The sequence below is a fragment of the Diachasma alloeum genome, unplaced genomic scaffold (genome assembly GCF_001412515.2).
Source record: "Diachasma alloeum isolate Michigan unplaced genomic scaffold, Dall2.0 Dall_scaffold_78914, whole genome shotgun sequence".
Classification (NCBI taxonomy): Eukaryota; Metazoa; Arthropoda; class Insecta; order Hymenoptera; family Braconidae; genus Diachasma; species Diachasma alloeum.
The window spans coordinates 142,613-214,701 of record NW_021683649.1 but is presented as its reverse complement, the minus strand read 5'-3'; positions in this window follow the sequence as shown (position 1 = coordinate 214,701).

Sequence of the window (72,089 nt, the reverse complement as noted above, 5' to 3'; positions counted from 1 at the left end):
TGATGAGCACATAAATCTCTAGTCATTTATAAATCCAAGTTAATAGACGTAATACGGCAGTTGTGTCATGTGACTTGGTCTGTCCTTGATAAAAATACAACACCCCTATTTTTTCCATACAAATCATTTTCATTGGCGAATATTGATGAGCGCATAAACCTCCCGTCATTTATAAGTCCAAGTCAATAGACATAATGCATGCGCTGTGTCTAGTCTGTGGGCCTAAGTCATGTGACTCGGTCTGTCTTTGATAAAAAATCCAATGCAACTATTTTGTTCATACAAATCAATTTCATTGGCTAATATTGATGAGCACATAAATCTCTAATCATTTATAAGTCCAAGTTAATAGACATAATACGGGAGCTGTCTCATGTGACTTGGTCTGTCCTTGATAAAATATACAACACCATTATTTTTTATTTAAAAATCACTGTTGTTGGTGAATATTGATGGGCACATATATCTCCAGTCATTTATAAGTCCAAGTCAATAGACATAATTCATGCGCTGTGTCTAGTCTGTGGGCCTAAGTCTTGCGACTCGGTCTGTCTTTGATAAAAAATACAACACACCTATTTTTCCCGTACAAATTATTTTGGTTGGTTAATATTGATGAGCACATAAATCTCTAGTCATTTATAAGTCCAAGTCAATAGACATAATGCGTGCGCTGTGTCTAGTCTGTGGGCCTAAGTCATGTGACTCGATCGATCTTTGATAAAAAATACAACACCCCTATTGTTTCCATACAAATCATTTTTGTTGGTTAATATTGATGAGCACAGAAATCTGTAGTCAATTATAAGTCCAAGACAATAGACATACTGCATGAGTCTAGTCTGTGACCCTAAGTCATGTGACTCGATCTGTCTTTGATAAAAAATACAACGCAGCTATTTTTTCCATACAAATCATTTTCATTGGCTATTGATGAGCACATAAATCTCTAGTCATTTATAAGTCCAAGTTAATGGACATAATACGGGAGCTGTGTCATGTGACTTGGTCTGTCTTTGATAAAAAATACAACGCAGCTATTTTTTCCATACAAATCATTTTCATTGGCTATTGATGAGCACATAAATCTCTAGTCATTTATAAGTCCAAGTTAATGGACATAATACGGGAGCTGTGTCATGTGACTTGGTCTGCCTTCGATAAAAAATACAACACCCCTATTTTTTCCATATAAATCATTTTCATTGGCTTATATTGATGAGCACATAAATCTCCCGTCATTTTTAAGTCCAAGTCAATAGACATACTCCGTGAGCTCTTTCATGTGGGATGGTCTGTTGTTGATAAAAAATACAACATCATGATTTTTTATTTAAAAATCACTGTTGTTGGCTAATATTGATGAGCGCATAAATCTCTAGTCAATTATAAGTCCAAGTCAATGGACATAATGTGTGCGCTGTGTCTAGTCTGTGGGCCTAAGTCATGTGACTCGGTCTGTCTTTGATAAAAAATACAACACAACTATTTTTGCCATAAAAATCGTTTTTGTTGGTTAGTATTGATGGGCACATGAATCTCTAGTCATTTATAAGTCCAAGTCAATAGATATACTGCGTGAGCTGAGTCTAGTCTGTGAGCCTAAGTTATGTGACTCGGTCTGTCTTTGATAAAAAATACAACACAACTATTTTTGCCATAAAAATCGTTTTTGTTGGTTAGTATTGATGGGCACATGAATCTCTAGTCATTTATAAGTCCAAGTCAATAGATATACTGCGTGAGCTGAGTCTAGTCTGTGAGCCTAAGTTATGTGACTCGGTCTGTCTTTGATTAAAAATACAATGCAATTATTTTTTCCATACAAATCATTTTCATTGGCTATTGATGCGCACATAAATCTCTGGTCATTTACAAGTCCAAGTTAATGGACATAGTACGGGAGCTGTGTCATGTGACTCGGTCTGTCGTTGTTAAAACATACAACACCACTATTTTTTCCATAAAAATCATTTTTGTTGGTTAATATTTATGGGCACATAAATCTCTAGTCATTTATAAGTCCAAGTCAATAGACATACTGCGTGAGCTGAGTCTAGTCTGTAAGCCTAAGTCATGTGACTCGGTCTTTCTTTGATAAAAAATACAACACAACTATTTTCTCCATAAACATCATTTTAGTTGTTTAATATTGATGGGTACATATATCTCCAGTCTTTTATAAGTCCAAGTCAATAGACATACTGCGTGAGCTGAGTATAGTCTGTAAGCCGAAGTCCTGTGACTAGGTCTGTTTTTGATAAAAAAATACAACACAACTATTTTTGCCATAAAAATCATTTTTGTTAACTAATATTGATGGGCACATTAATCTCGAGGCATTTATAAATCCGATTCAGTAGACATAGGAGAAGAAGAAGATTCATTGATAACAAATAATTCAACACTTTGCTATTGGCAATAAAAATCATTTGTGCTCACGAATATTGATGAGCACATAATTTTCCATGCATTTTTCGACTACTCCGCCGAACCAAAATTCCCGCTATGGCGTTTAATTGGTTTCGACGCTTTTCCCCCCTCATTTTCCACTACCCCAGCATAGCAAAAAAAATTTGGATAGCAAAAAAAATGCACATAAATAGCACATAATTTAAGTGTTTTCAAAATGGCAGCCAAATCACTCGATTTCGCTAAATTTACGGAGGTCATGGGGACCACGGCTTGAGTCTCAGGAGTGCGGTGGGCAACCGATCCTTGGTTTACAGATCTGTCTGTGAACGATCTAAATTCCAAGTTGTCAGTGGATGACGAATGACCTAATGCATAATTTAGATGCCCACTGGTCATCGGGACCACGTACATCTGAAAATACATGCCCCAAAGCTTATCTGAAAAATTTTATTCTCCGACGATAAGTTAATAATTACCAAGTAGGAACTTGGGGCACGATTTAAATTGCCAGTGGTTATCGGTACCACGTGCATCTGGAAACACATTTCCCATAGGTTGTCGGAAAAATTTTATTCCCCGAGGAAAAGTTAAAAACTGTTTGAGTGAGTCCGCGTCCAACCAGCAGCGCAAAAAAATCGATGTCTCCGATCATGCTCGTGATTTTTTTCTGTATTCTTCATCATGAGAAAACGTTGCTCTCAAATTCACAGCCCAAAATAAAATTATTTGTAAGAGTTATGATTTTTTGAAAATTGTCTACTTTTGACAATTTGAAAAACATCTGTTCTGTTTTTGTTTATAACTCCGCCGGATTTCTGAAATCGAGAATTTCACTTTGAGAAATTAAAAATATATTCAAAACCCTTTAAAATGAGCCCAAATTAACCTCATTTCGTTCATTTTTGGCGCCACAATAATAAAACTACTTTTTTTCGAAAAACGCAAATAACTAAAAAGCTTTTATTTTTAAAAATCTGAAAAAATCATATTAAATTTTTACAACAAAAAATGTATATTTCTGAGGAGTTCGAACTAATTCTGGCCAATAGATTCTGAATTATGGACCAATTTCCAGTTTCGAAATTAAATTATAGCAATTTTGGGACTTTCAGGTTTTTACTTCAGGTGTTTTTAGAATTTCATCAATATAATCGATAGTCATTGTTTCCAAAACTTATAAAACAATTTATTTACAATTCTTTGAGATCCGTCTCCATCAAATGATTATAAAATTTACGAATAATTACTTTTTCTGCAACTTTAGGCACTTTATAAATATCCTTCTTTCCCTTTTTCAATGCTGGTGACGCACACAAAATCGTTTCAAATAGTAATTTCACTGTCTTCTTCTTATCTGGAAACTTGTAGGATAGAGCAGGGCCATGGGGTTCCATCAAGATCGCTCTGAATTCATTCGTGATTAAATCTTTCCCACAGATCCTCCCAATCCACCATTTCTCATTGAAAATAATTATTACTTCTGATTGAAGTGTCAATATATCCTCTGTTATCTTGATCGTATCGAAGTTGTTTGAGTCAGAAAACGTCTTGGCAAGAACGGTCCCTGTAGACTTCGGTATGAAGCCGTGATAACTACGAGTTCCTGAAATTGTGTTGATATCAGAAAATCGATTATGCAATGACTCTTCCATCTCGAGTATTTCTTCCTGTGGTACAAAAACAGTAGCAATATTAGGTAGGCTGATTTGTGCCCAATCATAGAGATTCATGGGAGTAAGAATCTGATTGTTGTAAGGCCGTTGAAGACTGGCTCGTGTAGCTCTACGTTTTAAACATCTACCCAGCCCATCGCAGGGGCCCTTGCCCTGATGAGAAGCAAAAAAATACTACTCAGCGGGCATACTAAAATCATGTTTCAAGTGATCTGATATCACACCGATGCTAATGTGTTGGAGTTCAGTATCGTCACTGGATAACCGATAATAACATACCCATGGATGTACAGTAGCCTGGTCATTTGACCAATAATACCCCTGAATAGAATCTTGGACAAGAAATGAATAATTTTCAGAGAAATCTCCAATGGCAATGACACAACCAGGTTCAAGCTGATTCGTGAGTTCTCTTAAGTATTGAGCTTGTTTCTTTGCAACGAAGTCATGTCGAAGAAGAGGTGTCAAGTTCGTTTGAAGTGATTCCAGGAGTTCTTCCACCGTTTTTTCCCTCGTTTCCAAATTGCTCCTGTACAGAATCAGAAATTTTAAATCAACCCGTAACTGACGAACAATTTGTCCGTTGAATAATTGTGTATGGCAAACTACCTGTCTGTTTGAACCCATTGTTGGTATTTAACAGAAGCAATAGAGTTCTTCTTGAGGAGACTTTCAATATCGTTCACCACAGCTTTAGCACCGGGACAGTCTGTACATTGTCCTAAATGGGAAGGTGAAATGAAATGGAAGGAAAATAGATTTTCAGGTCAATGGTCATCATAATTTTTCGGCTCTTACCAGTGAAACATGACTCAGTTGATCAATTACACATCATTCGTTTCAAAATATTTTCAGTGGACCATTCCACACTCTCGATCTCCAATGATTCCAAATTCAATGCATTCAGAAGTAATATCATGTTTTGATGAACACTACACACACAGATAGAATGAGTACCACTAGCCCCCGGCAGAATACAGTATTGAGGTCGAAGTGACGCAAATTTAGAGAATTCTACAATAGGCTGAGAGTCATCCGGACCCTCCACGAACAAACTGTGAGCGTCGCTTAGTGTGAACAGCATTAGGCGCTTCTGGAACTAAACAGACAATAAAATCAATTCCATGATTTTTTTTTTTGGTTTTGTTTCCGAATGGAAGCATTGTAATCGTTCGATTTTAAGTTTCCGATTTTTTGTGCTAGGGTGACTAAGTTGGTCCCAGGAGTCCGAATATGCTATTTTTAGAAGGTGTCTGTATGTGCGTATGTATGTATGTATGTGTGTGACATTTTGTTTTACGTTTTTCTCCATAACCAATCGATGGAATTTCATTATTTTTTTCTAAATGTAGGCTTTGATAAGCGCGTTCGATTGACCCCACCCAGAATTCAATCGACCGTATAGTTTCCGAGATATTTACATTTTTCGAAATTTCATTTTTCGACGATCACCCGGGAAATAATCATTTAAATCGATTCAATTAGGGCTCAAAAAATTCGCATTGATAGCATGTTGACCGAGTTCGAAGATGGTGGCAATAGCATTATTTACTCTTGAGTTATAGCCTTGTTTTGTATGTATGTTATTAGTTGGAGTTTAATCGGAGTTTAGTGGGAATTTAGTGAGAGTTTCGTTGCGGTCTAGTCGGAGTTTAGTTGGGGTCTAGTCGGAGTTTAGTTGGGGTTTAGTCGGGATTTCGTCGGGATTTAGTCGGGATTTAGTCAGAATTTAGTCGAGATTTAGTTGGGATTTTGTCAGAGTTTAGTTGGGGTTCAGTAGGGGTTTAGTCAGGGTTTAATCAGGGTTCAATCTGGGTTCAATCTGGGTTCAATCTGAGTTGAGTTATAGTTTCGCTGGGGTTTAGTCCAGCTTTAGTCGTGGTTCAGTCGAAGTTAAGTCGAAGTTCGTCGAAATTTATTTGGGGTTTAGTTCCGGTTAATGAAGGTTTAGTTGGAATTGAGTTAAGGTTACTACAGAATTTAGTTGGAGTCAAGTCAAGGTTGAGTTGGAGTTTAGTTGAGGGTTAATTCAGCTTCAATTGAGATTCATGAGCTTAGTTCCACCGGGAGCTAGATGAGAGGAGAGGTGGACTAAACATCGGCTAAAACTGCAGTGAAAACGAGAAAGAGTTTGATTTTTACCATTTCCATCGCAGTTTTAGATGCTGTTAAGTCCAACTTTCCTTTCATCCAGCTCCCGGTGGAGCAAGGCTCAATGTAAGTCTAATGGAGGTTCTATTATTGTTTAATTGGGGTTTCATTGTGGTGCGATTGAAGTTTCATTAATGAACGATTGAGGTTTCATGTCCCACAGAGTTCAATGTTCAATTTGAATAAATCATAGTCTGTGTCCTAATGGGGACCCTAAACTTATCAACAGCAAAAATGCCATTGAAATCCATTCGGTGGTTTTTGCGTGAATCGTACACAAAGAATCGCCAAGAGATTTATTATATATAAAATTAAATTAAGAGGAGATGTAGGATTGATTTAGAGTAACAAAGAATGAAATAAAAAATGCCATACATTATTCCCCTTTCTCATGAATATATATTGTCATCCTCACGACTACCCATTCATTAAGAGTAATTGAAGTTCCTCAATTATCTTGGGTTCTTAACCCTTTGTTCTTTTTGAAAAACCCAGACCGAAAATTATAAAAGAGAACAGGTTTCGACTCTGTTTAATTCCAATTTCTTCTTTTATTTTGTTCTCAAATTCTTGTACACGATTGGTTACCGCGGTTACCAAGAATAATCTCGTATTGATCTCGATGAAATGAATGGCTGATATTGAATTCTCTTCAAAATGAGACATACTGTTTTCTTTCTTGTTCACTGATGCGTGAGTGTCACATGTGTAGTGAATCGTGACTGAAATACACAACAATATAAATTAAATTATATTCGGTCGGTAAGTATTTATGATTTACTCAATTTTTAAAAAACTTCTCATTCAAATTGCCAATCTATAATTATTAAATATTATACGATTAAAAAACAAATATTCAAAAAGAAAAATCAAAGAATAGACTACACCAGACTACAAAATTTTCATTTACTTTATCTTCAACTATGACGATACACACTGTTTAATTTTTATGAATAAAATTATTTTAGCAAAATACCGCGAAATTTCGAATTAATCACAATGATAATAATAATAAAAACAAAAATTGAGTGTTTATTCAACGTTCATCATTTATTAATTGATGTATTAAATGATTTTGAAAGCACTTTTTTTTTACCCATTTTGAGAATTATAGATTTTTTATTCAATTTTTAATATTTACTATAAAATGGCAAACCTAATTTTTCAAAATAGAATAACACATGTTACTGAGAACGTCCCACAAACGTAAGTATTCCCAATATTGATTATAACATAATAAACAAAATCAAGTAACCGATTTTTAAAAATNCTATGACGATACACACTGTTTAATTTTTATGAATAAAATTATTTTAGCAAAATACCGCGAAATTTCGAATTAATCACAATGATAATAATAATAAAAACAAAAATTGAGTGTTTATTCAACGTTCATCATTTATTAATTGATGTATTAAATGATTTTGAAAGCACTTTTTTTTTACCCATTTTGAGAATTATAGATTTTTTATTCAATTTTTAATATTTACTATAAAATGGCAAACCTAATTTTTCAAAATAGAATAACACATGTTACTGAGAACGTCCCACAAACGTAAGTATTCCCAATATTGATTATAACATAATAAACAAAATCAAGTAACCGATTTTTAAAAATCCTATAGACTCTGGGGTATACGATACATGGACATTGGATTCCAATGGATGAGAAACAGATGGACATTTGCTTTTTTGATAAATGATGGTACGAGGTTATACATAATAATCGTGTATGATCCACCCATATTTTTTGGTTGGGAAGAAGTGCAACAAGACAACAGACACAGGAACAACGGTGATGAAGTAAATTTCGTTACTTTAAAGTTTCACCACCTGGAAAATAAAAAATTCATTTATGATTGAAAATAGTAGGTTTCGCACACATAATTTTCTTGAAAATACGAAATATTAACGCAATCAACTTCTTTACAGGTGATGAGTTTCAAGAACGCCATTCCATTAAGAGAAAATTCATTTCCAGAATGGTTTGATGAATATCATCCTCGTAGAGAGAATTTAAATGGCACATATTTCAATTCAACCAAATAAGTTATCATGGAAGCGTACTAAATCATGAAAGGGCAATTATCGAAGAAGAAGAATAAGCAAATTAATTTGAAGGGAATTTCTAAGAGCATAAAAAAAATATTAATCTCAAATTGGAAAATTCTAAACAAAACAATTGTATTTACATTAATAATAAAAAAAAATTATGAGAATAAGTATAGAAATAATTTTTAAGAATTATAATTGTAATGAATTTACAATTTTAATTCAAACTAGGAGGCAACCGAAACATACAACAGTTGTCATTAAGAAAGTCATGAAGGAAATATTGAAACTGAGAATCATATCCATTCGGAAGCATATTGCTAATTCATTAGCAAAGAAAACTATACAAAAAAAAAAAATATCCCACTTGTATTGAATTGTTCTGGTTTCTTAATTCAAACTTAATCACCTCTCTCTTTTCACCATCGACACGGTATGTGATACAATCTCTTTTGCCTGGTAGAGCTCTGCTTACTTCATCTGAATTGTAAAATTCGTTGATCGACTTCACAACACGATCATCCAAAGTTTTACCACGTCTGGGTGATGGTGTCACAAGGATACCTTGTTCATCAACCAATTTTTTCACTGATTTAGCCAAATGGCGTAAGACATCAAACTCATTATGAATTTTATTTGCACTCCAACTTTTTGGTAAAACAGAGAGTGGGGTTGACGCCCAACTGATCGCTTGGGTTAAAACTGCTGGTTGATTCTTTGTATACCAATCAGGCAGATGCTCGTGAAGACATTTTTTACAGAGTTTTTGGCCAAGTATGAAGCCTAGTAATGATCCATATTGTGTATACACATCTCTGGAGACTGCATTCAAATTTGTTTTCACGAGGGTTTTCTGGATTTTTAATGGATCTACACAATGTTTCTGATTGAACAAAAAACGCTCAATTCGCCTTTGAAGATGTCGTGCGCAGACAAATTCGATATCAGGCATAATGTGATGGATTTGAATTCTTTCTGGTTGATCCAAAGTTTGCACATTCACCAATTCACCTGTTGAGCAATCACCAGTGTCCAGCTTCAAACTGCACTCCCCTGCTCCAGTCAAATTTGTTTCTAAGCTCATGATAAGAAGGATCAGTCATAAATGTCATTTTCATCAAACTCTCAAGCTTTAATTTGGACAGATAAATACTCACCTTCTTCCATTTTCACTCAAAATATTCAAATCAGACAATTTAGTCACGGAAATTTTGACACCGGGTAGGAAACGTATTTAGAGTTATGTTCATCCAAAAGTGATAGCAAACAGTTTACTTGAACTACTAGCACTCTTGTTTTCGTTACTCCCGCAGAGTGTCAGTGGCGGCGTTTTTTAAAATGAGTATGTAACTAATTCTTGACCCACTCTATCATATTAGTATCACAAAACACCATTTCTTGATCAACATATGTTTTGAAATGATGGATCATGTATTAATTGATGAATATTTCAGAAACTAAATTTCAACAAATATGAAATCATCGATACTTCAGAATCTATTGGCCAGAACTAGTTCGAACTCCCCAGAAATATACATTTTTTGTTGTAAAAATTTAATATGTTTTCAGATTTTTAAAAATAAAAGCTTTTTAGTTATTCTCGTTTTTCGAAAACAAGTAGTTTTACTATTGTGGCGCCAAAAATGCACGAAATGAGGTTAATTTGAGCTCATTTTAAAGGGTTTTGAATATATTTTCAATTTCTCAAAGTGAAATTCTCGATTTCAAAAATCCGGCGGAGTTATAAACAAAAACAAAAAAGTTGTTTTTCAAATTGTCAAAAGTAGACAATTTTCAAAAAATCATAACTCTTACAAATAATTTTATTTTGGGCTGGGAATTTGAGAGCAACATTTTCTCATGATGAAGAATACAGAAAAAAATCACGAGCATGATCGGAGACATCGATTTTTTTGCGCTGCTGGTTTGACGTGGACTCACTCGTTTAGTAGGGACTTGGTGCACAATTTAAATTCCCAGTTCTCCCGCACGCGGCATATTTACTAGACTTGGCCCCATCCGACTATCACTTGTTCCGGTCAATGCAGCACGCGTTAGTGAATAAACAGCTCAAAACGCTGGACGATGTGCGTAAATCCGTCGATGACTTTATCGCCTCGAAGCCTGCAAGTTTCTTTCGCGACGGAATTTGAATGTTACCTGAGAGATGGCGCAAGGTCATAGAACACGATGGACAATATTTCCAAGATTAAGTTCATTATTCTCAATTTTTTCTATTAAATGATTTTCCTGAAAAATCTGTAAATATTAAGTCATGCACCCAATAATTGTGGAATATTTGAACAACTCTCTATTTTATTTTATTGATTTATTTCATAGTCAAACAGCCGAAGCCAATAACATGACAACTTACATTATTGATAAACATAGTTCAACTTTAACCGGTTTGATAGCAAGGTATAAATTTAACATAAGGTGATTGTATGAAATGTATCGATGAACTAATCGTAGAGCATAGATTTGATATATATACAATGAGTGCTAGTAGAAATATTTCACAGTATCGTGTGCATTTCTTAATATCAGTTCGTTGGGTCGTTGAAGGGTCGTTGAAGATATCCAATTAGGGATAACGACTACATAGTAAAATCAAGGCGATGCTTGCCTGGTGCACTGGCAATGACAAAGCCAGGTTATTTTTTTACCTTTGGGAGGTAGATGATTGTCCGTGAGCGGGTGTTAGAGCGAGAAAATTTTAGTTTCAAAAGTCCAAGTAGTTCCGGACAGTCTATAGTGCTCCGGAGCACTTTCACAAGAAAAATAATCGATGTTTAGTTCTTTGCTGTACCAATGCGAGAAAGTTCAATCTCTCACAGAGGTCACGGTAGTTCGACCCCTGTTCCGGATAGACCCCATCCTCTATCCAGCTGAGAAATTTAAGAAATCTCTTCTGTATAATTTCAAGGTTTTGGATATACTTTTTATAGAGAGGGGACCACAGGACACTCCCATAATCAAGTTTCGATCTTACCAAACTGTTAAACAATAGGCGAAGAGCAGTCATGTTATTAAAGTTTTCTGTCCTGATCTCATTTCAAATGAATTTTACCAAGCGCTTCCACACAGTGGTAAAACTGTGCTTCTAGATTTATTTAACTTAATCTTAAAATCGGAATCTTGCCCTAATGCCTGGGCCAATGTAATAGTCTCGATTATTTTCAAAAAAGACGATCATGCTGATCCTGGTAATTATAGAGGCATTGCGCTTGTTAATCATATAACAAAGATATTCACATATATTTTGAAAGAAAGACTGGAGAAATGGGTAGAAACCAACGATATACTACCTCAATCTCAATTTGGCTTTCGGGCGGGAAGGGGTTGCACCGAGGCGATCTTCACGCTACTAACTGCTATTCAATTGCAACTTCGTTTCCCTAAGAGAGAAGTTTAAGTTATATTTGTCGATTTTCGTCGTGCGTTCGACTCGGTGCCCCATGACCGTCTCTGGACTAAATTAAACAATATGAAAATTAGCTCAAAGTGGATAAGAGTTGTTAAATCATTATATGGTAGAGCAAAAATTCAAATCAAATGTAATGATCAACTTTCTAGTAAATTTGAAGTCACAGAAGGTGTACTACAGGGTGAGACTCTGAGTGCCCTTCTATTTATCTCGTATATCGCTGATTTCGAAGCTTTTTTTCGAGGTAGAAACATATCTGGTCTAAATATTGATGGCATAACCTTCCTATCTATACTCCTGGATGGGCTTTAAGACTCGAGACCAACATTGTTCACTTCAAGTATCGAATGATGAAATTAACTTGGGATTTTGAAAATCCTTAAACAGCAGGAGTCTTTTCTCCCTAGGATATGCATCAAGCGACATATCTATCTAGTGAACCTGCCAAATTGTGATGGGTCTTACAATTGGGCCTTTCAAATCAAATGTTTTCTAAAATTAATCAAGCACGAATATCTCTGGCAGAATTTAGACTACTCCTCATTAGCTGCTAGCAAAAAATACGAACAATTTTTAAGAAGTCAGGATCTGGAAAGGTGGGCTATCTCTACCTCATGTCAACTCACACCCCCGTTCTCCCCATCCAATCCCTCGTGAAGATCTGTCTATCTGACAGAAAATCACTGCTTACAAATTAAAAGGCGCCTAGCCCAATTGCGCTTGGCTAAGTTTCACATTCCTATTTTTATATCCGGAATGAAAAAGTTATGTTTAATCCTAAGAAATCATGTAATTACTGCGATCTCAACTCGCAAGATACTATAGAGCACTTTTGTTTACAATGTACTTTAACTAACAACATACGTTTTTCATTGTTTTCAAGTTTCCCGCACTTGAAGATCTCTCACTCAGCCAGATTATTTATAACGCTAATTTTGTCGAAAACAAAGGTTTATATAATTTTTTTCAAAATTGTTCAATGATTAGACGCGCTACTGATCTAAAAAATGTATTCGCTCGCTCTACTCAATTATCGATCAGCTTCTGTACTTAACTTATCATATAACGCAATCCAACATCTGATTTTTGTCTTTGTTTTTGTTTTTGTTTATACACTCAATAATTGGCAGCAGTCACGATTTATCACAGCACGCCTGTTCTTCTTTCATCATACGCTATGTATTATGTTTGTACTCTTTTTCCCCCCTGCAACGGGGCTATATATCCCAAAGGCAGTAAATAAATAATAATAATAATAATTAAAGGTTTCACAGGTTCTGATGATAAATCCTAGGGTCCGCTTGGCCCCAGTTAACACCCCCTCAATGTGCGGGTGAAACGTTAATGCTCGATCAAATGCAATACCAAGGTCAACATATGAATTAACGTTGGTTAATGGTGTTTTGTTAATAACGTAATTGAAGAGAATGGGAGATCGATTTGTATGATCGCTAATACACTCACATTTACGTTCATTGAGAAGGAGATCATTCAACTGGCATCAAGCTGCGAACCTACTGACACATGCCTGAAGGGCCACACAGTCATCTACATCTTCAATAAGTTTATACAGTTTTGCATCATCTGCATAAAATAAATATTTACAGTCTAAACCCATTGTGACCCGGTTGAGGAAAATATTGAAAAGAAGCGGTCCCAAGTTTGAACCCAGGGGTACGCCAGAGGATAGGGTGAAGGGTGCTGAGGAACATCCGTTGTAGTACATACAAAATGCTGACGATTCGTTAAATATGATGACAACAAGTATAAGTATGCGTCCTCCACTCCACACTCACCCATGAGGATTTCGATGTTGAGTTTATCGGAGGTCTTCGAGAAATCGGTGTATACAACGTCAACCTGTTTGCAGACTACGGCCGTATACGAATACGGCCATAGTAAGAAATTGTAAAATTGAGACTAGATTCGTAATCGTGGATCGACCTTAGGTGAACCCATATTGAAAAGGTGAGAGTTGAGATAAGAAAATATTGTTTATGTAGTTGTATACGCAGATCTCGAAGACCTTCGAGAAATTCCACAAGACAGATATTGGACGATAATTTACAATTTAGCTTTTGGAACCAAATTTAAATACAGGAATAACTTGCACATTTCCATCTACTGGGGCACGTCCCCTCTCTTAGGGCTTTATTGGAGATAAAGTGAAGTGGCTTAATCCAGGCTAATTGACATTCTTTCAGTAAAAAGCTTGATACTTTGTCTAACCCCGCAGTCATCTTTTTACTCAGAGAAGACAACGCCTTTTTTGTCTCGTAACGTGGAATAACCGAGACGTGCCCGAGCCTAACAAGTGACGCAACCCCAGTCGGATCGCACTGGGGGGGCTCAGCAGGCTCTGTATAAACGCTAAAAGAAAAGTTTGCAAAAGCCTCAACAATGTTTGATTCTATTTCTTTTATGTAACTCGAACGTGCGTTTTCGATATCAGATTTTATAGCAGTTCTAAGGGATTTCAACTATGCCAGTTGACAGCTGGAATTAGTTTTCTTATACATCTTATGATGATAATGTTTCAATTGCAAGTTAGTGATAATGTTCTTTGTGAACCAGCAATGGTAGTTAGAAGTGCAATCTGATCTCAGAAGAACAACCCTATTGAGTATATTCTGTAAATTAGATCATAAAATGTGTCACGTGCAGTGTTTACATCCCTAGCCAAGTATAACGGGGCCTAGTCGCAGGCATGAATCCATTCATAGAGTATTTTTAAATCACATTTTTTGAAATTATATGACTTGTCGAATTGATTGGGTGGAAAGATCTGTGAAGAGTCACCACTGGCATTGTGGTTCGAGGGTAGGGATCGGCTGATATAGAGATGAGGATGATGTTGACTATAGTGCACAAGAGGTTCAAGTGCCTCACTGGAATTACATGGAGCATCTGGTAGAATAAGGTCGAGATAATGCTTATTACTATTTGCTACAAAGTTACACTGGTCTAGATTTAGGATTGCTGTAAATTCAATGACTGCTCTGGTTTTACGATCGGGAGAAAAAAACTCAATAGAGGGAGAATGTATATTGTTTGAAAGTCTCGGAGCATTAAAGTCTCCAACCACTAAAAGATTTGAAATAATGAGTTGGTGGAGTTCACTTAGTGACTCGAGAAATTCGGTCTAAAGCCCTGGAGGCGTATCTGGTGGAATGTAGGTAATAATTAAGCTAATGGGGGCGGAGCGTTGATATACTTTTAAGCCAAGAGCATCGCACATCTTGAATCTCGATTGGACCGCGGAAAGATCCAGCTGATGAGCCGTTAAAGAGGACTTTATCGCAGCCAGCATCCCCCCTGCACGGCCCTTGCTGGGGTCCACTCTGTCTTGTCTGAAAATAGTGTACATTTTATTATCAAAATACTCAGCGGAGTAATTAACTGGTGAGAGCCAGGTCTCGGTCAAAGCAATAATGTCTTAACTAAAACCTGAAGATTTGAGCAATACCTGTAGTCCGTTTTTGATAATACTGTTAGTGTTTTGATGAAATAATGACAAATTTACTAATCTATTTGAGGCTGAGATTATCCCTGCTGGGTCTCTGGTGCTGCTGGCGTGTTCTCCCGGGTAGAAACTTTCGTTCGCTGCTCCCATTTGCGTACTATGCAGAATGATCCATTCATCGATGTGATCTTCCACTCCTGGTTGCCGGAAGTTTGTTGTCGCTGGGACAGTTCCTCTCTCAGTTTCACGAACTCTTGCCGCTGCAGGACGGTCTTGCCTGAGGACACTTTGACGTTGGCCAGGGAGCGAGGAAGAGCGTTGTCTACTCTTTCCTTTGTGAAGACCTGGGTCAGTTGGACGATGAGAGCAGAATTATTCAGCAGAATTTTTAATGGATGGGGATGCTGGAGAGCAGAGGAAAATTTCCCGACACGGAAAGATCTAATTGTCTCAATAGAAATTGTATTGTCAACTTGCGTGACAATCTCATGAGCACGAGTCTTGTCGTGTGTTGAGCGTTTGGTGATAGCGTTTTCTTTGGGTTCAAAGAGCCCAAAGACCATCAGGTTCTTGCTCCTTCCCTGTCACTCCTCAAACTCTCTCACATTTCTAGACAACGAGTCTGAAGCAGCTGGTTTATTACCTGGTTGTTGAAATAACTGGACTACATCTTCCAGTTTTTGGACCCTTGACGTCACCCCAGTAATGTTCATGTTAACATTGTTGACAGTGGTTTTGAGTTCACTGAGATCTTCGGTCACGCTGGCCATCCTGGTCTCAATCCCGTTCACATGTACAGTCAGCTGGTCTACTGAAGTCTGAATCCCATCAAATTTCGGAGAGAATAGTCGCTTCATCGCATTGATGATACTCCCAAGAGTGAGTTCCTCCCTAATTGGAGAATTTTGACTGGAGCTACAGGATTTCTTATATGATCCATTTTCCATGGGACCAGCTGTGTAGCCACAACTGGGGTGATATAAAACATTACAAGATGCACAGGTCACATAGACCTTCACGACGTGTCCCTTACAACCACCACACTTTTTTTTCGGTATTGCACCACCACCACTTGCTGCACTGTCATTGTCTGAACCTATCACACTGTTATTGTCTGATTCAGAAATAATTATTTCCGGGGGAGGTGCTAAAGTAGCAGTCTCTGTTGCCGCAGCCATGCCGCAGTCGATAAGGCGGCTGGCCTTTCGTAGTGGATGATGAATAGAGATGGCGCCAGTTGTTCAATTTAAACACGAGGTTCCGAAACTGAGTATAATGTCAAAGTTGAGGTTAGATGTCAAGGAGAGAAATTATTTGGCAAATAAAGTTCACTACCCAAGGTCCCAACACAAGAATTTATATCTCAAAATGACAATTGCACATTCAAGTAGCGCCTAGTACAGCACAAAACTGTTCAAAAACTGTTGACAGCCGAATATCGTCTGTTCAACTGAGTACACAATTTCCACACGTCTACCCACTTCAGCCATTTTTCTCATTTCGCTTGGGTGTTATACACTCAATAATTGTCGAACATTTGAAATACTCTTGTTATTCTTGTGACATTAAAAACCATTTCAACTGAGACATGAATTTATTATTAGTATCGAAATCAAATAAGGTTTTCAAGAATAGTCCGAAATCCAAGGGAGATACAGTAATTTGTTGTGTTTAGAAAATTTTCGGATTTAAATCAATTAAATTATAGGAAATTATTTCTTCCATTCAACAAAAAGTACATCCGGTCGAGAATTAGCAAATTCCAACACGTGCCGCGGTTTTGCTGACGACAAATGCTGATTTGAAAGACAAGTCAAAGTCGAGAAGCGCCTGACAACAACCGAAGCACCTAAGATTCAACCGTTCCACGTTGAAACACCTGCGAAACTTTCCATAAAAACCACGAAATCAGCAAAAACGAGCCCACGACAACAGGGCTCGCCATTATTTGAATCAGTAACATCTTAGCTGCAGAAAAGAGCACATCAAAGCGATTTACTCCTCAGGCTCTATCGCGACTTGTGAATCTCAGAACGATCTGTTCAACACACGCGGTTTTCCGAGTATTTTAATACCCGCAATAGAGGCAACTACACAAACCTTTGTAGCTAAAGTTTCGGCGCGGAATGGTTGACGAAGTGCAAAATTATTCGTTACGTTTTCGTGAATTAGTAGTGCAAAGACACAACAAACAAAAGCTTCAAAACAAATTAAATAGTGACTTCCTTTTCTTTGAATGAACAGTGAAGAACAAAGTAAGACAAACCAATTGGACAAAATTGGGAATATTGCTGTTCAGTCCCTCCGGAGAACGATCCTGTGAGTGAGCAAAAATTATAAATTGATTAATCTGGCGAATATATATTATTAAAATCATTATCATTAAATTCAGATACGTCTCTCTCTCAAATCCAAATTGAACCAAGCGTTATAGAAAAACATCAAACATTGTAAAATCTTTCATCCATAGGGTCATTGAATAAATCTAAAATTTCTCACAACTTCAGATAATTCCTCAGTCCTTTTTCATTTCTCGACCTTCTGAAATCCACCTTGCAGTTTTCAGATGTGCCAAGGACTTAAGAGATAAGAATTCACGAAACAAAAATAATTATTTATTGGAGACTAGGAAAAACAGATAATTTAATTAAATCCATTAATTCATCAGTTTATCCAAAATTCAACAGTAAATTTGGCGTCAGAAGTGGGATTCTCACCTTGAGAATTGCAAGTGATTTTGGAGGAAAGAAAAATGACATGCGAGTCATAGTCGTTCATTATATCTTTTTCGTGAAAGTATATTTGAATTAATCATATTTTACGTGGCGAAGTTGTCGAACCACGATGAATGCTGAGAAAGAACTCGAAACTTTGAGAATTGCACACAATGCGCATGAAGCAGAAATTCGAACTCTTCGAGAGCAAATTCGGAATAGGCAAGAACCAGGAGCCCCGAATAATACCACGGCAAATACAACCGTCGGTGGCGAATATTTGCATTATCTTAGAATCAAAGATTTACTGTCGACAATCCCTGAATTTTACGGGAATCCAGATGTCGAATTTTAATTTATTGAGTTTGAAACCGCTGTCAAAGCATGCAAGAGTAGAGTAGGTGACGATAACTCGGATTTTTTACATGCTATCATCAGCAAGGTCCAATTCCCTGCTAAAGCCCATCTCGATGGAGTGGTTCCTAATTCAGCTTCTCAGTTATTGAATATATTGGGGAATAAGTATCGAGTACGGCATCGCGAGCCTTATTATGAGAACCTAGTCTCGAACATGTGGGCAAGACAGAATGAAGAGGCTGATGATTTCAACCTCCGGCTACAGCGTGTGCTCAAGTATGCGAAAGCATCGTTGCAAGACGGGTTTCCAGATAAGTTTCAGACCCTCGTTGATGTTCTTGAAGAGTTCACTCTAAGAAAATTCGAAGAGGTAATTTCGGATGAATATCGTGCCGAATTAAAAAGAAATAATATAACCACTTTAAAGGAGACATTCGATGTAGTAAGTGGAGAGGGATCGATTAATGTCTAAAGCTCAAAGATTCGAAATTTCGCGTGGATCAAATCCAAGACAATCGGGATTTATTCAACAAAACTTAGGTTTTCAATAGAACCCTCACTTTCAGCCTAGAGAGCAGTCTAACAATTTTTATTTTGACGCGAATCGATCAAAATTCAATAGCCAATCTCCCAATCAGTCGAGACAATTCATTAACGCTCATGGGAATAAACAAAATTTTGGTTACCAGTTACCGAGTAAATCCTACCCTCAGCAAACCCCCAACATTCCTAACAGTCATCCTTACAATCAGGAAACTTACCCCATGTTACCTAACAATCAATCATCATTGTAGAATCAATGTCAACATCAAATGGTTCCCAATCCTCAGAATAATTTTCATTGCATGCCTACTGAGCAGAACTCAACCCCATTCAAAATAAGACCTGAAAAAGCTATCTAACACTTGTCCTGTAACCTCTCTCAGACATTGTTATTTAAAATCGAATCAGGCTGACATTTTAATCGATACAGGGGGGGAGGTGAATTTGATTTGGATCGAAGCTCTAAAACCGGACGGTTTTGTTGATCAATCAAAAAAAATGTACATCGTCGGAGTCGTAGACGGCATTTCAAGTACACTTGGGTTCATTGACATTAACATCCGAGGTGTCGAGTTTAGATTCTTTGTTACCGAGTCACCCCCGGGGGGATACACAGGAATGTTAGGACTGGACTTCCTAGCAGAGAAAAAGGGAATAATCTCGTATTGCATCAATACCTTAACGTTTTCCGATAAAAATTTTCCTTTCGACATAGCTCCCCCGAAAGAAATCGATAAATTGCAAATTTGTGCCACAGGTAGAAGACCGTATATTTCCTTCAATTCACTCAAATTAGCACGAAAGAGTGAATTGTTCCTTATCGATATGGGTGCCAGTTTGAACCTGATCACCAGGGAAGCTTTGGCTGATCAACTTAATATTACTCCTTGTCCACCAAGGTACTTGTTCGGCGTCGCAGGGGGGAAACAATACATTCTCGGAATAGTAACTCTGAATATTGAGGGTATCCCTTCTGATTTTCATGTGGTAAATCATTTGAACAATAATAACTATGCTGGAATAATTGGTAATCATTTCCTCGTCAACGAAGAGGCCGAAATTTCTCTCCTGCTTAATACCCTATGCCTGACATCACTTCCCTTGAAACCCATACATTTTTACCAAATCCTCAGTCCCGGGAAGAGAGTAGTACTGGACCCCAGAGCTGAACAACGTCTTCCAATCTATGCGAAGAGTCACTCAAGAGGTAAGGGGTATGTCACAAAGACGGAGCTGAAACCAGGCGTTATTCTACAAGAAGGGGAAGTTGAGGTTGATGACAAAGGAGCATTCTGGGGGATTATCGTAAATAAGAACAATGTCGAGATAGAAATGACAATTCCTGCTCAAACGGTAGAACGACTGGCTACAGCAATGTCACTATTTGACTTAGGACTGGACGAATTAGAATACCCGCGTAATCTGTTCGGAGAGCCTGATTTTGAGAGCGAGCTTAATGTTGATGAAATAAAAGCTGAAACCAGGGTGGAGAAAAGTGCAGAGATCCTGTGCAAGTGCATCAGCTATTCTGATAGTCAATCACTCCTCGAAAAACTCACCCAACAGTACGCAGAAGCATTCACACTTCCAGGGAAACCTAGTGGAAAGATCAACGGAAAAGTCTGTCGAATTAGGACCACAGACAACAACCCAGTATTTGTTAAACAATATCGATTCGCAGAATCCTTACAGGAAGAAGTATCCAGGCAAGTAGAAAAACTCTTGAAGGACGGAGTCATCGTTCCGTCGGTATAGCCGTATAATTCACCTCTGTGGATGGTTTCTAGGAAGCCTGGTGCTGAAGTGAAGAAGAGATGGAAGATGGTAGTCGACTATCGCGCGCTCAACAAGAAAAGAATTGCTAACAAATATCCGATGCCAAACACCAGGGCAGTGATGTCCAAGTTCGGGGGTTCGGACACATTCACCACACTAGATCTAGCAAGTGGTTTTCATCAGATCAAGATGCACCCGGATGACCAGGAGAAGACAGCATTTTCAACACACAGTAGCCATTACGAATATACGCATATGCGTTTTGGGTTGAAAAATGCAGGGGCGGTCTTCCAAAGGGCCATGCATGAAATGCTAGATGACCTAATTGGAGATGGTGTCCAAGTATATTTAGATGACATTATCATTTACTCAACGGGAGTGGAAAAACATCAGAAGCTACTTGAGAAAGTACTACGAAGAATCGCAGAATATGGAGCCACCCTGGGGGTTAAAAAATGTCAAATGTTTCGTGACGAAGTCTGTTTCCTAGGCTATATAATCAATAAAGATGGAATAAGACCAGACCCAACGAAAGTCGACGCGATAATGAAGATCAATGCTCCAAGGGATAAGAGAGATCTTCGCAGCTTTATCGGAATGTGCAATTACTTCAACCACTTCCGACAATGGTATGTCCCTAGAGCTAAACCTTTATTCAACTTGCTCAAGAAGAAAAACGACTGGAGATGGGGTCCGAAGGAAGAGTTGGCATTCAGAGAATTGCAGTTATTTTTATCCCAGGAGCCTTTTCTACGTCATCCAGATAACTCGAAACCAATCGGAGTAGGAGCAGGGCTGACCCAGACAGATAATGATGGCATTGAAGATCCAATCGACTATGGATCGCGTCAACCAAACGATGCTGAAACTCGTTATACACCAGATGAACGTGATTGCTTGGCAGTTGTGTATGCTCTTAATCAATTTCGACCATACATTTATGGACAACACTTCAACTTGTATGCCGAAAGTTCAGCGGTCGTGTGGCTTCAAGATACCCTAGATCAGACCACGAGAAAAGTACTCTTCAAAAGCAAAATATCTGGATTCGACTTGACGCCCCATTATCGAGCTCAAAAGACGAGGCAGATTGCAAAAGTTTTGGCCTTCAACCCTGTGGACCCGCCCGAAACTGAACAAGAAGCTAAAGATTTCGACTATTTCTCGATAATCATGTACTCGAGGGCTACAAAAGAAATGGAGACAGCTTCTTCAAGACACCAAAAAAAGACCCTAAGAAGAGAGGCAGACTACCTGGTCCAAAAACCAAGATATTAGAGTCCAGCAGCCAGGAAGTTCTAGCAAATTTGCACCAGGACATCTGAAAACATCTAGCCCAGCAGTGAATCTGCCAATGGGACCTCCAGGAGATACAATAGCATCACGACTACTCGCTAATCGCAGGCTCCGGTCAACAAAGGATTCTCCCACACCTCATAAAACCCTGCCTACTCCCAACCGATCTCAACCCAAACCTCGTACGTCATCAGTTCCCACACCTCCTAAAACCTGGCCTAGTTGCATCTTATCACCATCTAGACTTCAAACACCAACATTTCCTTCAGCGTCATCAACTTCTGAACCTACAACCTCGAAATTCGAAGCTAAAGAGATTGAAAAAGCGTCAGAAGTCCTGGAAGAAGAGGTATTCTCTGATAAACCCGAGCCACCGGATATCCCGTCAGTCATCGTATTGAAGAACAACCCTAGACTGGAACAAGAATCGGATTCAGAAGATGACGTGATCGATGAACCTCCTCTCCATGACCCCTCAGAGAAAGAAAAAAAAATCGTAAGAGTTGATGAACCTGAAGAAACAACGCATGATTCCTCTGAAGAGCTAGAGAACGCATTTTCAACCCTAGATAAAATAAATAAATCGAAGTTTGGAAATGCGGAAAATAGTGAAACGTCAACTGATGTTAGTAATAAAGAGGTGAAGAAACAGGTGGAAGAATTATACCAGCAATATCTGCTAGATGTAAGTAGATTAACTGATAAGTCTCATATTGGAGTCAACCACGAAGAAGAGAGGGAGGCAGTCTTTGACCTTCGCGGTGAAGATCCAACTAAACCACGAGGCGTGACGAGGAAGTTAATCATCGCTCCATTCAAACAAAAACGAATATCATTTGCCCCAACCCCGAACCGGGGGGATGACCCAATGGCAAGATCTAGTCCAATGGCCAATTATCCAGATCGAGTGTCCATCCCAGAAAAATCAAAAAGAATACTGAGTTTCTCCACACCCAGGACGCTCCAAAGGGGTCACGACCCAGACTCCGATGATCCTCATAGAAATAATATCATCGAAGTTCCTCAACCCAATATCCAAATTCCTAAAAACCTTAGTACCAAATCCTCTGACTTGAAAATTGATTGCCCATTGTCATTGAATGATATCATCGATATCGAGAAAGGGGATGTAGGAATCCAAAATCATAAAGTCGAGTATTCCCGAGACGGTCTTACTTACAAACAAGACAATGTAGTCCATTTTCTAGGCGCAGATTTTGAATTAACGACCCCAATTAGCAAAGTCCTTCAGTCCATGAAATTAATTGATGGTAAAACTTTGAGAAATTATAGGCCGAGAGTTGAGGACGTGTTCATCACTCCGTTGGGAAAAGTCAAAACATTCACTATCGTGATAAAAGAATATAATTTTCGCAAATCCAGAATTCAAGACGTGATGTTAGGCTTGAACAGTCTACGTGAAGCAATGATCAATTATGGCCTAACCACTATTCGCGTCTCGAAGCAGGGGGATGGGATAGACGAACTGGATATTAAATTAATGTTAGAAGAGATCTTTGAGAAAGATCCAATCGATATCACCTTATGTGACGGCAACATTCAGATCCCAGACGAGAATATCCGGCTTAAGATCATTGAGGAAGCCCACAATAGTTGTGTCTGGGAGGGCATAAGAGCGTAGTAAAAACCGTGTGCAGGATAAAAGAAAGATTTTATTGGCCTAATATCACTCAACAAGTAACTGAATTTGCAAGACATTGCAAAACATGTCGACCGATGAAAGTCAATCGAATCAAGACATGCCAGCCTATGGTTATTACGAACACTCCAGTCGAGCCCTTCGATCAGGTAGCAATAGATACTGTGGGCGCCCTATACCCAACATCTCGAGGTAACGTTTATAAATTAACAATCCAAGACAGTCTGACGAAATACTGTTTAGCAGCGGCCATTCCCGATTTAAAAACTAGCACGATAGCATTGGCACTAGCTTCAACCCTTTTCGCAGTTCACGGGACCCCCAAAACCATCTTATCTGATAAGGGAACTAGCTTCCAGAGTAAGCTATTTGAAAAGGTTGCTAGGATATTCCGCGTAAGGCAGATCAGAACTTCTGGCTATCGCCCTCAAACTAACGGTTCATTGGAACGGAGTCATCAGTCCCTAACTGACTATCTCCGGACCATGATGGACAACACGACGGTTCATTCAGCTACCCGTTTTACTCCATTCGAACTGATATTCGGAAAGAAAGCTCGCGTTCCATCAGAGTTCCCAGATGAGAAAACACTCGAAACCTACGATGAGTTTATAGCTAATTTTATCAGCAAATTGGATCAAGTTAGGCTGATAGCCGCGGAGAAACTCATTGAAGCGAAGATCAAGTCCAAAGAGTACTACGATGAACATACTAGACCAGTAAATTTCCAGATAGGGCAGTTCGTTGATATTGTGAAAGAACCTCGTAAAGGCAAATTCGACAACTATAACAAAATTTCTTATGAAATTGTAGATATTACGAGTCTAGGGAATCTAATTATCCAAGATGAAAACGGAGAGAGCTCTGTCCTTCACCCGAACAAGGCTAGAATTACGCCAGATTAATCTTGCTCACAAAATATCGTTTTCCATGCAACATTCTAATAAAAAGAAAAACATTTATAAAATTTAGGGAGAAGTAAATCAGAATGAGATGGTGGCAACTATTTTTCATGTGGATGCTACCATCGACTGGGGGAAGGCCCAGTGCAACACTACCAATCACCAACGTTATAATAGAACATCTACCCAACAATCCAGGATTATTTTACGAACAACTTCAGGATGTCCAGATAGTAAAGAAAGAATGGCAGCTCATCACCACCATCGACTTCATGGCTTTCTATAACAAAATAAAAAATGAAATTCATCCTCGATTCTGAGCGGTATGGAGTGAATGCTCAGAAGCTCCTGGTAACAACTGCAAGCGAATTCTAACGACAAACCACTATCAAGCAATGGAGAAGGAAGCAGAGACTCTTTACCAGCACCTTGAAGATATGCTGAAGCAACAGGAAGATCCGATGGGACAAAGGAGTAGTCGTGCACCTTTACCGGGATTTATAGGCACATTACAACGAGATCTGTTCGTTGTAATGGATTATAATGACTATGAGCATATCAACAAAGAGATCAATAAATGATATAAAAGTCAAAGTCAAATTACGCATATCGTGAATAATGCTACCCCCATCATTTGATCTGAGATTGAGGGATTAATTAATAATATGGAGCAATCCCACAAAAATCTGTTAATCTTGAGGAACGTAACCAGTGACCTACAAAAAGAACAAAACAGGCAAGCTGACGAGGTGCTAGCTCTCAAAATGATGACTAGATTTGGCCACATTGCTGATGAAGCCGAAAATGCAATGAAGATTCTACTTGAAACCACAAAGAAAATAATCGACGGTGTGGATGCTGCTAAGCATGGTAGAATACCTCATGTCTTCATAACTCCAGAACAAGTTCATGAAGTAACCAAAAAGATCCAGCACGAACACCCTGAGCTGGAATTCCCGATCCCAAAGGGAAAAACTGACTATTCGGCCCTGTCTAAAATCAGTTCAATCCAGATAGCCCACACCCAAGGTAAAATCCTGGCGATCATCACCCTTCTCTTGTTGAGCAGAGAAAGACTTCAGTTGTATCACATGCGGTCCTGCAAAAAGCCCCAAGCAACCACTCATGGCATCATCTCAGCGCACATAACACCAGCGAAACCCTTCATCGTCGTCACGGAAGATAAACACCACTACGCACTTATCGATCGAACAGTAGTGGATAGCTGTGCACCTCTAGGCAACCGAATCATCTGTATGCCAAAATTCACCATATCTAATTCCGTCATAAAGCCAACCTGTGAAGTTATGCTACTTCTCAAATCCTCCATCGAGATCTTGAAAACATCTGATATCAAGATAACGAAGACCCAGGGTACTGAGTGGACCAATCTTGGAGATACCAACAAATGGATTTTGCCACCACGGAACCGGAAATAGGCGAACTTTATTGCAAAGGTAAATTATTAGGCAAAATAGAAATAAATGGAACTGGTATTCTCTCAATGGATCAAGATTGCCATCTACAAACGCCCGCAGATTTGATCTCACATATTGGTACACTTTCCCCAATTGAAATCCAGATTCATCTACCAGCATTAAATCTAGATATCAAAGAACTAAGTCCAAAAGTTTCTCATGAAAAATACCAATTGAATTCACTTTCCAATATCCACATTGATCCACTTCCAAAGTTTAAGAACCACGCGGCCTACGAGATGCGCTTAGACGAGGCAGAACAACGCCTGGAAGAGATCGGCCAACAGCACCAGCAAGATTATCAACACAAACTGATCACTTTCGGGTCCATTGCAGGCATGGGTCTCCTTTCATTCCTCGGTCTCGGCTACGTAGTTTGCAATCAACCGCTCGCAAAAAGTTCCATCACGTGGTTGAGCGGTTGCTGCCGCCAGGTAAAATAGAGACGTATGAGAAAAACTGAACTTCAAGATAAGGTTCAAGGACCAATACAGATGGAACCGCTTACCATGATGTCACCCATAAACTTTGAAAGTGAGATCAATCATACCATACGCACACGACCGTGTCCGACAACGCACACACGATCCGAATCCATCCTCAATCAAAATCGTCGTGAAGATATCCCGGTGAGTGTCATAACCAACAGAGCTCCATCGCTTGGGACAATGCTCTCACCATCACCAAAGAGGAAGGAGTCTGTCGCATTGAACTTATGAACTCTTCCGCTGGGAAATCGAGTTACAACAAAATCAATAAGTAAAATCAAACAAAAACGAAAATTCCAAATATTTTAAGAAAATTTAATACAGTAGGAACATGTTACAAAATTTTATTTGCACGAATTCGTCATTTCCATAAGTTACTACCATCGACGCCTAAGAGATACTCGAAAAGGGCCATTGTGAATAACTCTCGGACATAATTTGTTCAGAGAAAAGGGTAATCATAAAAAAAAAACAAAAAAAAATTTACATACTCTTTCTCCCCTTGATACCGCATGGCGTTGCATTTTAACTTTAAAATAATATAAGTCCATCAAAGGAAAATAATGAGAGAGAGACCATTCAAATTGGACCTCACCAATAAAGTCACCAATAAATCACTTTTAACAACATCCTTGAATCTACAGACTGAAACTACGACAGACCGACGACCCTACAGGACGAATTTCACGAATACAATCGATGAGAAGTGTGACTGGTTAACCACCATTTCTTTTCCTCGAGTACAGGCTGATTTGCCTGGATTAGCTTCAAATGCCCGTTGTCGCTGGTTGCGACCCATTAGTGCATGCCCACTCAGCTGGTGTGAACAATAAGATCAGTAACCGTTAGCATTCAGTATACTTCGTTATCACGTCACCAAGGTGAGTGTAGAGATGGCGACGCCATCAACGACAAATCACCGTCGCACTCTCGGACACCTCGTTTCAATGAACTCACGATGACTCGAAATAACAAAATAAATCTCGTTGAGTTAAAAGGCAAAACTCAGTCCTGAAAATTGGGAAAACTAAATGAATAAAACCTGGCAATCCATCAGGAGTGATTCTCATTTTCACTCATATCATTTCTACTTCTCATTGATGCAAGGACAATATAACGGACGCAACCTACAGAAAAACAAACTTTCAATAGATTTCTATATTATTTCGATTATGAATTATATATGTTTTTAACCCAACATATACAAGAATCACTGTTTTGAAATCCGAGCCAGTGTCATATTCACTCGTATATTGCCGTAAGCAAAACCGACAATCAGGTAAGAAGGTGGACAGAAGGGAACTTATGATCCAGCTCCTTAGGGGGACTGTTGTGTTTGGAAAATTTTCGGATTTAAATCAATTAAATTATAGGAAATTATTTCTTCCATTCAACAAAAAGTACATCCGATCGAGAATTAGCAAATTCCAACACGTGCTGCGGTTTTGCTGATGACAAATGCTGATTTGAAAGACAAATCAAAGTCGAGAAGCGCCTGAGAACAATCGAAGCACCTAGGATTCAACCGTTCCACGTCGAAACACCTGCGAAACTTTCCATAAAAACCACGAAATCACCAAAAACGAGCTCACGGCAACAGGGCTCGCCATTATTTGAATCAGTAACATCTTAGCTGCAGAAAAGAGCACATCAAAGAGATTTACTCCTCAGGCTCTATCGCGACTTGTGAATCTCAGAACGATCTGTTCAACACACGCGGTTTTCCGAGTATTTTAATACCCGCAATAGAGGCAACTATGCAAACCTTCGTAGCTAAAGTTTCGGGGCGGAACGGTTGACGAAGTGCAAAATTATTCGTTAGGTTTCCGTGACTTAGTAGTGCAAAGACACAACAAACAAAAGCTTCAAAACAAATTAAATAGTGGCTTCCTTTTCTTTGAATGACCAGTGAAAACAAAGTAAGACAAACAAATTGGACAAAATTGGGAATATTGCTGTTTAGTCCCTCCGGAGAACGATCCTGTGAGTGAGCAAAAATTATAAATTGATTAATCTGGCGAATATATATATATTATTAAAATCATTATCATTAAATTCAGACACGTATCTCTCTCAAATCCAAATTGAACCAAGCATTATACAAATACATCAAACATTATAAAATTTTTCATCCATAGGGTCATTGAATAAATCTAAAATTTCTCACAACTTCAGATAATTCCTCAGTGCTTTTTCATTTCTCGATCTTCCGAAATCCACCTTGCCGTTTTCAGATGTGCCAAGGACTTAAGAGATAAGAATTCACGAAAAAAAAAAAAAATTTATTGGAGACTAGGAAAAACAGATAAATTAATTAAATCCATTAATCCATCAGCTTATCCAAAATTCATCAAATTTCAATTTGACTATTTTTTGTGAAACGGAACGAGATCTACAAAAAATTTTCAAATAAAAATGTAGCGAAGCTACTGTTACGTCATGATTTCATGGACTTACCCTTGATAAATCCGGAAATATGAGTATTGAATTCACTTATTTTAGCCTATCCGTTAAGATAATAGCTGGGAATGATGAGTGCTTTTAGGTAATCCAGAAATAAAAAGAAAGACAGATTTTTGCTTAACATGGATTTTTAACCTTTAATCCAATAAAATTTTCCTCTGATTTTACAAGTTCTGATAACAATGGTATTCAATAATTCAAATTGATTGAATCATTCCATTCAAAATTTTATTTTCATTCCTTATCGGAAACCTTTGAATTCTTTTTAAATCAAAATTTGATTAATATAAAAAAAACAACAAGGCAAAAAAAGTATTAATAATTAATTTTGTATCCTCTCATCTGTTCTCTGAGTTTAACGTCAGAATGATGAACAAATTTAATCATTGAGGACTTGACTCTAACCTTGAGTGAGATTTTACAAAATAAATTGAATTGAATTGATCAACAATCAATAATTATTGGAAATTTTTACTTCTGAAGTTGAAAAATTCAAAGTATTAATGAGGGTGGGAATTCCCCTTTCCCACGGAGTAATGATTATAAAGGTTTCAATTCCTGAATGGAATGTCTCATTCAAGCACAATGATTCTAATTAATAAAAATAATGGAAGTACAATCAGGAATCTCCCTGAATATGATAATGATAGTTATGACAGAAGGTCTATTCATTTGACAACAATATTTGGTGTTAAATATATGGGCCATTCCGCCATATATCGGCGGAAATCTGGCCTCAAAATTTTCGACAATTTTTTTTTTGCTTCTTCTGAATTCTTATGTATATAAAAGAAGATTTTTCAACGCATAAAGGTTCTGCGGCTCAATTAGAGGCCGTCCGCATGATTACGAGTTTTAGACTTTAAATTTTTCGCTCTTATAGAACGTATTAAAAGATGCTAAGAAAAAAAAATCAAAATATAGTTTTTGATCGGAAATTTTCTGAATTTTTCGAAAATGATGTTCATTTTCTCCCTCCACCCCTCCTCCATCGTGAGAATCGAAAAAGAAACCTCTAAACATCATTTTCGGCAAATTCGCCATTTTTTTTTTCAAATATGATATTTTATCTCAAAAATTCAGAGAATTTCCGATCAAAATCATATTTGAAACTGGTTCGCTCCTATGATGCTCATCTGCAGAAAACTGATTCTAAAAAAGCGAATATTCGAAAGATAATAATATGGTAGGAAGAAGACGATATTTCCATGGAAGATAATGATATTATAGAAAATAGAGAATGTTTCCATGAAATATGGTCTTGGTTCTATGATATTCATCATTGTTCGAATATTCATTTTGTTGTCTGTTACTTGTCTTTACTTGAGCATTATAGAAGCGAACATGTTTCAAATATGATTTTGATCGGAAATTTTCTAAATTTTTCAAAAAAAAATATTAGATTTAAAAAAAATGGCGAATTTGCCAAAAATGACGTTTAAATGTTTCTTTTTCGATTTTCACGATGGAGGAGGGGTGGGGGGAGAAAATGAACATCATTTCCGGAAAATTCCGAAAATTTCCGATCAAAATCTATGTTTTGATTTTTTTTTCTAAGCATTTCTACGAACGTTCAATTCGATTGAACAATTTTCGCGTAAAATCGTTAAACTTTGCGCAGCCCCTCCAATTAAAAGACAGGACCTTTCCTAGTCGAGAAATCTTTTTTTCTATACACAAGTAGTACAAAGAAGCAAAAAAAAAGTATCGAAAATTTTGAGACCAGATTTCCGCCGATATTTGGCGGAATGGCCCATATATAATATAATCATTATCAGATATTGAACATAATTGAATTCAATCCGAAGAATTCGATACTAATGTCTCTAAAGATATAGTGGAAAATAAAGAATACTTTGATTCGGAAATCCACAAAAAAAAAACAATGAAATAATAATGGTCAATTTAAATTAACTCACGGTAGCTCTAATTAAAATTTAGGATATATATATAATTCGATGAACTGGAAGATGGTCCTCAGATAATGCTTCAGGTAATGCCTCAGGTTTATCCTTGGCCTCTAGTCAATTGCCTTTGATCAATAGCCTCTGGTCCCTTGTCTTCACTGAGGATTTTCGGATGATGCTCCTTATAAGACGATGGTGACTTGAAGGGGGTAAGATTTTATTAAATGAAGAAACCGCAAGGAATGGAATTTGTTCCACGGAAGTGTTCCAAAGAATTTAATATTTGAATACTTGAAGGTAATCGAACCTTTCTTACGAGAAGAAGTTTTTTTACGACGACATCGGAATTAAAGTGAAATCAAAATAAATAAATTTTTAGTTCGCGAAAATTCGGAATATGAACCTTCTAAGGTTAAAATCAAATTTTAATTTTGGAAAGTTTAGAAACTATTCCCGAAATTAGAACAGAAAAATGGTGAATTTAACGGAATTTTTAAGATGGAAAATTTGGAAAATATTTCCGAAATTAGAACAGGAAAATGGTGAATTTACCGGAATTTTTAATGATGGAAAGTTTGGAAAATATTCCCGAAATTGGAACGGGAAAATGGTGAATTTAACAGAAATTCAATGGTGGAAAATGTGGAAAATATGCCCGAAATTAGAACAGGAAAATGGTGAATTTAACGGAATTTTTAATGGTGGAAAATGTGGAAAATATTCCCGAAATTAATATGAGAAATTAGATTTTTAATTTATAAAATTTAAATGTAAGAATTTCGGAATTTATTCCCGAAATTAAATAAGGGAAATTTCAATTGATTAGTGAATTTTTAGTTCCAGAAAATTGGAATTTATTGCGAAAAATCTAATGCGGAATTGCCGGATTTCTATTCGCGAAATAAAATGTGAAAAATCGAATTCAATCACAAAATTTGATTATATAATTTTCGGAAAATATTCGCAAAAATAATGTTTCAAAAACCACAAAATTTGATACGTAATTTTTCGAAAAATATTCACAAAATAATATTTCGAAATTGAATTTTAATCCCAAATTTTATATGTAAATTTTCGGAAAACACTCACGAAAATGAAATGTTAAAATTGAATTTAATCGGAAATTTTCATATGTAAATTTTCGGAAAACACTCGAAACAATAAAATGTAAAAAATTGAATTACAAAATTTGATTTTTGTAATTTTCGGAAAATATTTGCAAAATAATATTTTAAATTTGAATTTAATCGCAAAAATTGATTCGTAAATTTTCGGAAAAACACTCGCGAAAATAATATTTCAAATTCTGAATTTAATCGCAAAAATTTATTCGTAAATTTTCGTAAAAACACTTGCGAAAATTATATTTCAAATTTGAATTTAATCGCAAAAATTGATTCGTAAATTTTCGGAAAAACACTCGCGAAAGTAATATTTCAATTTTGAATTTAATCCAGTGTTGGGCGGATAAATATTCTAAAATTATTCCACTGACATTTTTCATATATTTTAGCATTTTATTTCTCAAACCAAAGTAATTAAAAAGATATTTAAGATTATAGCACCGTGACTTCATGGAATACGACAATAATAGATTAATTCAATAATATATTATGAAAATTTATTTGATTTTTTATAAAATTTATAAGAAAAAATACTTAATAACAACGACAGTTTCATATTCCGATTGAGAAGGCGCTAAATAGAATAATATATGATAACTTACAGCTGACTAAATAGAAATTGGAAGGTTCGTTGAGTGCTCTATCTCATTCAATGATGAATTTACAAGAAGAATTAGTGATAAGAATCGATAAATTGCAGATGCTAATATCAATCAATTATTTGAAATTATTCGTTGCGAATTGGAGAAGAAATGGGTAATCTGCATTGAGGAACACGAGATTACAATGATAATGGGTAATTCAAAGTTAACAATTGTTAAATACAGCAGTAATTGGTAATTCAAATTCGAAAATTCCGGATTATAGCAGTAATTAGTAATTTCAAATTTGAAAATTCCGAATTAGAACAGTAACTTATAATCCATACACAATCAACATCAATTACCTTTCAACAATCTCAAGATTTATAACAGCCTTACAATCGGAAAATCATATCAATCATTACTCCTATAAAAACTAATTATGATTCATGTTGATAGAAGAAACAGGGTAATTTTAATTGGTATTCATAGTACTTATCAACTCCACGCGTCCACTAGACTCCCCCCCCCTCATCTTTAATCACAGATCTTCCATATTGTACATCAAAAATATAAATCATGTTTTTCACATAAGAATTAGTCTCATCCCTGCTATAAGTGTAATTCTTTACCAATGTGGAAAATGGTGAATACTAAAAACCTGAATCAACAAGATCATACTTGAATTTTATTGGCATTAGCGATTCCCAACACTCTGATCTCGAAAAATTTAGGAGTGAGTCGGTTAAATTTGTACCAAGTCATGAGAGTTGCTGAAGAAAACAGACGTTCCACAGCTGCTGAACTTGGTAGAGGAGTATTGTACTTGATGAATAATTTTTTAAGAATTGGATAGCTATCAAGCATTGGAATATCAGTTCTTGAATCGGCAAGGTATTTCATTATTTAGACTTCAATGTCGATGTGTGTATTCTGATTCCTGATGGGTTCTTCTGGCTCAGCAGGTTCACCAAAATCATAGAAGTCTGACAGCTTTCTTTCTAAACGATTCTCAGGGGGTCCAAAGTCTCATTTCTCATCATTTCGCGAGCTTTTCGCTTAATAAGGTGAAGAATTTCCTCTCTCTCCTTCCGAGAAAAGCAAGTCAGCCACTTGTCCTTCAATTTCGGGTAAGAAGGTGCAGCTACGGCTGCGAGTTCACCAGCATTCTGAACATTGAACATATCCGCAAACCTTGTATCGAGTAATGACAGCAATCCTCTTAAGAGAGGATGGCAAAGAATGAATCCAGCGGAATCGAGAATTTGCTGTAATTTACGTCTCGTGGTAAGAAGCGTTGGCAATAATTCCCCGTAATAAATCTTTTGATCCCCTTCGAGAAGAGAAATTGCGGATGCAATTGGCTCCATACCTGTGGTGAACATCGTGATGTATTCAAAATCGAATGAGTCAGGAGGGTTGACGATATTCATTTTCTTGATGACCTCTTCGATTTTATCTTGGATACTTAATAGTTAAAGGAGGGATTTATGCAGCGAATTCCATCTTGTTTTGACGGGGCGACGTAGCGCGTGTCCAACATTTTTGGTGAGTTTCTCTCGTTTCGTAGGGCTTCCCATACGTTTCCATAGTTTGGAAACGTTTCCCCGAGCTTTCTCATGAATTTCCAATAGTTCTGGAACTTTCTTTATCGCTTTTTCAGAATCTGTAGTGGCAGACAAACTTAGAGTATGATCCGCACAGCGTAACTGGAGGGGTAAATGAGCAGGGAGTTGATGTTCTTCGTCTAAATTTTGGACTGTCCACTCCTTTGAGATCTCTTCATTATCATCCTCGTCAAGATCAATCCCCGGGTGAGCTGGATAGACCTCGTGTTCTTCTGTGGGGAAAGATTGATTGTTATCCACTTAGGCCCGCACATTTTGGTTTTCTATGCAAGTGATGTCGTTGAGAATTAATTCGTAAAAGTTTTCGTCATAAACACACCCTTTCTTCCACTTTTTTTTTCCTTGACTTTTTCCTTGAAGAAATTGAGGATAAGAAAAAACTTAATGAATGTATACCGACAAATTTTATTGATGGAATCCCCATGCAATAAGATGGGTAGAAAAATCACAACCTATTAATTTTCAACATCTATATTATCCCTTGGGCTATTCTACTCGGTCAACCTTAGATGTTTTTAAGGCATAAATTACATGGAAAGGGGGATGCTATATGTTATCCATCGACTTTCCGGACCTCTATATGACGGAAATAACTGAATAATTATCAATGCACAAATTAAAAAATTCGGGGGCACACGGGCCTAGAATACACACGGGATATAGATGTTCAATATACCGGTCGTAAAATGTCTTTGATTGTTCTATTAATTTTCAACTATTGAATATTTTTATTCACCAATTTATACGAAAAAAAGCGTGCAAAAAAGTGACGTCTGCCATAAAAATTAATAAGATACGATAGAATTTATCCGCGGCGAAAGCGCTGGAATTTTATACTGAATTTTCTCATACTTTTCAACAATGAATTGCAGGATAATGTCACCACTGGACAATATAGATACCAGAGAATACCAAATTATCACGTTTTTTCCAACAAAGAGAATGAATTTACCTTCATAACATTGATCATCTGGCACCATACCAAATGTTTCAAATGCTTTCTTGAAATTAGAAGCATTATCCGTCACTGTAGCGACAACATTTTCTGAATTAAGGCCAAATTCGTTATGAATAGGCTCAATTATACCTGCAACTCAGGTATAATTATGTGTTCCATCGAAGCGTCTGCAGGCGATTGCCATTGATTTTTGCTCAAAGGTGATAGGGTCTCTCTGTAATCCGAAACACATGAGAATGTGGATTGTGATAGACGGAATTATGAGATCACTGACACTATCTATTTCTTACCTAATGGAGAGTCATGCCCATTGCTCTTCGGGATCCACTCCACCAAATATCTGCCGTAGTGCAAAAGTATTTGATGCCTGATATTTTCTCGCTAATATGTACTATCATTCGTTCAAATCGTTTCTTGATCCTTCGGGATAATTCTCGTCTGGATATGATCTTCAATTTCTTGCCTCTCTCGTTGATTTTCATAGCTGTAAACATAAGAACCATTTCAATATTCCCAGTTATACTTTGTAGTGAATATGAATTATGAGATATTTTTCCGTGAATTTTTTCTCTGGAGTGTAGAAAGCTCCTCCATAGAAGGACATTGCGGAAATAATTTTCCTGATTTTTTTCGCTAGTGAAAGCAAAGACTTTGAGAAATTTTTAGTAGGTATCATCAATCGATTAATAGAGATGAATCCTGTAGATTGAAATCCAAGCAACGCCGATTACATCACACCAGAGCAATAAAAATTTATCACTGCATCTCTTTTGAGTTCACTAATCGATTACATAAAATATCATTTACATTCAAAGATTTGTTGAAAATTTTTGTTCTCTACTATCCTCAATGAAGCACATCCTGTGGCAAAGAAATTAGTCAAATCTTTATCCAGTTGTTTCTGCGAAAATTTACATGTAGTACGTTTGATGGTCCCCCTGGTAGAGTCGGCTTTCTTAGCTTTATACTTTTTATAATCTTCGTATTCTTCAGGGTGAGAGCGCTGCAATAATAGTACATTACATGCCCGAGCCTTGGAAAACAGATCACCGTCCCCCACGTGCAAGATTGCCTTCCGAGTCGAATGCGAGGATGGCAAGGACGTGGGGGAGCGTGATGTTTTCCATGGCGAGGTGTGTATATTAATGTTCAGGTCCCGTGATACGAAAAATCATTCTCATGTGTGAAATATGGAAAACAATGAAATTATGGAAAATTTTTCCGTTTCTCCTGTCACTTCGAATTGAGCAAACCGTCACTTTACTTTCCATAAAATGTCTCAAAATTTGATGCCCCAATTCTGAGAATTTGATGGCTCATTATTTTCTCAATGTTTTCATATCAATCTGATAACGATGTGAAAAAGGCTAATGAGACTGATAGTGAAACTCGACAATTTGGATCATTAGAAATTGATTTACAAAACGTGTGATTCTAGAAGGATATCATGAGCCGTTTTTTTTATAGCTGGGGGCAATGAATAATGAATAATTGTCATGAGTAATACCACGAGACCTACAAAATTATTGAATATTTCCCGATCGTTGCTACCCAACGTGTGAGATGAAAAAATCGGCTCATTACGTTTCTCCACTCGCTGCTGTGTTATCGCTTGAGTAGTTACCAAATTGATCAGTGCTCTTAGGCAAATTTCTATATTTCTGAGACTCAATATTGCCTGACACAAATTGGAAATATTACTGAGTGATTAAATTAATTGATGGAATTAATTGAAATTGAATTGATTGTTTTGAGTTTGACGTACCTCCAGATGTTTCACGAAATTTGATGAAACATTGAGTCGACCGGAATACTCAGAACCACAAATTTTACACGTAGCCACGACTGCTTTGTTTCTCGTCTCGGTTGATTTTTCATAGTTGACTTCATAATAGCGACCATCAAGCCATAATTTTTTCTCACAGATTTGTTTATGTTTGTCCCTTTTCTTCTACTTCTTAGTACTCTTTTTCTGTGTGGGGAAAATCTCACGAATTATTCCAACTGACGAAGTTCGTTGCACCAACGGCTCAGGAGCTTCCTCTTCGTCTTGTGCCTGCTCTTCGTCTTCTACCTGCTCTCCTTCTCTGCCTCCTCCTTTTCCTTTTTCCTCTTCTTCATCATCTTCTTCCTCTTCCTGTCCATCAGTGCTTCCTCCATCTTCAAGTCGAGAATTTTCCTCAGAAGAACTGGTTATATTAGTCGTTTCATCAGCATCGTCCGAATCGTCACTGGTACTATCCGTCCTCATCTTTTCAACCTTCTTAGTGCTTTTGGTCATTTTCCTCTGAGAAACCATCATCGAAATATGGTAGAATAATTATATCGTAGGGAATTGGATTCTAAATTCACTCTTGTTCTGATGTCTCTCTTATAAATCATAAATTGGAGTGAATAATGATTACTACCTTGAACGTAACAATTTCATGGTGCAATCGTTCGGGAATTCAAACATTTGCATTTATCTCGCAGAATGGTACTCCTTCCATTCCAATTCAAACCAAGAATTGAGAGTCTCAAGGCTGTTGTCGTTGTACTCGCACTAGCATTGGAACATCATCTGAGTGAGACTACTACGGCGACGTAAATAAACTCAGTGAGACTAATTCGATCGTTTCTGACACTATATTACTGTTTTGCACATAAAACAGCCTAGAATATGAACTCTTCTCCTTCCATGAATCATTTTATATATTCAATTGAATTTTATTGGAAGAAAAAGACAATCCTTTTTTCCTTGGAACTACATATTCACAAAAATCACTGACAAGGAAATTGGGAATAAATGGAATTCTGCTCGCTGATTGACTTGAACGTAATAAACTGTGTTCTCTGAATCTCAAAAATAATAACATGAAATGATTCACTTAATTTTTGGACACTCCAGAGTTCTTTCCAGACACAGACGTTGTTGAAGATGTGATGAATTCTTCAGTCACTCGAACAACAGCACAATGAACACATACCGGCTTGGTCAGCTGCGTACAATATAAACAAAGTCGAGAGAGGATGACCCCCAAGCGGTCGATCAGAACGCCACCAAGTGGCTCCAACAAATGTCACACGAGGCGCGAAATTTGAAATAATATTTGAAATATTTGAAATAATATTCCTTTCCGAATTTTTTCATGTTCATGATAAACTTTTGCCATTAGAATTTCTACCAACAGGATCAGTCATATGAAATACAGAATATATTAATTTCAAATAAATGGTTTTGTCATTCGGACTAAACATATCTATTTTTTGAATTATTTTTATTAAATAAATCTCTTGTCAAATTTCAATAACTAACGTAACATGACCGATAGCTAGAAGTTGATCAATAGATAAACGATTTCATCGTTTATTGAATATTGTATGAAGAATTGGCTGAAAACTACTATTTATTAACTTTCCGAATAGGGAAGTTATTCTAAGGCCGCCAAAAATGAAAAATCGATTTTCCATCATATCTCTACGTTTCAAGGTCTTTCTGATATTTCCCGACGGTTTTAAATAAGATGTCTATCTGTGTGTGTGTGTGTGTGTATGTATGTGTGTGTGGCTAGCTATGTTACGTGGTCAAAATTTTGGTTCACGATCTCTCGTAAACGAATAGTCCGATTTGACTTTTTTTTTTATCAATCGATACGTCTCCATGTAGATTACACCGGATTAGATTTTGGCTTATATTGCTCCAGTGGTTTTTGAGTTTCCCCACAAAAAAAATTTCAAGATAAAAAAATAACGAACAATTTCTCAACCTCATAGAAATTTTATACGGAACGCTTATGATAAAAAAGAGTTCATAATTTTCTTCAATTTCTTCCAAAAATTTTCTTTTTTTCATTAACAAATAAAAAATGAAAAATTTGTCGATAATTCAGATTTCTATTTGAGATTTTTTTGCGATTGTATATTGTTCTTGTCAAACGGTCATATGTCAATTATCATACGTAGAATAATGACAGAAAACCCGGGCTCGTTGTGGGTTCGACCCATCAAGGGTCACGCCAATTGGGTTTCACACTATCGTACCACGCGTATCAATCAGCCGCACCCAAAATGGGAGCGCGCTTTAGCGCGCGACCAACAAAGGCCCCCCTCTCCCCTCTATTATTCCAATGAGATATTCCAATAAATATTCCAATGAGGAAACCAACGTATCATTATGCAATGATGGTTTTTTCTCGATTGATTCACATTAGGTATTGGAGAAAATATATTTTTCGAGAGAACAGAAATGTACCACGGTGGTCTTGTCAATGCAAAAGTGTACGTCTATCTATTGAGTCTTTGAGTTGTATCTCCCATTCTCTCCTTGTATTGTTAATCTGTGCATTATTCCGACGTAAAATAACTATATTGAAACCTTTCAATAACACAGAATTCGCCCCGCCCCCCGCCTCGCCTCGCTAAGGAGAAAATAATGTCATGAGACGTTTTTATTAGTAAAAAAAAAATCCTCATAAAGAACCTTCTATCACCAAGCTAAATAAATGCGAATAATTAATGAAAAGTTGAAAAAAAAGTGAAAAAAATTACATTTGTATACTTTTATATTTTTATATATATCTAAAAATATGAAAATGATATAATATAATATTTGTAAGAGGTCCGTCCATCTATTGGCCAGGTTACCCTGGTTGTTAAAATTTTTATCAAATACTTGGACAAAGCAGATAGCTCAGCGGTCACGACGTTTTCCCTGTAAGTTCATAGGCACTGGAACTAATGAGCTCCGTGCTATGGTTGAGACTCCTTGAGTCCTCGATTGGATTAACTACTGAGCTTGTGATCACGTAGGTATAACTTTTCTAATTCTACTAATTTTCCACTTGTGTTTCTTAGTAGAGTTGAATTAGCAAACTCAGTATATGGGGTATTGAGAAGCATAGAGCATACCGCTCCCTAGATGAAATGACAAACCGTATAACATCTACGGTCATGACCGATAATATCGCCCTAATGTTTAACATATATTTGTAGTTCATAAATGCGATCGTTAAATCAAGATTTCTTAAATCTAGCAAATAGTTTTCAAAATTCAACAATACATTGTTAAATCTTGACAAATATTTTTCACCATGTTGGTCGAATAACTATAATATACTATCGTGACCATTTGCAGTGAATAATCCGTCATTGAATTATTAGAATGCATATTCCATACTGTAATTTGTATTGGATTTTAAAAAATACAAATTAGTTGTTGCATACTGTATTTCAAATTTCAAATTCCAAAGTACCTATTCCATTTTTTAATTCAAGATACTGGAGGGAAAATACACTTGAAATTCTTCCACTCAATGCCGAAATGATGAAGTGGAAATTATGTCCCATAATCGTATCTTGAAAATTCAAATGAAAATTTGTCACTTCTAATTTGCAAGGGTCGTCACGAATTATAGTTGATATTTTTCAATCCTAAATTATCATGGTGAATTACAAAGTGTATTCAGGTATTTCAGATGAAAAATACAGCTCATCAAGAGTAATTCATGAAAATACACAACATTTTTAGACACCACCCGGATTTTCGATCACGAATGGGATAATTCCTAGTCATCAGCAACAATTAGAAATTTCACTTCATATCAATAAGAAAATAAAATTGGATTTCATTTGTTTAGTCCTAAAAAATGTTGGATTATCAATATATTCCAGCATTTTTCGGTATTTCGATTACTTTTGTAATTCAATATGCCCAACACTGATTTAATCACAAAAATTGATTCGTAAATTTTCGGAAAAACACTTGCGATAATAATATTTCAATTTTGAATTTAATCGCAAAAATTGATTCGTAAATTTTCGGAAAAACACTCGCGAAAATAATATTTCAATTTTGAATTTTGATCACCAATTTTTATATGTAAATTTTCGGAAATACACTCGTGAATTTAAAATTTGGATTCTACCTTCCTTTTATTGGGTTTTTCCTTCTTGCTCCTTTATTGTTATTCCTTCTTGCTCCTTTATTGTTATTCCTTTTTCTGGCTGGTTTTAGCTATCCTTTTGTTTACTTTAGATTTATTCCCTTCCGGGGCGGAATCACGACACGACTGACTGACCGATCGACTGACTGCATGGGCGATGTCCTTTTTGCGTCGTCAAATATTAATTCGTATATGTAAATGCATACATGAATTTTTATTTGTATGGGGGTGGGGAATAAGATGCGGATGAGTGCTGAGTGCACTCTGTAGAGAGAGGGGGTAGGTAGATCGAGGAGACATGCGTCTTATTAGGGGAGGGGGAAAATTGGTGTAGCCAGCGTGGTCGCGTTCCTTGGTAAGAGGGGCGCGGAGAAGAGGGAATAGGGGAACAAGCGCGCGTGAACCGTTTCGTGGCGCGAGGAGCGCGGGGAGGAGGAAAAAATAAAGATGCGTCGTTAGGTGTGAAAAGTGAGGTGAGGGGAGGGAAGCATTGGACAATGGTGGGACTGTTACGAGGTGGACTGCCTCGCAACAGGAACCCGAAACCAGGGCGATATGGCCCTCGGTAGCGCGGGTTCATACCACCCGTGTAGTATGAATGATCTCAAATTATAAATTTTTCCATCATCTTACCGAATGTAAGATGATCGGTTTAATGTACCATTGGAATCGTATGATCCCATTGGTATTTAAAAAAAAAATTTTTAATTTCCAAAATTATTATTATTTCCAAAAGTTGGAATTAATAATAATTTTTGTACGTCGTTATAACGTAACACTACTTATATTTATTTATATTTGTTTTCCGTTAAAATTATCGTGATTTTCGGTCGCGTGGTTTTTTGTGGATTGTTCGAGAAGCGTTGGGTTTTGGCATAGTGCTCGGTAGTGTTGCTATCGTTTCGCGTGCTGTGTTAACACGTGTGTTTTTTTCTGTGCATCTTGGTGCATCGCTAAGTATGCAAAGACGTTGTGCTGCACCTTGAAATTATCGCGTACAATATTTGCCGTGATTAATGCGCTTTGAAACATTTGTTAGTGAAATTAGTGAAAATGAGTGAGGAAGCCGACACAACTGAGGCGTTGAGACGCCTTATAGTTCGTGCTGCACCATTTTCCGCTGAGCGTTCTGAACTCTGGTTTGCTCAGCTTGAAGGGCAATTTCACCTTACCGGCATTGAGGATGAAGTGGACAAATTCCACATGGTTGCTTTTCACCACGATACCGCTGCCCCAGCTGAGGTTCAGGATATTATCCTGCATCCATCACCTCAGACTCCATACATGGCGTTAAAGGACGCCCTCGTTGAGAGACTCACCGCTTCCCAGGAAGCCAGACTATACCAGCTCCTGGACAAAGAGGTTCTCGGTGATCGTAAGCCCTCACAATTTTTAAGACATTTAAAATCCCTTGTAGATAACATTCCAGAGAATATTTTAAAAACAATATGGCATGAAAGCTTGCCGCCCAATACACAATCAATCCTGGAAACGCAAGCAGATTCTACCCTCGACAAAATGGCGGCGCTCGCAGACAAGTTACAGGAGATATCGTCACCACCAAGTATCACTGCGATTTTTTCTGTTGTCGATCCAGCCGTTGCCGCTCTAGAACAAAGATTTTCGCGTCTCGAGGCTTGCATTTCAGAATTGGCGGGTGCAGTAAAAAATCAGCGTTCTCGTTCGTGTTCGCATTCAAAGTTTCGTTCGCATTCGCGTTTAAAATCTCGTTCAAGGACATCCGTTCACTAATTTGACAAATGCTGGTACCATTACCAATTCGGTGACAAGGCTAAACGCTGCACGCCTCCCTATTCGATGGTATCGGGAAACGCATCGTCGGATCGTTAGAGGCGGTCAACGATCCAGTTTTCCGCTCTTACCGCCTTTTCGTGTCAGAAATTGTTACGGAAGTCAAATACCTTATTGATACCGGCGCGGATTTGTGCGTATATCCAAAAACGCTCGTCCAAAGCAAGAAAAAGGCAACGGAGTACATGCTGTATGCAACAAACGTGACACGCATACACACATACGGCTGTACTGTCCTCTCACTCAATTGCGTCCTCAGAAGAGATTTTACTTGGCGTTTCATTATAGCGGATGTTGAAAAACCTATCATTGGCGCCGATTTTCTGGCGCACTTTGGACTTTTGCCGGATTTAAAGAATAATCGCCTGTTCGATTCAATGGGTTATCGACGTCATGTATACCGTCATTATCCAGTATCGCTTCAACAATTAAAGTTTACCGCCCGACCTTCTCGTCTTGAACCGACCTTCTTGCCGAATTTCCGTCAATAACCAAACCAGATGGAATTTGCCAACTTACTAAACACACGATGGTCCACCATATTGCAACTACATCCAGGCCACCTGCATCGAGTAACGCTCGACGTCTCGCCCCAGACAAATTACCTATCGCGCAACAGGTATTTCAGAAGATGATGAAGCTGGGTATTGCTCGTCGTTCGAAGAGCTCCTGGTCTTCGCCGCTACACCTGGTGCCTAAAAAGTCTGGCGACTGGCACCCTGTGGAGATTACCGCGGACTGTTCACGTACTTGAAGATTTTATTGTTAACCTCGCAGGTAAAAAGATAGTTTCGACTATCGATCTCGTTCGTGTATTCAATCAGATTCCTGTCGCATCTGATAACATCTGCAAAACACCAATAATTACACCATTGGGTTTATTCGAATTTCCATTCATGACGTTTGGAATTCGAAATGCAGCGCAGACATTTGAACGATTTATCGATGAAGTAACACGAGATTTAGATTTCGTTTTTCCGTAAATTGACGATATCTTAGTTGCATTCAAACACCTTAAGGAATATCGAAAGCATCTTCACATCCTATTTCAACGCTTGGCAGAGTATGGCGTTGTCATCAATACCGCCAAATGCCATTTTGGACAACCAGAGGTTGACTTTCTTGGTTATCGTGTATCGGCGGAAGGAATTCGTCCACTTCCAGACAAATTTGAAGCCATCATCAACTCCCCACGACCTGAGAAGCTCAAAAAGTTACGTGGATTCCCCGGAAGGATTAATTTTTATCGTAAATTTGTTAAAGATGCTGGGACAACATAGGCAGCCCTTCACGAATGCTTCAAGGTTCAAACATCAAGGGTTCTCATCCAGTGTCTTGGACTCCAGAAGGAGAAGCCGCTTTCAACGCTTCAAAGGGACAATTGCAAGTCACAACGTTGCTGGTCTACCCGGATACGTCATTACCGTGGGTCGTATTTACTGACGCGTCTGAATTGGCTACTGGTGCCGTGCTGCAGCAGCGCAGAAGTATAGTTTGGAAGCTGCTTGCCTTCTTTAGCAAGAAGCTTCAACCTTCCCTGAGGAAGCGCAGCCCATACGAAAGAGAACTTCACGCAATCTACGCAGTAGTTCGTAAGTTCAGACACATTTTCGAAGGCCGTCACGTAACCATTTATACAGATCACAAGCCGCTGTTGCATGCCTTCAAATAGGATCCCGATAGGGCAACGCCTCGGCAGTTCCACCGCTTTGATTTTATCGATCAGTTTTCGACTGATATTCAGCATGTGGCAGGCAAGGACATCGCTGTTGCCGATACTTTATCGCGAGTCGAGTCCATTTCACCAGAAGTCTCGACAGCAGAGTTAGCACAGGCGCAAGCGGCAGATGCCAAACTTCAACAACGTCTGCAAGATCCAACTGACGTCCTTCAACTATGACCTATCAACATGCCAGATATTCCAACTCCCATTTACTGTGACGTTAATGATCAGGTGATTCGTTCCTATGTGCCATTACCGCTAAGTAAGAGAATTTTTGAAGCTCTGTATAGCGTCAGCCACCCAGGGGCTAATCCATCTCTCAAGCTGGTGTTCCAATGTTTCGTCTGGCCGAGTTTGAAGAAAGATTGCCGTCTATGTGCTCGCGCATGTCTCGCATGCCAGAAAAATAAAATATTGTTTATAGATACGTTTCGAACACATTCACGTCGACATCATTGGACCATACGTGCCGTCCAAAGGATACCGCTATTATCTGACAATAATCGACAGATTTTCACCTTTTCCGGAAGCATTCCCAATTCAAGACATTACCGCTGAAACTGTTGCTAGCGTACTCTATGCAAACTGGATTTGTCGTTATGGTGTTTCACTTCGCATCACTAAGGACTAAGGGGTGCAGTTCAAGAGTCAATTATTTAACGCTCTCAATCGTTGTATAGGAAGCAGACACATTCGCACGACGACGTTTCACCTACAATCTAACGGTCTGGTGGAACGGCTTCATCGCCAAATTAAAGCAGCAATACGGTGTCATGAAAGTCCTTATTGGGTGGATACTCTCCCAACCGTGCTTCTTGGTATTCGCTCAGCATGGAAAGACGATCTTGACGGCACGCCTGCTGATATCGTTTTTGGTCAGACATTCCGACTACCAGGAGAATTCCTCGCTCCTGCTCCAAACCGTGGTATACCGCCAGCAACAATTGCCGACAGACTTAGGAACCATTTTGCTGATCTCGCTCCAGTTCTTGGTACACGACATGGCAATCGAAAGGTATTTATATTTAAAGAATTGGACACATGTTCTCACGTTTGGGTACGGTTAGATCCACCACATCACGTATTTACGACAACATATGAGAGACCATATCGTGTCATATCGCGACACGAAAAACACTTTGTCGTCCAGATCAATAGTTGAGCAACTGTCATCTCTATTGACTGTCTGAAACCAGTATTTACAATTGCGGAGGACGAAACAACTGGTACCGACTCATCTAGTACTGATAGCAGTTCCGACGACACATTATTGCCATCTTAACAACAATCGACACCTGGCGCGACCCCAGCAACATCACCTGAACCAGGAACATCTAGACGCACATCATCATCTTGGGCTCCATCGAGTGAAGCAAGATCATCGTTGGACTCAGCCCCATCACCATCGAGAAAACGTGTCAGATTTTCTTAATTGTGAAATTAATTTTTGTTTAGAGTCACGTATACCGTTTTCAGTGCCGTTTAAGGCGTATACTCTTGTAAATATTGTATATAGTTATCCTTTTATTTTTCGCCACACAAGGGGAGTATTGTAGCGAAGCTACTAATATTTATTCCGCATTATTTCAATCTATTGTATTCGAGCTCGCCTTAACAGCCGAATACCTTACTACGTCACCTCGCGACAATTCGTAATAATTCGAACATCCTCGATCGGAGGATTAATAGCATTGTCGTGAAAGTACACTCTCGTTCCAGCTCTCATGGTGTAAACTAAGTTACATTGCTGTGAATAAATCTTATTCGATATAGTACACGAATGCCGAGTGTTATACCTTACAAATCCCACCTATCCCTCACCGAACTCTCACAAAAAATTTGTTGATCTCTCTTAAACACCAAGATATTTTAAACAAAGTGATTTTCGTGGCAAATCAACTCTCGTGTTCTTCAACATTGAACCCTTGTATGATTTTCTTTACCGCATCAAGAATAAGTTCATGTTTTAGTCAGAATCATTTTTCCAATTTTGTAATGATAGTAAAGATTTTCTGCCAGAAAATGAACGGACAGAATTTTTTTTTTAATTCTAGTGCTAGCATGTAAATATTTCCCGTTCTTATATGAAATTTTCTCATAAATGCCTAGAAACCTGACCTTAACAGCACTAGAATTTTTCAGAAGCATTTCTCCCTATGCGGGCATCACCTTCAGATGATGGTTGATTATTTTAGTGATGCAAATTATTTTCCAACTTTTACGCGGCAAAATGTATAGTGGTATAACAAAAGATTCCTTCTCGAAAATTTGGGAAATTGGTAATTTAATATTTTTTTAGTAATTTGTTTTTCCATAAATGATGGATCCTCATTATAATTGCAATAAGAAAATTGATTGTAAAAAACCGGTGCGACAGAAGCCGTTTGACAAATTACATATGACTGCTACTCCTCACATGTTTTTTTGTCCTATTTTCATTTCTAGCAATTTCATTAGTAGTAGACTTCCAAATGGATCACAACATATGTTTTCAAAAACATTCCTCTCTCTGTGCACTTACGTATGTACACAAAGATTATACGTTGTTGATTAATTAAAATGAGTATGAAATTATAATAAATAAATATGAGAAACAGTAGTGGTCACGCGGGCAGCATGCAGAGGCGGTCATCGCAGCTTTGTCTTCTTTTTATCTGCATTTTCCTCGATTTCTATAACATTCTATAAAATGAATATGAAAAAACCATACTGTTCGATACCGGATCTGGTTTTGAAGGAATATTTTGAGGATGTGCAAAAAAAGGGCGGATTTCACGGAACCGTGAGAGGGTCCACAAATCACCACACGTGCACGTTGGTCAACTCAGTCAATTTAATCAAAATGAAACGTCAATATTTACACTGGTAATCTAATTAATTGAGATGTTCAACAGTATCAGCGTGGATCACAATATTTCATTAGTCGCAGTTCACAGAATGTAAATAACGCAGAGCAATTAGTACGTGGAACTTGATCAAAATAAAGTATTCGCGGAAAGCAATGTACACAGTACGATGGCCGATACGCAAATGAGGATGATTGATAGGCCACGAGATGTCAGGTAGCAAAAATCAAAGGTGTGAACGCATCCCAAATTGTAAACGGGGGCGTTCACTGGACACCTGTCCATCATATGGCGCCTCAGGGCCAGAGGTGAGAGGCCACTGGTCATTTGAGGCGATTGCGCAGGTCAGTTGTGCGAAGCCATGCAAGCATGCGATCACAGCGAGTGTCCGTGAGTACGTCTTTGTGTGTGTCTGGAAAAATAATTCGGTGGAAAACTGAACACATACATTTATATTATATGACTTTCCAAGTTATCCTGATGTGAAAATGAGCAGTGAAATTAAGATGCGTTAATTCTTTTTCTCTCAAAAATTTTGGGTGAATTGTTCCTGAAAAACTATCGGCTATCATCATCATCATCTATGTTTAAGGCCGTTCAACTCCAAGGTTTCATTGGCCGTTGTTCCCCTTAGGGAACTTTTCAGAACTATAACTTGAGTTATCGGTTGATTTCAGGTTGAAGTAGGCAGCCTCTTTTCTTTAGATTTCTTTTTGAATTTTTTTGAGAAAGTTGTAGATTAATTGATATATGTTGTCTTTGAGAGAGTCCATGAGATCATGTGTTATGTCCGGAGAAAGATTTTAGCGTCGAAAGGACATGTTTTAATTGTCAAATTAAAATCAAAGCTAAAATTATTAGATTTTATAAGTATTGGACGACGCCAAGTTTTATACTCTTACCTTTTTCTAAAATATAAAGGAAAAGGGTTGGATTTAGGGATAGGGCTTGAGTTGAGACTAATTTCTAATCAAGAAATTTGGAGTTGTAATGGGAATGTTTGAATTTACATATATTTTGTATAACTATTCGGTTTACAAAAACATAAGCGTGATTTTACAGAAATCTATGTAGCTGAAATTCCTATCCCTGGAATGATCTGGAGGATTCAAATTTAGGTTTACAAAGTTGGTTACTCACAATTCGGTCTGTTATTTATGAATTATTCGATGTGTTTCTAGATCCCTGGGTAAATTCGTAATTTCCTCACCAGCAATTAGTCGCGCTAAAGGCTATTATGGATACTTTCACGGAAACACTTTCTTCTGCTCGTTGATATTTTAATGAATTTTGACAGTTGAATTTTAAGATTTTAAGAGTTTGTTTGAGACTGTCCACAATGCGTCACAATAAACGAATTCCTTATTTGTAAGAAAAGTCACCACTCTCGATTAAAGAAATTTTATTCCCGGATAATTTCAATTGTTCATAACTTATTATTAATTCAGTACAATCCCGCGTAATTGAAGGAAGGATTGAAAAACCGGACCGATGAAATGAACTATTTCCACCAGAATTGTTACTGCTCCGTCGCTGCTTCAAGACTGCTTAATTTTGATTTTTCTGACATTTTTATATGAATTTTGGGGTCACTTGTCACATGGGCTCCAACGAGTCCATTTTTAATTGGTGGAAAATGTCGTATGATTTTCCCCACTCTTTTGATTTTTATGGGGAAGTAGTTCATTCGGTTTTTGGGATTTCAATTAATCGGTTTTCAATCGTTCCTTCGCGTGCGAATCTTAGTATTGAGTAATTGGGGCATGCTGAGTGGGCCATTTCATCACTTTTGAAATCGATTCCAATGTCTTTGGAATTTTTAATTGAGTTCAAGTGATGAAATGTACTCAATTTAGTTTACAATTGTGGGTTTGGTTCTTAATTATTCCATATAAAATTATTCTAGCCTTAAAGTTTTCTGGTACAAAATTTTGGACATTACACATGAATATTGAAAGTGAGAACTTCCAGTTTTCTGAGGACTTTCAGTAGAGTGGATCCTTCTTCCATGTATTTTGGACAAATCCGGAAGATACGCGTTGAAGTTTCTTTTTCATTTTGATTACAAGCGCAATCAGGAGATACGATGTAATTTTTTCGCGCTAGACTTTCATTTAGATTAAAGTGATTAGATCTCATCCTGCTAATAGTAGTGATAACCGGTCGATTGAGTTTGGAATCTTTGAATTAAGGAGGACGCCAGTCTTTCTAAAATTTGTCAAAGTACAGAGTTCCTTTTGTTTGAGATTGTCTCTTCAGACTATTGGTAGTATCTTCTCTCATTTTTACTTCCGAATGGAAGCTTTGTAATCGTCCGATTTTCACATTCTCTAATTTCCATTGGAAATGATGTAGAATGGTCTGAAACGTAAAAATACGAAGTTTGGCGACCATGTCTGTATGTGAATATGTCCACCGCCACCTTTCCGATGGTCAATTTTTAGAAAATTGAGTAATTAAGTGGCTAAACTAATTCAAAACATTTGAAATTTTGTTAGATTATAGGTCTTAATGGGGACTAACTCTGTGCACAATTTCAGCCCGATCGATCAAGTAGTTTTTGAGATAAAGCGATTCGTTTTTAAATCGTTTTTCACGAATATCTTTAAAATTATTGGACCGATTTAGATTTTTTCTTCCAAAATAGTCATCTCGATGTCTTCTACCTAGATCAACCCAAACATAAATACCTGTCCATACGAAGTTTTTGAGATTGTGACGAAGTGGGTTCGTTGTGTCCTCGATTGGACGTGTGGGGAAATTAAATAAGGTAATACTAATGCGCTCGCATGCCCCGCTCTCGAGTAGTGACGTTAGAATTAAGAAAATGGAGGAATGAGTGGAATGATGAATGCCAACGAAAAGTCCTGACTCACTAGGAACACCAGGAAGTTAACAGCCACCGGAGAGGACTACCTGTAGGCCTGTGCACCATGCCCTGAAACCATGGAAAATAACAAACGAAAATCTCACGCAGTCACGCCCTTCACACCTGTCATAACATTATCCCGCGGGGTAATTCACATTTCCTCACACCAATACACACATGCAAACCGTCAATAGTATGAGTAATCGCTGAGTCCCATCTACAAGGCAACCCTCTACACCAGAAAGATGTCACAGATCACCTGACCACCGGGGATACGCACTTGAGAGAATATACGGCACCACCGGACAGCACGGGGCCGGCGAAATATGCAAATGAGGCCGGGATTGGCTAATATTTAAGTTCAGGGCCAATGTCAAGGCCCGAGAGAAATGGAGTGAGACAGTATAAGATTGAGAGGGCAGTGACGATTTCCGCCTTCTTTCTCATCGTTTCCATCTCTACTGTCAATCGCTTTGCATCGCTTTAAGTTTCGTATCTATTGTGTGGATCCAATTAAGAAGCTGTTCATGCAAACTCAACAACGGAGGTGCGAACCAGGCCCCCGGACTTTATCCGGAGGTTTTTGAGGCAACTGAGGGCAATTTCGAGGCGAAATACAGGCGGCGAATATCCAGGCGAATATTCTATTCATCGGGCAAACACGTGGCGAGGGACGGAGTCGAGGCCGAGTGATTAAAGTGAGTGTGCACATATAAAATACTGTTATTGGTGCGACGGGGTCATTAGCGAGTACGAGAGCATTTTGGGGCTCATTGAAGCTCCTGTCAGCTTCCCTGGCAGTAGGAATCTCATTGCGAACGGAGAATATCGACTCCATCTTTATAAAACCGCGTGGCCGTCGAGTCGGTGCTTACCGGAGCGAAATACAATAATTTATTGTAAGCGTTACGAGCGTCTAGGCTACAGATAATATTGGGACAAAATTAATTGGCATTGAATAGGGATTATTCTACTTATTTATCATTTGGATTTAGTATTATATTCTATCATCTTTTTTTTGTCTGATAGTTCTCCGGAGGCTCGAATGAAAGGGAAATATATCGTGGCTAATATCGCGGATAACAGGCATTTGGGAAGCCTCGGCAGTGTCTACGGCTCTGCTCACCGTACATTTATCATTGAGAAATTAATAAATGAACAACTGAGCCTCTACAGTGTTTCTCCGGATAGCAATTCAACAAATATCTGTGGTTCATAATTCTTTTGGATTATACCGAGTTGGGTGGACCGGAGTTTCCGGCATTTTGTATTATTATTATTATTATTATCATTTTTGATTATTCTTTTTTCTTTTGTTTTTCTTATTGAACGATAGCATTATTTCATTTCTATTGTTATTATTCTGGGTGACTACCCGCATTTATGGAATTCCTTTGTTTTTCTCTTCTAAAATCATTTTATATCAAGTCTCGAGAATATAGACCTATCAGTTAGTCATTAATCTTTCTGTTTACTGAATTTTCCTCTCCTTCAAAGATATAGAGTAAATAAATTAGATCAAGCACGAGCACACCGGACAACAAATAGGTAACGGTGTACATTGCACTGCGTGCGTCTGAATGGTGAAGAGTTCTCAAGAAAGTATTGTTTACGAATTATTTCCTTTATTATGGAGGATCATCTCGAGTTTACTGCAGTAACCGGAATAAATATATTTTGAATATTCGAGGGATTAAAGAATTTAGGTCGATTGTCACTTGTTGTCTCAATAGGTACCTTTTCACATTGCCTGATATTTTAGAAATACCAGACAATGTAACAAGATATTTCCCCTTTTCTGTTTTTTTTATTGAAATATTTGTACGCGCGCTAACGTGTGCAAAAATCGAGATATTAACTTAAAATTTGGAAAGAATTTTCCTCCTGTGATAACAAAGGTTCATATTGGAGATGGGCTCAATCGCACTAGTAGTTTCGGAGATATTCAACTTTTTCTGAGTATCTATTATAACATAAGTTGAATATCTTTAAAACTTCACAAACAATTTCACATTTTTTTCAAAATATTCTTCTTGAAGTCCTCTATCGAGATCAATTAAAATATCTATACCTGTTCAGACAAAGTGTTCGAGATATTCCCCTTTTTCTGTTTTTTCATTAAAATCCTTGTACACGAGATATCCACTTGTTTTTCAAAATACTCGCCACGATGTTATCTATCTAGGTCAACCAAAACATATGTCCCCGTTTATCCAAAGTTTCGGAGATTCATTTCAATTAATCGACTTCGTATAAGCGATTTTACATTTTTGATGTTCCCTAAATTCTTTGTTCGCACAATAACTTGAGGAAAAATTTGGATATGAATGTGACGTGAGAAAATAGTTTCTCCTGTAAATTGAAAAAAGGAATTGCTAGTGATCCATTCGGAAGCTTACTACCAATGGAATCGGCAGAAATAGAAAATTAAAATACAAATAACACATAAAGTAACAGTCATATGCCTTCTGCAATATAGAAGCGGTCAACTGCTTGTTTTATTAATATTGTCATAGAAATCCGTGTAAGGTAGGAAGGTGTTTTGGAGACTTCCAGAGTGACAAGATTCTTCTACCAGGGTGTCTGCTTCTTCATTCCCATTTATATCAACGTGGGCTGGGATCCACATTAAGATGATTTCTTTCCCCAGTGATTTTTGCATGATCCAGATTTGAAATATTTCATAAATTAACGTATGTATACCTAGCCGGCAAAAGTAGCAGAATCGAAAAAATGCCGGGGAAAAATGCCGGGGAGTGCCAATTCTTTTACAAGTCAACAGGAAAAATTCGCAAAAATGAACAAGATTCTGTTTTTGACATTGGATAATTTAAAGCTCATTCAGAGCCAATTTTCTACGCTTTCAAAAATTTTTTTGCTCCTATACTTTTTGGGAAAACGCCGTTGGTGCTAGTTTACCGCAAGTTAGCAGGAAAATCATTCTCAAATGGGGAAAAATTTGATTTTCAATATCGGATGATTTACAGCTTATTAGCAGCCAATTTGTGACGTCTCACCCATATTTGGGGAAAAAAAATGAAAAAAAAATGGAAGAAGAAAATTTGATGGAACGGTTAATTTGCTTATGAACAGAAAAGAAATCTCGCTGAATTGCATATTTGGAAAAAAAATTCTGCTCATAGAGTTTTTGGGAAACCGCGGTCAGTGACTCTTAAATTCTTTTAGTCCACATTTTCCTCTATTAAAAAATAGATGAAACGTTTTCGGTCAGCAATCTATTCCGCCAAGCATAAGTTTGAACTTATGAATATTTTAATTTTATTCTGTGCATAAAATTTCTTTTAAAGATAATTTTCTTATTTAGAAATTATCATTTATTTATTCATTTTATAGTATGTACATATGTATATTATGTGTATATATAGTATATATACATATAATAGATAGGGGAGAGTGGAGCAAAATGGGACAGTGGGGCAAAATGAGACGGCGGGGCAAAATGGGACGCTGGGCAAAATGGAACGCTAGAAAAAATGAATATATCTAGAGCGAAATCCAGACAACTTTTTTTTTTACCTAATATGAGTTCAAAAATGATGATTTTGGGTCAAGTCAGTGACATCAGTCTATTCTGTCAGTATCATTATTTTGTAATCTGAAGCAGATAGGGGAATTTTGATGAAGACCTTTTTTGGAGAGAATTTCAAGGGCTAGAAAGAAGGTTCCCAAGAAAATTTCGCGATCTTCATTACAAGAATAATAATTTTGAGTTGACTCAATGGTGTCAGTCTACTCTGCAGTTTTCGACGAGTATCTTGTAATCTAAGAGGGATGCGACTAATTTGATGGATATATTTTAAAAATATCATTATGAAAATTTGTCGATCTCCATTGGATTTCAAGATATTTGGTAAACTTCTTGACAATCGACTCGGATTGTGAAAATTCTCTTAGAATTCATGGGAAGTCCCTGAGTTCTTTCAAATTATTTCAAAAACTTGACGAATTTTCTTCGAAGGTTCCAGAAACTTGGAGAATTCTTTCAAAATCTCTGTAAATCTCGATTCCTCCAAAATTTCTAGAAACTTGAACAACTCTCCCGCAATTTTTTGAAGTTTCTCCTCTTTGTTCCTAGAAAGTTGGAGATTCCTCTGGAAATTTTGAAAAGTCTCTGAAATTACTCCAAAATGTTTAGAAGTGATTGATATATTCAAAATTTCTTGAAACTCAAAGAATTCTATCGAAATTTCTAGAAAACAGGTGAATTTTCATGAGTGTTATTTTTCTTTGTATATTTGATTTGATCTTGCAATTGGCCTGGTGCTGTCAGAGTTGGAAAATTTTGACATTTTTAAGAAATTTCCGAACTAAAACTGCCTGACAGCCTCAAATACTGCGTTCTGATTGGCTGAACTTCGAGTTAGGAGAATAACCAGAAATACTTGGATTCTCTCGAAATGTTCCCAAGTTTATTCAATTCTTTCAAAATTTCAAGGAGTTTCTTCGATTTCTTCCATATTTCTACAAACTTGCGAAATTCTCCTGAATTTGTTAGAAAATTCGGAAACTTGCAGAACCCCCTCGAATTTCGGGGAATTTTCTCGCATTCTCATGAAAATTTTAGCATTTCCTAGAATTTTGTTAGATGGTGCTTGCCGTCATGAGACACTCCGCGAATCAGCCCCCACGATGAAATCTAAGGAGAGTTTACGTCAAAATGGAAATTGAACAATCTAAATTAAAAACCCCTGACAGAAAGTTGGGAATTAACTGATGGAAAAATGAAAACTTGAAGTGAAAAATTGAAACCTGAAAAATTAAGAATAAAAGCCGCTGACGAAAAGTTGTAAACTGAAGTAATTAATAGATTGATTTGATTAATTTGGAGAATTTCACAGAAACTGGAAATTTCCTTCAGAAGGAATAGCAAAAAAAGTCCGGGGAGGGACATGGCATTAGGAAAATTTCAAATTTCAGGAGGGATAAACGTCACGAGAACACAAAAAGATGGCCAAATTTCCCAAGATCCAAACGATTCAAGAGTCACAAGGAGACGGTCAAATTTCCTGAGATTCAAACATCACGAAGGTCAAATTTCACGAAAGTCAAGCGTCACAAGGATCACAAAGAAATGATAAAATTATATGAAAGTCAAACTTGACGAGGATCACAAAGAGATTGCCAAATTTTCAATTCTTTAGGGCTTGAAATGGTGACGTGGAAAATATTCAATAAAGGTGAATGATCAACAACATAACTTTTTTAGGATTACCTAAGAAGCATCGTATTCCCTTTTGACTCTTGTGACCCTCACGATGATTGATCCTCGTGAAATTTGCTCATCTTCTTGCAACGTTGGACCCTCGTGTGGAATGACAATTGTGACATTCAACCGTTGCGGAATTCCATCATTCCTTTGTAACTCACGTGACGTTTGATCCCCTTGAACCACATGGCGTTTGACTCTCGTGAAGTTTGACCCTCGTAAAATTTAACCATCACCTTGTGACTCTCGTAACGTTCAACTCTCGTAAAATTTGATTTGGCCATTTACTTTTGAATTTTTCATGTATGCCATCATTACAATGCCACCATTTTAGTGCGCAAGTGCCATATCTACCTCCTTCCAGGTGGGCAACGCTGCGGGGTCCTTATCAAAATTATCCTATCTCCTTTAGATTACAAAATACCAAAAACTAGAGTAGACTGATGTCACTGACTCAACCCTGATTGATAATTTTTGACCTCACATTAGGTGCAAAAAAAAAAGTTGTGTGAATTTCGCTCTATATTCATTTTTCCTACCGTTCCATTTTGCCCCGCGTCCCATTTTGCCCCGCCGTCTCATTTTGCCCCACTCTCCCCTATGTATTGTTACGTCGAATCTGTGGGAAGATTGACATAACTGAATATTTTCAATTAATTGAAATGTATTAAAGGGTCCATTCCAAATTTCTCTGAACAAAGAATTGAAAATAATTTGTATAACTTGGACCCTTCTATTTAAATAAAACCCACTAACAAAACCTTGCCCCTTTGGATAAATTCTTTTAAAAGGAGGTCACTGGAGGTCAAAATAAAGAAAACTGTATTTTTGGTTAAAACTGACTCCGAAGAGTCTATATTTAAAAATTTCCCGCACTGAAAATTGTTAAATACAAGGGACTTACGAGTCGTTGATTCTCAGCTAAATCCCAATTGGTTCACAATATTTCACTTGAAATAAAATTGTTAAAGCCGCACTAAATGTTTTGATATTTTTATCAGTTGACTCGATATAATTTAAAATATAATTGGCCAATTAAAATCCACTTTCGAAATAATAAAACAAAAGTATTGTTATGGAAACTTAACGATAAATTTGGAATCAGTCACGAAAAACTGATTTTGAAAAAGTCACGAAAGACTTGAAAAAGTAACTTGAGAGTTACGGTGGAACTGAGGAGCAAAACGACGCACAAGTGGTTTTGTATCCTCAGCCTGAGGGTGTGTCCTCAGATGTAAGGGCGCGAAAACTCGGGGACCAATGCTCTCTGACCTTGGCCCAGAGTTTCACTCCTGACACTCCCGGTCCCAATGTTTCAGGGTTAACTCCAACCCCTCCACATGGAGATGTTGGGGTGTGGGCGGACTTTTCCACCCCCAACTACCAATGAGGTTTTGCTTCGGGAGGACCCATTTTCTCCCTCCACAAACTGTTAACTTAACTAACAATTTTTAGTTATTAAAAATTACCTTTACTATTGATTAACAATATTTTTTTGATTACGTTGATAATGATAACTATCTAAATATTAATAAAAATGAAAATAGAAAATCATTTAATAATAATAAAGTAACTAATTTATTTACGTCGTTCTCTTTCCGTTTTAAACAAAAGGTAAATTATTTGAGTTTGAATTATTCGCAATTCAAACTCAATCATTTATTAATTTGAAAGAGACTTATTTCTCTGTCTTTAAATATTCAAATTCTGAAATAATTTAATTATACTAAAAATAGACTTGAGAGCCATAAGTTTAAATAATTTCCGGAATACTTGAATTTTGTATTTTAAAGAAATGAATCTAAAATGAATTGAACTGAATTCAATCAATAGGATTAATTATTGTTTTACGTGAAAATCAAAATATAATCAAACTTGAATAATAATTCATTTGAATTTAATTGAAAATAGTTGTAGAGAGAAATAATTGAATTGAGTTCATTTGATAAAATTAGAGAACAGTTGATTTGAATTATCATTTGAGTTAAGATAATTTCAGAAACCTCCGGTTTAAATTATCGTAACGAAAAGATTTTTAGATCAAAATGATCGTCTAAAAATTCTGAGTTTATTAAACTGAAATTTGTTAATAACAAACAATATTTTTTTTTAAAACATCGAAAATTGTCAAAAGGAGATTTATTACTTCCTGTCGCCAGGAGAAACTCAAATATCCCCTTGTAAAATTTTTGGAACGAGAGTTTCGAATTTTAAGTTTATGAGGGTCTGAGCCTTCAAAATGAACAGACCCTGCGCTAAGAAGGGAAAATTCCCCGATTCCCAAATGCACTTTCCCACCCGACCCGTCACGGAAACGTCGGAGGACAATAGAGATAGAGAGAGATAGGCTGGGCGTGCACTTGGAGAGTATTTGGCGCGACAAGAGCATGACCCATGTCTATCACTTTACGACCGGATTTTCGAAGAAAATTTAGTTTTGAAAATGTTTCCCGACAATTTACGATTTGCAGCTGGCCCTTGGCCTTCAAAAATAAAAAGAAATTCAACGCGAGAGAGAATTTTAACTTCCAACGGTTTTCCGTTGGGAAATAATATTTTGTTAATTTAAAAGGAATTTACTGTTAAATTGTATTTTCGACGGATGTCACACTATGTATTAATAATTTTTTTTTATAAGGAAAAATTCATGAATGAGAAATTTATATCCATGTGTTTGTTGGAGAATATTAGAAGGCATTGCTTGCTTCCTTGTGCAGCACTAATTTTTCCTTCATTTTGAAAAAGGTAGAATTCTCTAAATTTCATGAAACCTATAACGTGAAAATTGGCCTCGAAAATTTTTTAAGAATATTTCTCTAATTTTTTCTTAAATTCGAATACAATGAGAGTAAATATTAACTCCTGTCTTATTGAATAAATAAATGCATGAGAATCATGGATAATATTCATAAATCACTAGCCAATAGATGCGCGCGCGAAGCGCGCTCCCTTTCCTAGTGAGCTAAAAAAAGAGATTCAGCAGCAGTAAAATCCGCAGAGGTAGTCGGGTACTGGTGGATTGGTCAAAATTTCCAAGGTGAAAATCATCTTCACCAACAACCTGATCGGACTAAACACTTCACCTGTGAGAAATAATGATACTGTGAATATACACAGCTAGAAAAATACATATATTTTATGGGGAGTTGACGACCAAATTCAGGAGAGTGAAATAGAATTGGATTGAGGGGGTGGAGGGGGAATTATGAAATACAATGAAATTCCAAATTCATCAGTAGTAGAGACGAGAATGCCGCAAGTTACTCAAATTTTTCATTAAAAATGATTATTAAGTAGCTATTTGTACTGAATTTCTGATCAAGAGAAAATTTCACAATATATTTATCTGAATTTTCTCGTTATGCTCTTCATTTGCATAGAATGATTAAATTGAAATTCATAGCTTTCATTGATTTTCGCATATAATTTTGAATTTTTAATGCTGAAATACCTTAAAATTTTAGTAGGGTTGAAACGTGATGAAGGTAGTTATGGTGTTACCTGAAAAATCACTTGATATTCGTTAATAATGGGATTATGGGGAAGAGGGAATCCAAAATTATTAGAACAATGTATGAGAAAGTCGTATCGTATAGTCTTTTCTTTTATTTAATGACCTCATCTTTTGTTTGAACACTATCTTATCGTAATATAATAATTTCCATTCAAAATCCTTAAGGCAACTAATTTCATCAGTCTTCAATATTGTTGGCTCAAGTTGCGAAGCAAAAATTAATAATAATTATTATTGTTTTTATGCCTAGCACCTACAATACATAATTAAGGAAATATTTGGTTTGTATTTCAATCCTATATACTGTCCACTCTCTTTGATGTTGTCATATCTCCACCACTGATTGTTTAGCTTGTGACAGATGGGAACGAAGTACCCTACGTCTTTTAAACATCGTAGTCGGGTCAGAGGAGACAGGAATTCCACAACCTCCATGAGTCTCATACGAACCCCATCTTCTGGGTGGGGAAACTCTTCTGGCAAAGAACTCAATGACAATTTTACTGCAGCTCCATTACCCCAGTATGGCTCAAATATGACTATATCTCCTGGAAAACAATCATAATAATGATATACACAGACTGCGGTTTTCAACTAATTTCGTGCATTCGGGGTAAGAGTATTCGAGTTCAATAGAGATTCATTTTCTTAATAGGGGAGGGTGGGGCAAAATGTAACAGCGGGGCAAAATGAAACAGTCGTAAAACGACTTTTCGAAGATTTCTGAGCAACTTTTTTTTCAATTTTTTTTTGTCAATTTTTTTGTTTATCAACAATTTTTCTTTATCAAATTTTGATTTTTAGGAACTACCGAAAGTTTTTTTTATATTTTTCACATTGAGACTACAAAAAAAATCACTCTCATGCATTTTATCAATAGGTCTCTTGTGAAAGGTCTCAAATAATTCATCCATAATTTTACTGATTGGAGTGATTACTCTTATTCATCCAATTGAGATTCAGCATTACTCCCCCCCGCCTGTGAGTCGCCCTCTGGATCTTCCTCTGGGCCTGTTAAGAAGCCCAGGTAGGTCACAAGGGTCGGATGATGATCAGGGTCAACTGATTCAAAACTTCGCGAGGAGAAATAATGAGATTTCACGAGGATCAAACGTTACGAGGGTCACAATAATCACAAGGGGCAATTCAAATTTCACGAGGACCCCACAAGGTTATTTCATAAGAGTAACAGGGTGAAAGTCCAATCCCACGAAGGCCACACGCCTAAAGTCAAATTTCACGCGGAAGGTCAAATTTCACGAGGCTCAAACTTTACGAGAGTTGCAAGGGGAGGCTTTAATTTGACGAGGGTCACAAGGGGTTGATTCAATTTCACGAGCATTAAATAAGGGTCACAAGGGGAATTCAAAGTTTCGTGAAGGTCAAACATTATGGGGATCACGAGAGTCGGAAAGAAAAGGTCAAATTTCATGAGGATTACAAAAATCGCTGGGGGAAGATGAGATTTCACAAGGGTCAAATAGTTACAAACATATTGTATAAACTATATCACTCTTGTCAAATTTGACGTTCTCCCTGTAACCCTGATGGTGTTTGACCCTCGTGAAGTTTTAGCTTTCCTTTGTGACCCTTATTTAACCCTCCAATGATGTTAGGCCACCGGAGGCCACTTGTAGCACCGGAGAGGGGACCGTGCGTTCAGTGCGGATGACGGCATAGTGGGAAAATCTTGACATCATTAGAGGGTCAATGCTCGTGAAATTGAATCAACCCCTTGTAACCGTGGTTACTCTTATGACTTTGACCCTCGTGAAATTTGATCATTTCTCCTCGTGAAGTTTTGAATCAGTTGACCCTGATCATCATCCGACCCTTGTGACTCATCTGGGCATCATAACAGGCAAAATAAAAAATAAATAAAAAAGGAAAATCCAAAATCCATAGGAAGACCCAGAGGGACTCAGGAGGGGGGAGGGGGAGTGGTGCTGAATCTCAATTGAATGAATAAGAGTAATCACTCCAATCAGTAAAATTATGGGTGAAATATTTGATGACTTCACAAGAGAACTATTGATAAAATGCGTGAGAGTGATTTGTTGTGTTGTCTCAATGTGAGAAATATATAAAAAAACTTCCGGTAGTTCCTAAAAATCAAAAGTTGAAAAAGAAAAATTGTTAATGAACAAAAAAAAATAACAAAACAAAGGTTGAAGAAAAAGTTGCTCAGAATTCCTCGAAAAGTCCTTTTACGACTGTTTCATTTTGCCCCATGTTTCATTTTGGCCCGTGTTTCATTTTGTCTCATGTTTCATTTTACCCCACTGTTTCATTTTGCCCCGCTGTTTCATTTTGCCCCACCCTCCCCTTCTCATTTATTTTATTCCTAATCTCCAACAGTTACGTTTTCATTCCCATGATTTCTACCTTGAAGTACTGGAATATGAATATTTCGAAAAACATCGATTCTAAATGAAAATATCATGATACATTTTTGTTCGAATTTTTTATCTCACCAGGAATAATCACTCTGACATTTCAATTTTGCTCGAGAATTGATAGAATTTTTTTTCTATCATCAACAATCCGCCACCCTAATGAGCGGATTCGCGTTCTCTAATTAATGAGTTCATTGATAATTAATCGTGCGATGAACATATGCATGTATCTATAACCCACTGACAAATGGTGTGCTCCACTTGAATTTTTTTCTTGATGACTCTTTCAATTACCCAATCCGTAATTTTCCTTCAAAATTTCCACAATAAATGAAGAAAAATAATAATTATGATAACAAAATTGGTGATCATCTCATTCAATTCGGTGACAGTGTTTACATTCTCAGTTTTTTCGGTCTCATATTCAAAAATTTTCGTGATTCACCATCCATCTAAGATATTCCAGTACCCTGATAATAAATTAATCACCAATTAATAATCCCCATGATCTACTATTTATGTTGAACCGGTTTTCACCATCATTACTTTCTATATTTTACTAAAAAGAAAAGAGACAGAAGGATATATTATTGAATTGAAGTGATGAGCGATGAAAAATCAATCGACTTCATTATGTCAATCATGAATTTAAATTTTTCACTAAAATCATGACATCATATCATAATTGACAAACCTGTCACATGTAACTTATGACATGTCACAATTTGATCCTTCATCCTTTTTTTAAATTTCTTTCTCCTTTAAAGTGTCGAAAGATTAACTACACCAGCAGAGTGAAATATCTGGGTGTCCTCCTGGATAATAAACTCAGCTGGAAAGAACATATCTGTACTCAGAGAAATAAAGTGTTTGCCTCTATGTGGGCATGCAGGAGAGCTGTGGGCAGGACATGGGGACTCAATCCTAAAATGATGCTCTGGCTCTACCAAATAGTTCTACTTCCGAGACTGTTATACGCTGCGGTCGTCTGGTGGCCGAGGGTGAGTAAGACGGAAACAAGGAACCTGTTGAAAAGCCTACAGGGAACCTTCCTGAGGGCTGCAACAGGAGCCATGAAATCGACACCTACTGAGGCGCTAGAAATAGCACTCAGTATCCCACCCCTCGACCTTAGGGTTGTGAGTTGTGCTACCACAACTGCATATAGACTAAGGTGCCAACTAGAATGGAAGATGACGGGCCAAGGCCATACAAGGCTTAGCCTAATCAATGATCGACCCTTCATAGGTAAGACGGATAGGATTCCTAGGAAGTATCAGATCAGGAAAACTTTCAGAACGAGTATACCACCCAGACAGGAGTGGCTAGACTCAAAACGTAAACCAGGACCAAGAGAGGACTACTGGTTTACGGACGGCTCTGGCTTCAATGAAAGTTTTGGGGCAGGCATCTACCGTCTGAAAGATGGCTTCGGAGAGAGTTTTCCGCTGGGCCATCATTCAACCGTCTTTCAAGCAGAGATGCTGGGCATACTTAAGTGTGCAGAGTATCTGAACGCGAGAGACACAAAAAAGATGAAAATATTCATCTGCAGTGACAGCCAGGCGGCGATACACGCCCTGGAAAAACCCACTACAGAGTCACAGGTGGTGTGGGAATGCATGCAGGCATTGGACACACTGGGTAAAAACAACCGGGTCACCGTAACCTGGGTGCCAGGTCACCATGGGATTCTGGGTAATGAAGAGGCAGATAAGCTGGCCAAGGAGGGTACAGAAAGTGTGCCCTCACACGGCCTGCTTGGCATGCCCTTCGCAGTGGGAAAAACTCTTATTAAAGATCATTTCCAGCGGGATCATGTCAGGCGTTGGGAGAAAGTTGCGACCTGCAGACAAGCGAAACTGCTTATGAGAGGGCAACTAAGAGTTAGGACCAGAAAGCTTCTGGAGTTGCACAGAGGGGATCTGAGGGTAGCAGTAGGGCTCCTTACGGGTCATACAGCTCTCAGAGCTCATCTGTTCAAGATGAAACTTGCAGAACAAGAAGACTGCAGACTGTGCGGAGGCGATAAGGAGGGCGTCATCCACATTTTATGTGAATGCCCCCTATTAGCACTCCGTCGCTATAAAATCTGGGGCCAGGCTTCCCTGAAACCAGAGGACTTACAACAAGCGGCTGTCACCAGCCTTATTAGCCTAGTGAGAAACAGAGGGCTGGGGCTGTGTGACTGACCGAAACTAAGGCGGAAGTTACAAAAGATCGTATGATTTAGGTGACTCTGGGTGCTTTAAGTGACCAGCCGCACTTTTTCTATTCTATTCTTTTCTAAAGTGTCGAAAAGAGAAGGGTCGATAGCTCTTTGATTGAATTTTTGCAATAATCTTTATCGTGGAGAACATTTTTTTAAAAATATTTTTTAATGGTAATAATGATATACTCGTAATGTTAAATTGCTATGAAACAAAATCTACCACACGAGTATTCAATAGTTCATAACAGATATTCATAAAGAAAATACGGATTTCGTAGTTGGATTGTCTTTATGGATTTTTTTTTTAATATTTGCTTTTTCCGATTTTCTTCAACTAATTCACTCAATTCATTTATGAGGCATTCTTCACTGAGCCCCATTCTCAGCATTCAAAAGCCCTTCTTTTTTAATTTTCAAGCTGAACGTAAATTGAAGGAAAAAAAAATTAGGCAGTAGAAAGACTAATTAACAATAAAGTTGAGTGATGCACCCAGAAGTTGAGTGAATAATAGTTACGTATGTGTATTCATCACACGCATGCATCATCTGCCAGTGTCTAAGGATCAATCAATTAATGGATGCATTAATGAGAGAACAGAAATCCATTGATTGGAGTGGCAGATTGTGAAAAATGTGAAAAAAAACTTTCTATCTATAAGCGAAAACCATTTTTGAATTGGTTAAGATTCTCACATAAATGTATCATGATATTTTTTAAGAGAATCTAATGTTCTAAAAATATTCACATTTCAATTCGTGCAGCTGAAAATTATGAGAAAAAAAAAACGCCATTCAAGTGTATACCATAGTGTAGGGAGATGAAATTGAGGAAGATCATTACGTAAAGAAAATGAAAATGGAACTTTTTATGTAAATTAGAGGTTGAGCTTTAAAGAATTAATGAAAAAAGCAGTAATCTTCAAAAATCTTAACTCTGCATGAGTTGACTTTATATTTTCTTTCCTTTAGATTTTAACGCTTTAAAATAAGGAATCAAGTTTGGAACTTCAGAATTAGAATAATAAAATCAATGTAAAATGTATCAAAGTATAGTCTTGAATGTGGTTTGAGAGCCTTGACGTTGAACTACAAATTGAGGCAGGCATTTCAACGAAAAAAAAAAAAATGAATCAAGTACATGGATATCCTTAGCAATATCTCAATTTCGAGTCGTAAGGCAGAATTTTTGTGGAATTACCTATCTCGTTATCTGTAATCCTTTGAAGTCCTGTACACGATTTTTGATAACATTTACGTGGCTCCTCTGAATAAATCCACGACTCGAAAGGTGTCTTAAAGTTCTCTTTGGTCAGAGCTCGAGCGGGGAGGCTAATCACCTCCATATTTATTGAACGATCGTATGCACATGTATCGCATTTCAAGTGTTCAATCCAACTGGGGGTCAAAAGAAAAATCTTCCTTGCAAAATTGCGTAGGTCATCTTTGCAATCAACCGTCTCAAGTCCCTCCTTGCATTTCTTCGCCTTGTAGTGATCAAGCAATATTGCTGCACGTTGTTGATATGTCCATGATCCTACTTGCTTGGTAACACTGTCCAATATCATTTCATAAAATTGATTGTGAGGTGTTTGTCTCATCTCTAACGAAAAAAAAGGAATGAAAATAGAATATTAACATTGAAGTGCTGAATACAAAAAATTATCGGACACTGTGAACATACCCAGGTACACACAGAATCAAAATCACTGGCAGCACTCAATCCTATTTGGAAGATGCTATTGAAGGGACAAGTATTTTCGAATTGAACGCGACGACCATCGATCCTAACTGGCTTCAATGTCACATCTTTGCCACTCCTCACAATAGGTAGGTTCTGACAGTTTATACGCGTCATTTTTTCTCTGATTTTGTGGGGATTTTCACCTGTGTATAGTCCTCGAGATCTCTGCTGATACGTGTCTCCCAATCCTCCCCAATTCTCCACGCATCTTTTGGACATCAACTCCACTACGTTGACGGTTTGAATTGAACTGCATGATGTGCACAGATGGCCTTCATCGTGTCTCCCGTCTAGCTCAGGAACGACAATCGAACCTTTTATCGCATGTACGCCTCTCTGGCATATAATACATCTATAGGCATCTGGGATCAATCCTGCAGCACAGGCTGTACATCCGGTGGACTTCTTTGATTCTACTTCACTTGAGATGGATGGTGGGACACCGTTCGGTGGACTGGACTAAAGGATTTCAGTAAACGAGGAGTGAGCTACAGGTTCTCGATAGAACGTTGGAGATACTGCTCTTTCCGAGTCAGATATATCTGTATCAGATATCTCGACCCCATATCGTTTTGACGATCTGGGGGATTCTCCTGGGGTCTCAATTACTGGCTCTTCGTATGAACTCATCTCCTTCTCGGTACTTCCTACTGCGGCAACCGACTTAATATTCTCAGTAGCTTCATCATCAGCGTCAGGCTCATTTCTGCCTGGATTTCCAGTGCTTCCAGTACACTCACCATGACAGTTCAGCTCCTGCTCATCCTCTGACATGTCCCTATCTATTGTCTGTGATTCCTCTGCATTCTCATTCCCCTCGACCGAAGTTTCACTCCCAATCGTCCTGTTACCTCCATCAAACTGCTGTTGCTCAGCGTTCGTGCCATCGTCTTCGGGCTCTTTCCTTATTTCTTGCTCACTTTTCTCTTCTGCATTTCCAGGAACTTGATCCTCCGGCTCTTCCCTTGTTCCTCGCTCACTCCTCCCCCTTGCATCGCCAGAAGCTGGATCCTCGGGCTCTTTCCTCGTTCCTCGCTTGGTCCTCACCCCCCCATCGCCAGGAACTTGATCCTCAGCCTCTTTCCTCATTCTTCGATTACTCCTCACCCCTCCATCGCCAGGAACTTGATCCTCAGGCTTTTTCCTTGATCCTCGCTTACTCCTCACCCTTCCAGCGCCAGGAACTTGATCCTCAGGCTCTTCCTCGCTTACTCCTCACCCCTTCATCGCCAGGAACTTGATCCTCAGGGTCTTTCCTTGTCCCTCGTTCACTTCCCTCCCCTGCATCGCCAGGAACGTGACCCTCAGAAAAACTGTACCCAAGATCGTCCATCCAATCATCAACAACCATCGAACGACCTTGTATATAATCGAGGTGCTCCTTCACAATCATATCAGGTCTGGTCTTGTTGTTTTGAAATATTCCTCGTTTAAGTTTCTTTATTTAACACTCAACTGACGCACTCGATGCTGGCAGACGACCATATCCATATTTATTCCACGTCACAACTGTCCACAAAGGAAGGTGCCTGATGTCAATGACCAAACGGTCAACTATTGCAGGGAATCTGTAGCCACTGACCTCGGTGCCATTATCCATGCTGGGCTTATTCTTTGTTGATTTCATCAAGTTCTCAACTTCTTCTCGCATTTCTCTTGCTATGACTTGCCACGAGTTCGAGAGATTATCATATGCTGATAAAGTGTAATCAGTGATACCCGGTGCATCACTCTCAGCAGCGTTTCCATCACTTTTCTCACTTGGTACCAATTTCTCATCCTTTTCTGCAATTCAATAAGATTTAGTTGATACATCTGAATAGTATATTATATATTTTGAAGATGAGTGTCACTTACCTGTTATCAGAGCTGGAAGTCTATCCTTCACACGTTGACACATCGATGGCTCAGTGGTTCCCTTAATGCAGCCGTTAGTCTCGAACAATCCAACAATGAACATGTCTTTCAAATCTTGAGAATTTCCTCTTTATTTGTCATCTTCATTATTCTCCCCAAAGAAGTCAAGTAAAAAGTCTTCACTAATCGAGGAGCACTCGCAAGCGGTTTAGCATACATTTTGATGAAATCGGCGACGTCGTAACGAATGTAGCAGTCACTGACTTCCTCAATCAATCCAGCATCAGCATAGCTCTCGATTGTTTTATGATTAGTGAAGGCCATAACATTTGCAGTCACCAAAGCTCGACTTGAATCTGAGACGACTTCGGGGGGTTTAGGGAATCCAGCCTGGAGCCAACGTAATAAGAAGTATGCAATGGTAATGTTGTCATGCTTTTCCGAGAGCATTTGGCCTACTGAAAACTGGCGACTCGAACAATTAACAACACCGACGTACATAAAAATGGCCTGAGTTTTCTCTCCATTCAATTTTACAAATGTCTGCGGAAATCCCCCGCTAGCATCCACGTAAAATGTTCCAGTTGTAGTTGCCAAGTACCTACAGTACACATGTCTCTGCAGGGGCGACCAGTAATGTACGAGAAAAGGGTCCATTGCTACCTCATGGATACCCTCACGGTACTCTGCAACTTTCATTATTGCATTCACTGGGGTCTTGGTGATAATAGTCAGATTTTTTTATTTCGCATTTTGCTGATCTCAGCACTGTCTGCTTAGGTACCATGGGTCCTGGCTTGTGATGATTGGGGTATTTGAATTTGGAAGCCAAATGTGCCTGAAAAACATCAGCGCTCTGCTTCTGTAATTCCTCTCCGCATTTTCGTCGAGTCGAGACTCTTAGGTACAGCTTCCCATAGCTTCCATCTCCTGGAGTTACTTGACATTTGAAAAGGATCTCATCACCCGTCGATGCAAAATCACAATGGAGCTTGCTCCCGCAATCACAATGGCCTGACAAATAAAACGGAATGGTTGAAAAAGTTGACCGGACTGTGACAATTGACATGACTCAAACAAAAACGAAAAAATAGTAGGACAGGAAGAACAGGAATAGTGAAGCTCTTATCAAGAGGACTGCATGCCCTCCCCTGTAAGTAGTATGGGAACTACTATGGCGCCCCCCCACCCACAGTCACTCCGACCCCACCACTGCACCGGTCAGAGTAGCACGACTCCGACGCGGGCGAGTGGTGGGGTGGGAGTGACTGTGAATGCTGTGGGTGCGTCATAGCAGCTATCATACAGGGAAATAAAAACACAGAATTTCAGTTATTAATTACATGTATATTTTCCCAAAAATAATGTCCCCATGAATTACATATTTTTCTTATAAATTACTTAGATTTTTGATTCCACGATGTACAATTATAACCGCGGCCACTAAATAACTTCCCTTCGGGGGTACCATTACGTTTTTTCTTCATAAATGCATTATGATATTCACGCACTAGACGATCATTAGATATGAATCGATCGGTGAATAACGAATAGAACTTCTCAGGAGTAGCAAACATAGCCATACAATGCAGAAAAAGTACACAGTATTGTCCACATACACTCGAGTCATGATGCTGGAGCTGCCGGATGCTGCACCTGAAGAATTTACAGTTCTTTCGGAGCCTTGCAGCGTGCTGGGGCACGATGGGAGGTAGTCCGAAGCTGTCGAAGTACCATCCTCTACCATTTCGATCAACGTACATGGCGATCCAGTGTTCTCCCGGTTGGGTGTGGTCATGTGTGTTCGCTACTATTGCAGTCGGTTTCGTCCACGCCGATGGGATCTTGTCCGCTGGATATACACCGACTGTATGATTCGGTATATACTGTAGGGCTTCTAGAATCTGTACTGTGTTCATCAGCAGGAAATTTCTCTTTGGATAAACTTTTTAATCCTTCCTCGTTCGAAGTCAACCACGCTTTGATTTGAAGGACTCGGCGCATAGCACATATAAAGGTTCTGTGATTCAATGTACTATATATGAGGTATGATGGAACAGCTACTGGTGTACAAGCGAATAGTGGCGATCTGATATGGCCCTTCAAATTGATAACATCTCGGGTAAGAAGGGCAGCAGTGAATTTCGTTTGCTCACAACCATAGGTATACACGTATTTTATTCCTTTGGTAACGGCTCGTAATACTGCATAGACATATTTAGAAGATGCTTCTCCTTCATACCAATCTATACCGTGACGTGTGATTGTAAGTTGATTGTTCATCCTCTGAATATTAGGTGGAATCGCAGAATACTGGTATTCAGGACAAATTACCCAATGTCCTATCATGTCGAAGGATGTGGAGGTCACCGCCACTTCTTTTGGAACGAATGTACCGTGGATTCCGATGAAACCCTCGTAATGAATAATTGCTGCCGAATCTGAATTACTGCAGGCCATTGCTATGCTCTCCTTTCAACCTTCTACGTTGAATATTCATACACAACTGTACAGTTGAACAGCGATTCAAATCCGTTGTTTCAGAAAACTGCTGATACTGCAAAAATAACTGCGCATGCGCTGAGCATGATACCGAATATTTTGATGATTATGCATAGTCCAGGGTCACTTGTCTCGCTGAGTCAATTTCTATGACACTTTCAAACTCAGCATAAATTACAGCGTTGATCGTTGAAACTAAGCTTTCATCAAATCGTACCTCGATGCGCATGTTACCGCTTCGTATCAAATTCCAGTGTGAGTTATCATTAGCTGACAAATCTGGTGTTAAATCGAATGCGAAGAGACAATACCCATGAGGGTAATCTCCACGGTGAACACCATTACCATCGTTCAGAAAATGTATACCAGTGCCTGAGAAGATGGAATGGTACGACTCCACATATAAATTATTCACAGTAAACTCTGGCTGTAGAGGTTTCGATGGTATCTGACGCCCGTCCACATATAAGGATATATGATTCAGAGTAAAATGTTGAAAGTTAAAGGGGTTCAATTTTTTATCACCCACGAATGCACGATTCTTGACAAATCCAAAAATGATGCGTTTTGGCAGCTGTCCTGTTATAAAGTTATCTATGGAATGACCACGAACACCAGATGGTATTGAGACACTTTTGACTTCAACTCTTGTAACAGGGTATTTGGCTGTTGTTTTCGATAAGGCCCTTTGGTGGGATAATAATAATCCAGGACTCACCTTCATTCTCCGGATGATCAACGAAGCTTCTGTTATTTTAATGGTGAATGGACTATTTGTGCTATCCATTAAACAAAAATTGTCTCTTGAACGAACCAATCGGATATGAATATTTACACCATTTAACAATGCTCGATCCTGATTGAACACATCACAATGTAAATGGCCCGTGAGATCGATTGTTTTCCCATCGCTTAAATAAGCCCTACGTACCCTTAAACCCTTGTTACCTTCACCGACGTCATCCATCTTACCAGCTGTATCATCTGACCACAACACACTACTCAGGTGCGAGTTCTTCGCATCGGCGCCATAATTTAGAAGGGTTTCTATATAAGCGCGGTAAGCATATGCGTTATTGGCAGGCGTCACGGCTTTCTGATTGAAGGAAATATCCACTTGATCGAATAACGAGTGTAATAAGTTGTTGATGGGGCCGATAGTAGCCGAAGGTACAGGGTTCTTCTCTGTCACTAATGTTGGTATCGTAACACGTAAAAATAACCGTGTATGAGCTAAGTCAATGTACTCATCACCTTGTCCTGGTATATCGAACTCGATGGGTGAGTTATCCACAAGTGATGCTATTGGCTTGTAGTGTACATCGTATGAGGACTCGATGGCTGTCTGCGTTGGAGGTAAAGAAAATAAGTCCAGTTCACTTTTCACACCCTCACATGAATGAGTATGCAAGAACGCCATGTTTCAAGCGAAAATATCTGCCACTGTTCGTAATTTGGGTGATTTCTTCTTCTTACGACCTCTAATTTTTATAGACTTCTTCGTATTTTTCCTCTTGCGTTTTTTCGACACTCGCGGTTTCTTCTTTTTCTTGGCTCCCCCAGATGTTAACCTGCGGCGTTTAGACTGTCGCGGAGTACGGTTGACCGTAGAATGAGGATATGATAACATACTCCAGCCGTTATATCCAGAACCAGTCATCAAAGTATCAAGTTTCTCCTCTGCCCGCCTCTTCAAATTGACGCCTGATTCCCGTGCACGACTTCGTAGAGAGTCTTTCAGAGGTATATCACGTTCGAGAACATCGCCTATGACATTCACACCTGAACGCAAAGCCTCTCTTCCGACAGCGGATGCTCCTTGCTTGAGTAGTGGTAGTATTCTTCTGAACAAACCACCTAGGAAACTACCAATGCCATGTCCTTTTTGATTAGCACTACCTATGTACACACGACTTATACCCCCATGGTCACTTGTACTGTATCCTCCCCCTGATTGTAGAATCTCGTCGAAAATGTAGGTGTTCATAATCCGTGATTATTCAGTGCGTTTGAAATTAAGTGTCACAGTCAACGTTCCGTGTTCGAATGGTATCGGTGCTCCATACTCATCTCTTATATCTATCTCGATCGTTTGAAATTTCGTGCGTAGTAATGGTATATAAAGTGGTGGTGAAAATACCTTGATTTTCATTCCCCCGTATTTATAATTATCAATATCTAATGGTACAATACGCATTAGCGGGGTGTGTACATCACCGGTTATATAGGTTTCGCATATATCCGAGTATACGTACATACTTTGAGGGAGACCTCGTGATAATGAAGCGGGTGTCTGTCCCTCGTACGTATGTGTTTGGGCGCATAATATTACGCATTTATCTTTATCTGCAAATCCGACAAGTTTCTTCAGTAAAGGTGCTAAGTGCAGAATATGAAACATATCTCCACAGGA